This window comes from Oncorhynchus keta, chromosome 18 (genome assembly GCF_023373465.1).
Source record: "Oncorhynchus keta strain PuntledgeMale-10-30-2019 chromosome 18, Oket_V2, whole genome shotgun sequence".
Lineage (NCBI taxonomy): Eukaryota > Metazoa > Chordata > Actinopteri > Salmoniformes > Salmonidae > Oncorhynchus > Oncorhynchus keta.
Genome location: NC_068438.1, coordinates 17967836 through 18039924, shown reverse-complemented (window position 1 = coordinate 18039924; position 72089 = coordinate 17967836). Strand labels below are relative to the sequence as shown.

At 43.6% G+C, this 72089-nt stretch overlaps 3 protein-coding genes across 4 annotated transcripts in view; all 3 read left to right on the top strand.

Moving 5' to 3' along the window:
* The first annotated feature begins 23977 nt into the window (after positions 1 to 23977).
* LOC118397385 (arfaptin-2-like) lies at positions 23978 to 32599 on the top strand. 2 transcript variants are annotated; one of them, XM_035792068.2, is made up of 10 exons: positions 23978 to 24207; positions 24861 to 24962; positions 25113 to 25145; positions 25561 to 25669; positions 27046 to 27147; positions 27718 to 27833; positions 28119 to 28340; positions 28588 to 28745; positions 30380 to 30554; positions 30677 to 32599. In XM_035792068.2, the coding sequence occupies exons 2-10, from the start codon at positions 24870 to 24872 to the stop codon at positions 30830 to 30832; spliced, it is 1164 nt and encodes a 387-aa protein (XP_035647961.1). In that variant the 5' UTR covers positions 23978 to 24207; positions 24861 to 24869; the 3' UTR covers positions 30833 to 32599. The 2 variants fall into 2 exon arrangements, with proteins under 2 accessions (XP_035647961.1, XP_035647962.1); XM_035792069.2 differs by lacking the exon at positions 27046 to 27147.
* A 4361-nt stretch (positions 32600 to 36960) lies between these two features.
* On the top strand, positions 36961 to 45513 carry LOC118397384 (inverted formin-2-like). The gene is made up of 12 exons (XM_035792067.2): positions 36961 to 37390; positions 39356 to 39417; positions 40534 to 40636; positions 40905 to 40990; positions 41123 to 41223; positions 41315 to 41385; positions 41588 to 41695; positions 41789 to 41859; positions 41995 to 42112; positions 42513 to 42677; positions 42932 to 43077; positions 43250 to 45513. Exons 1-12 carry the CDS (start codon positions 37127 to 37129, stop codon positions 44688 to 44690), a joined length of 2736 nt encoding a protein of 911 aa, XP_035647960.1. The 5' UTR covers positions 36961 to 37126; the 3' UTR covers positions 44691 to 45513.
* A 3229-nt stretch (positions 45514 to 48742) lies between these two features.
* LOC118396853 (tripartite motif-containing protein 3-like) overlaps positions 48743 to 72089 on the top strand; it is a 57615-nt gene continuing 34268 nt past the window's right edge. Inside the window, exon 1 of the mRNA XM_052467513.1 lies at positions 48743 to 48921. The gene's annotated coding sequence lies outside the window, so the exon portion shown is untranslated. The remainder of the gene's footprint in view (positions 48922 to 72089) is intronic.

The following is a 72089-nucleotide window of genomic DNA, read 5'->3' as shown; positions in this document are numbered from 1 at the left end:
TAAAACACAGATTATTGACAAAATACCCAACAGTACTTTACAGAGCAAAACAATACAACAAAACAAAACAATGCAATTCTAGATGCGCATTAATACACAAAGGCAAAGCAACAAGAAACACAGTGACTCTGCTGTAAATCACATCTAAACTCCCCAGATCCTTCTAGCTGCTATTAACCTGAAAACACCCTGTAGAACTGTGATGGCTTGAACACCTGGACAACACTGTTAGCAATGGTAGCCAGGGTCCTGTATCCTGTATCCCAACTAGACACCCTTTTCCCTATGTACATTATGATTTGACCCAATGTGGGGATTTTTCTGCAGATGTTTGAGAGTGAAAAGGTGTGCGTTGGAGATAAGAACTGAAATAACTCTGAGAGCTCTCTGTGAGCTCTCATTACAATGTCTTTCTAATACAACAGGAATATCCACTGAGTGATTTTTCCATATCTTCCACATTTCATGTCTGTCTGTCTGTGTTCTTACGCCAGACTACTGCATTTGGGTCCCCTGGAGAAACAGGCCCACCCATTCCGACACTTGCCTACGCCCCTGGGGCCTCATTCATCAATATTGTTTGTAGAAACTATTCTAAAATACTACTTATGAAATGAATTTAGAGTAAACAGAAAAAGTGTGATTAAACAATCCTACCAAGCCTCATATGCACACGGGTAGGAGATAGCTGTTGATGAATACCAATGTTCACAGCCTCTGTCTGTGCTCATGCACTACCTTAGCTATTTGCATTTCCTAATGAACCATTATAGTCAAAATCATCCCTTTAAAGCCAATGAGGAATATACAATACCATACCATGAAATGGCCTATAACTACACAACCAAAAAAAGCTTAGAAAAAAGTACAACCAAAATGTTTTATTTGGCTTGCTCAGTTGTGCTTTGACCTGGAAAAAATGAAAACATAGCTACAAAGAGAGGACCATTAGGACAATTCAAGTTGCCATAGAAATGGCAAATATACTTCAAATGAGTAGGAAACACTCACCAATAAGCACTCCATCCTCAACAGCACCTTCCTGTAGGCCTATCGGCCAACATTGCTGTTCTGCAGAATGTGTCTGCAGTTGTGCGTTCCACCTGGCCACCTCAGCAGCTTTTTTGTGTGCATCACGTAACCTATCACCTGCATATTAAGAGTGGAAGCCTTTTCTGTTCACATAGTTGAACTCGTTTTGTGATAATGCTTTTATGGCAAGTGGTTGCCGTCTATCGCTCTGTTCGTATTTGGGAACCCATCGATGGCAAAGAAACCCATGTTGACTTCATCCTCTTGTGCGATGGTGTAGAAATTGTATGTTAAAGTTCCTTTGGGTGATGATTGATTGCATTCAAAACCATCCTCAAGGTCCCGCTGAAATGTGCCTGTTGCCAAAAAACCTCAGGGTGGATAACGCCTTAATGTGCACTGGAATGCTCATTCGATTGCCCATTATCTCAGTCTTTTATAACATTTCAACAATGGTTTCACTTTCACACGTACCTCTAATTGAACAAATTGAATGACTTTACTTTATATATTGTCGTGTCTTTACTATCATTAAATGAAGACTTTTAGTTATCAAAGATTCTCTGTAATTAGTATTACACGATTAAACTGATTAATCATGTAACTGTAATTAACTAGGAAGTCGGGGCACCAAGGAAAATAATCAGATTACAAAGTTATAATTTCCTAATATAACTTTTCCGATATTTTATATCTGATCAATTAGTCTTCGAATTAATGAATTATTTACTTTACCACACATTAGTATCATTCCAAACGTCGTAAATTGTTGGTTATCTGCACGAACCTAGTCTTCACTATGAGTCATCCATACATCAATTGTCTTAAATCATTTATTTACTAACTAAGTAATTCACAGAAATGCATAAACAAACAAACAAAGTAAATATGGTTACAAGAAATGATCGGGGAATGTGCCCTAATGGGCTAAACCGGCATGGCAGCTTGTTGTACAAAAGGGAAGTGGGGGTCGACTGAGATGACAACGCACAGTTGCTAATTATAACAATTGAAATGCTAATCCTTTGCACATTCTGTTGGAGAGTTTCCGTCCTCTTTCTCTCTCTCTCTGTCATGGGTAGTTCAGAGTGACATTCATTCATTCATGTTGTAGAATAGTGTCGTTCTTCGCATTCAATGATACCGAATTCCTAGCTGCAGACTAGTAATTAATATCAAATACTTGTTCTTATTCTGTCAGTATCGATAGTCTAAGAGTTTAACCATGTGGTATGGTTAAAAGATTTAGCAATCGTCTCAAACTTTGTCCTCTCGTGATTGAGAGAAAACATGGTCTGTAACCTTTGTCCTCTCGTAATGGACAAAAACATGGTCGGTTGAGAATTTGGGGTTTTATTCAGGAGTTGCAGAAAAGGGCCTGTCCCAGGATGCCTGACCCTAACTGGGCTCATGGGTGGTCCTCTGATTTAGTTAAACGCAAAAGGGAATTGGAGTTTCCTTCATTAAACAGTCCAAAATCACATTACACAATTTTACAAACAGTATCATCCTCACTCATTCATCTTATACAACAGTTAGATGTAAACCTTGTGTCTGAGGCTATTATATAAACATCGTTATGGTAATGTGGCCACACCGTCTCCCATGAGTTTTAACAAGTTGTAACAAAAGGACCAGTTCGTAGCTGGATTCTTCACCGTTCTTTTATACTTTCTCCGGAACATAAATGTTGCTCGGACCTCAAGTTCTGTGAGGTGGAATAAATTCCTTTGTTCTCTATGAAACTTCACTCTGTCTCTGTACTGTGTGGCCATGAGGCAGGGTCTTCCCTAGAAATGTACGACCTCTCTGACCACAGCAGCCTGGTTGTAGGAGCAGAGAGAGGGGGATGGTGCTCGCTGTACCCAAAGAGGGCAACGTCATGACAATATCGTAACAAATGCACTGATGTGGTCAAATTATATTATGGCCTGTTACATGAATTCACAATGGAGATACAATTTAATTGAACAATTATTGAATTACAAGGCCTACTCTTACAATTTCACAAATGTTCAACAAATATTTTCCACATTCTACGCATGACAAGTAGGTCCCTTATTCCACAAGTTGGCACTGTGTGTTCACCTGGTCATGGATGTTTTTAAGTTTATGCACACTCTCAAGCAAACGTTCATATTGATAAACCTCACACTTTGCGTGGAAATGATCCCTGGCATGGTTTACGCACAGATCTGTGGCAATGCATGATTGGTAAATGAGGCCTCTCGTCTTTACGTATGTGTCTTTATTTCTTTATTGCTGTGTTCTTAAACCTAATATAACACATAGGGAATTTATCAATCTCTCTTGGTGACCGAAAGAGAGAAGAGAGCGAGAGAGAGCGAGGTGAGAGAGATTGGGAGATGGACCATTAAAAGGATCATATACACAATATTCAAATCAAATCAAATCTAAATGTATTGGTCACATACACATGGTTAGCAGATGTTAATGCGAGTGGAGCAAAACGCTTGTGCTTCTAGTTCTGACAGTGCAGTAATATCTAACACGTAATCTAATGATTCCCCAACAACTACCTAATACACACAAATCTAAAGTGGTGAATGAGAATATGTACAAATAAGTATATGGATGAGCGATGGCAGAGCGGCATAGGCGAGATGCAATAGATTGTATAAAATACAGTATATAGATTTGATATGAGTAATGTAAGATATGTAAACATTATTAAAGTGCCATTATTTAGAGTGCATTGTATAAAGTGACTAGTGATCCATATATTATAGTGGCCAGTGATCGGGTCTCAATGTAGGCAGCAGCCTCTCTGAGTTAGTGATTGCTGTTTAGCAGTCTCATGGCCTTCAGAGAGAAGCTGTTTTTCAGTCTCTTGGTTCCAGCGTTGATGCACCTGTACTGACCTCGCCTTCTGGGTGGTAGCGGTGTGAACAGGCAGTGGCCTGGGTGGTTGATGTCCTTGAGGATCTTCTTGGCCTTCCTGTGACATCGGATGCTGTAGGTGTCATGGAGGGCAGGTAGTTTGCCCCCGGTGATGCATTGTGCAGACCGCACCACCCTCTGGAGAACCCTGCGGTTGCGGGCGGTGCAGTTGCAGTACCAGGCGGTGATACAGCCTGACAGGACGCTCTCGATTGTGCATCTGTAAAAGTTTGTCAGGGTTTTGGTTGTCAAGCCAAATTTCTTCAGCCTCCTGAGGTTGAAGAGGTGATGTTGCTCCTTCTTCACCACACTATCTGTGTGGGTGGACCTTTCAGTTTGTCTGTGATGTGTACGCCGAGGAACATGAAACTTTCCACCTTCTCCACTGCTGTCCCATCGATGTAGATAGGGGGCTGCTCCCCCTGCTGTTTCCTGAAGTCCACGATCATCTCCCTTGTTTTTTGACGTTGAGTGAGAGGTTATTTTCCTGACACCACACTCCGAGTAACCTCACCTCCTCCCTGTAGGCTGTCTCGTCATTGTTGGTAGTCAAGCCAGCTACTGTTGTGCCGTCTGCAAACTTGATGAATAAGTTGGAGGCGGCATTGGTCACGCAGTCGTGGGTGAACAGGGAGTACAGGAGGGGGCTGAGCACCGACACTTGTGGAGCCCCAGTGTTGAGGGTCAGCAAAGTCTCCTACCTTCACCACCTGGGGGCGGCCCGTCAGAAAGTCCAGGACCCAATTGCACAGGGCAGGGTTGAGACCCAGGGACTCCAGCTTGATGATAGGCTTGGAGGGTACTATGGTGTTGAATGCTGAGCTGTAGTCAAAGAACAGCATTCTTACAAAGGTATTCCTTTTGTCCAGATGGGATAGGGCAGTGTGCAGTGCGATGGTGATTGCGTCGTCTGTGGACCTGTGGACATTCTTGGGTACAGGAACAATGGGAGGCATCTTGAAGCATGTGGGGACAATAGACTGGGATAGGAAGCGATTGAATATGTCCTTAAACACACCAGCCAGCTGGTCTGCGCATGATTTGAGGATGCCACTAGGGATGCCGTCTGGGCCTGCAGACGGCATCACATCATACACATTTAAACCAGTCAGTCCATCATGTTGCATACACTAAACACATAGAGGAGATTGATACATTCACTCACAACTGTCCCAACTGCACTGGATAGATAGGTACAAATACTGATACAATTTACTTTGCATTAAGTAGTCCAACAGCACAAGGAACAAATTAATGTTTGAACACATTCTTCTTGGTCATGGGCATTCTGAAGTGCCAGCCAGAGGGAAGCCTCTCTATCTGAGGGTGTACAGGGTGGGAGGGGTCGCCAAGAGAGGAAGAGAGAAAGAAAGAGAGGGAGAGAGAGAGAGAGTTCATATTTGAATACAGAGAATATGTGCATATAGTGCATATGGAGAAAAGGGTGCCATTTGGGACACAGTCGAGATGTAAAAGGAGAAGGAGAGAGTTATACTACCTGCCCACGTACGCCTAGAGAGGAGACAGGTGGAGGGAGGGTATATTTAATGGTTATTCTGCAGCACCAAGACCTGTGTTAGACTTGTTCAAATCACACATGAATAATGCTCCTTGGTCTTCTCAATCCGGTGTAGTTTATCATTGAATAAAATGGTCAGTTACAGCTGATGCATGGGGTTTCACAGTGTTGCCTTGGTAATAACTAATGGCTTTACCTGAGGAGTGAGAAGATGACCTGAACATACAGTAGTAGTCAGAAGTAGTAGTATTAGCAGTAGTAATATTATTAGTATTATTAATAGTAGTAGTAGTGGTAGTAATAATAATGTTGTTAGTAGCAGAGAATTATTATTATTATTACTATTATTAGTAATAGTAGTAGTAGTAGTAAAAATAGAATAGGAGTAATAGTAGTAGTAGTAATAGTAGCAGTAGTAGTAGTAGTAATAGTAGCAGTAGTAGTAGTAGTAGTAGTAGTCGTAATAGTAGTAGTAGTAGTAGAAATAGTAGTAGTAGTAGTAATAGTAGTAGTAATAGTAGTAGTAGTAGTAGCTGTAGAGTAGTAGTAGTAGTAGTAGTAGTAGTAGTAGTAGTAGTAGTAGTAGTAGTGGTAGTAGTAGTACTAGCAGTAGTAGTAGTAGTAGTACTAGCAGTAGTAGTAGTAGTAAAAGTGCAGTAGTACTAGTATTAGTAGCAGTAGCAGTAGTGGTAGTGGTAGTAGTAGTGGTAGTAGCATATCATGGGAAAACAACAGTTGTGGTGGGGGAGTAAGAGTGCATTGGCTCTCTACAAACTCTTTTCAGTCTCATTTGCATTTCATTGGCTAGTTGTTTGTTTGTTGCTGTATCCCGGTATGTCTTTGATTATACAGATGTGGCGTGAGGAGGCGACAACTCCAAAACAGAGGAGGAGGAGAGAAGGTTTTTCTATTTTTATTTTTTATTTGACCATCCGGTGCTGTGTGTTCTCAGCCAAAAGAAGCGTGTAGGGAAAATAAACAATACTTTTTAGGGAAACAAATTGTGTCTGCAGCTGGCTGTCGTGTTGTTCTCACATACAATTTATAGCTGTGTGCTTTGAGCACTGAGTATGACCTCAGCAGCAAGTGTCTTCACTGACATTTTCAACCTCTCCCTGTCCGAGTCTGTAATACAAACATGTTTTGAGCAGACCACCATAGTCCCTGTGCCCAAGAACACTGAGGTAACCTGCCTAAATGACTACCGACCTGTAGTACTCACGTCTGTAGCCATGAAATGCTTTGAAAGGCTGGTCATGGCTCACATCAACACCACTATCCCAGAAACCCTAGACCAACACCAATTTGCATACCGCCGAAACAGATCCACAGATGACGCAATCTCTATTGCACTCCACACTGCCCTTTCCCACCTGGACAAAAAGAACACCTATGTGAGAATGCTATTTCTTGACTGCAGCTCAGCGTTGAACACCATAGTGTCCTCAAAGCTCATCACTAAGCTAAAGACCCTGGGACTTAAACACCTCCCTCTGCAACTAGATCCTGGACTTCCTCACCTGCCGCCCCCAGGTGGTAAGGGTAGGTAACAACACGTCAGCCACGCTGATCCTCAACACAGGGACTTACTCAGTCCCCTCCTGTACTCCCGGTTCACTCATGACTGCACGGCCAGGCACGACTCCAACACCATCATTAAGTTTGCCGATGACACAACAGTGGTAGGCCCGGATCACTGACAACGACGAGACAGCCTATAGGGAGGAGGTCAGAGACCTGGCCGTGTGGTGCCAGGACAACAACCTCTCCCTCAACGTGATCAAGACAAAGGAGATGATTGTGGACTACAGGAAAAGGAGGACCGAGGGGCTGGAGCAGGTTGAGAGCTTCAAGTTCCTTGGTGTCCACATCACCAACAAACTAACATGGTCCAAGCACACCAAGACAGTTGTGAAGAGGGCACGACAAAACCTATTCCCCCTCAAGACACTGAAAATATTTGGCATGGGTCCTCAGATCCTCAAAATGTTCTACAGCTGCACCATTGAGAGCATCCTAACTGGTTGCATCACTGCCTGGTATGGCAACTGCTCGGCCTCCGACCGCAAGGCACTACAGAGGGTAGTGTGTACGGCCCAGTACATCACTGGGACCAAGCTTCCTGCCATCCAGAGTCTCAATACCAGGTGGAGTCAGAGGAAGGCCCTAAAAATTGTCAAAGAATCCAGCCACCCTAGTCATAGACTGTTCTCTCTGCTATCACATGGCAAGCAGGACCGTAGCGCCAAGTCTAGGTCCAAGAGGCTTCTAAACAGCTTCTACCCCCAAGCCATAAGACTCCTGAACAGCTAATCAAATGTCTACCCAGACTATTTGCATTGCCCCCCTCTTTACACCGCTGCTGCTCTCTGTTATTATCTATGCATAGTCACTGTAATAACTCTACCTACATGTACATATTACCTCAATTACCTCGACTAACCGGTGCCCCCTCACATTGGCTCTGTACATTGGCTCCGTATATAGTCTTGCTATTGTAATTTTACTGCTGCTCTTTAATTATTTGTTACATTTATTCTTATTCATACTTTTTCAATTGCATTGTTGGTTAGGGACTTGTCAGTAAGCATTTCACTGTAAGGTACCTGTGGCACGTGTGACTAATACGATTTGATTTGATTCAATAATAACTTTACCGGACCTCTTTAGCTGTACTCTTGATCATTTAAAACCACAGCACTAACCCTAACCTTAGACTGTATCTTATACAACCACAGCACTAACCCTAACCTTAGACTGTATCTTATACAACCACAGCACTAACCCTAACCTTAGACTGTATCTTATACAACCACAGCACTAACCCTAACCTTAGACTGTATCTTATACAACCACAGCACTAACACCACAGCACTAACCTTAGACTGTATCTTATACAACCACAGCACTAACCCTAACCTTAGACTGTATCTTATACAACCACAGCACTAACCCTAACCTAACCAACCACAGCACTAACCCTAACCTTAGACTGTATCTTATACAACCACAGCACTAACAACCTAACCTTAGCCTGAATCTTCTACAACCACAGCACTAACCCTAACCTTAGACTGTATCTTATACAACCACAGCACTAACCCTAACCTTAGACTGTATCTTATACAACCACAGCACTAACCCTAACCTTAGACTGTATCTTATACAACCACAGCACTAACCCTAACCTTAGACTGTATCTTATACAACCACAGCACTAACCCTAACCTTAGACTGTATCTTATACAACCACAGCACTAACCCTAACCCTAGACTGTATCTTATACAACCACAGCACTAACACTAACCTTAGCCTGAATCTTCTACAACCACAGCACTAACCCTAACCTTAGACTGTATCTTATACAACCACAGCACTAACCCTAACCTTAGACTGTATCTTATACAACCACAGCACTAACCCTAACCTTAGCTTGAATCTTCTACAACCACAGCACTAACCCTAACCTTAGACTGTATCTTATACAACCACAGCACTAACCCTAACCTTAGCCTGAATCTTCTACAACCACAGCACTAACACTAACCTTAGACTGTATCTTATACAACCACAGCACTAACACTAACCTTAGACTGTATCTTATACAACCACAGCACTAACCCTAACCTTAGCTTGAATCTTCTACAACCACAGCAATAACCCTAACCTTAGCCTGAATCTTCTACCACCACAGCACTAACCCTAACCTTAGCCTGAACCTTCTACAACCACAGAGCTAACCATATCTTCATTTCTACATTCTGGTTCAACCTTAATCCTAGCTTCAAAAGTAGTGCACTATACAGGGAATATAGAGTGCCATTTGGGACGTAAACGAAGAGGGAGATATTAATCAGCAAATGCTATGTCTGTTGGCTGTGTCGATGCTTCATCGCATCTGGCCTGCTGCAGTGATTTACAGGAACACCTGCAGGTGCTGTTCTGCTTCACTCTGCTCCTCACAGCATTCTGGGGAAGAGGGAGAGAGGAGGAGAGAGAAGGCAGGCCCTCCATTCTGTGGCAGACAAAGGTTACATCCTAATTGGCACCCTGTTCCCTATTTAGTGCACTACTTTTGACTAGAGCCCTATGGGACCTGGTCAAAAGTAATGCACTATATAGGGAATAGGGTGCTATTTGGGATGCATATGAGAGAGGCAGTCCACTTCTACAGAAAAGTGTGCCATATTTTTCTACATGATAAGGAAGGGAAAGAGGGAAAGGGAGGTCAACAGGCCCCTCTCTTCCTCTCTTTCCTCATCCCCCTCTCCTGCATGTAGATTTATGTGGGTATCTAAAGGGAGCAGAGGGGGTCTGAGGGGGACTCTGTCTGGGAACTGTGTCTGGGAACTGTGTCTGGGGACTGTGTCTGGGGACTGTGTCTGGGGACTGGGGTGCCTGGTCCAGGAGGATGTTATTCTAAACCGTATCTCAGGGAACTAGAGAAATAATGAACAGGACATCACATAGAAACAACTTCCTCTTTGGCTGTGTCCCAATGTGCACCCCATTTATTCTTTACACAATGCTCTACTTATGACCAGAACTCTATGGGCCCTGGACAAAAGTAATGCACCATACAGGGAATAGGGTGCCATTTTGGATACAGTGTGAGTGTTTCAGCAGCACAGTTTAAATGAGTCTGCTGATTGCAATCTACAAGGCAGTATATGTACAGTATACTGTGTGTTAGAGTAACATTACAGGAATCATCATCTCCCACAGGGTGGTCAGGGACTAGGGAGTGTGAATGTTGGGATTCCCCAGTAGAGTCATTAGCAGTGATGTAGTATTCAGGCTGCTGTTAAGAAGGGCAGGGTCACTGGTTAGGAGCCTACCTGATATCATCTCTCTGATATGACAGTTATTCCCTGCTGTACTCTATGCATCCAAAATGGCACCCTATTCCCTATATTGTACAATACTTTTGACCAATGCTCATAGGGAATGCAGGGGAAAGGTGCCATTAGAGACACAGTGTATCACTGAATCTGTGGGCTCTCCATTGGAAAGTCTCCAAACTTGGTGTCAAAATAGCCACAAGTGTTAAGCACCAACGTACTCAACTGCAACACAACTCTACTTACCAAAACAATGATGACTGAATTCCAAACTGCAATATAAATGTTAATGTACAGTAGGACCATATTGTATGTTGTACATAAAAACATGTGCTGTACAAAAGTTTTTACTTGCCTCTGAGAAGTTGTTAAAAAGAACATGAGAAAACCTACTGTTATGGAGTAGCTGTAGCTATACAGTACTGTGCCTCAGAGTTCTGCACATTCTATAAGAAATCAACTGGCCGATTTATCCAAAATTCCCTGCTTGAATTGTTCAAAAAGTTTTGTTTTAATTCCATCAAATGAGATTCCAAGGTCTTTCCTTTTCTGTTTCCCATTGGCAGTCCAAAGCTTCTATGGTTTAATCCACACTACTTTTATTGCATTCCTCAGTCCAAGCAACACTACTACAGTATCAGTGGCTCGCAGTAAACACATTGCCATTGCTTCACTTCATTGAGATCCGTCTGTCAAAATACTTAAATTAACAGCGAGGTTTAGGTCTGTATTTGAACTCAGGAGAGGTTTGAGTGGGTTGTTTGTTATCCTCCTGAGGCCAGTAGCAATGCAACGTACAGCTGGTTCAATATTACTACTGGTACAATCCCTCTGACAGCTACTGTCTAATTGGAAGACCTCTGACATGTTCTCGATCTCGGTTCCCAAACCAACTTCATGTCATATTCCTTAACCACCTTTTGAAACATGTATGTTATCTGAGGAGCAGAACACCAGAAACAGAGCATATTTTTCCCAGACATTTCTATCAGAAGGATTTCAAGGAGAGTCTATCACTCCAGGTGGATCCTCATAGCTCAGATCTGTCTAAGGGGGTTCTGTCTAGTTTTCAATGAATATTCCACTGACAGTATTTCATAATAACTATCTTTCTTACAGGGATTTATGGAGAAGATAAAAAAAATACAATAATAGTCAAATGAATGTATTTTACCCAAATAGGATAGCATACACTCTAGCGTCCTTAGTTGGGCTAAATGAAACATGCATGGTCCTTAAAGACAACGTTTGTAGCTTACACAGCACTGTGAAATAAGAATATCTGGGGGATCAGAGAGTGAAAACAGTGATAAACTTAACGTTAGAAAACACATAAAACAACTAAAAGATCTACCTCTGCTGCTGCTGCTACATGCATGCAGGGCCCCTGTTCACAACCCTCTGTGTGCCAACCACTGGTAGCTAACTAGAGCTCACAAAAAAAAAAAAAAATTAAAAAGGGTTTTAACGCTTCAGTGAAAATGCCAACAGGCCCCTTGTGGGATTTACGACATCTAAATTGCTCAGTGTGTTTACTTGCGGCCGGCTTCTGACTAGTCATGGATCTGATGGTCTGTTGCTGCAGGTGAATTTAATGGGTGTATCAAGGCCTCCTGGTGGGGTAGTGGGGTAGTGGGGGAGGGGGGATGCTGGGGCAGCTGCTCTCCTACTGGTTGGTGAATTTCCTGGTTGGGTTTTATAGGCAGCGGCTCGCACGGCATCCACAGGGTCAGACTGGCAGACTGACGCAGAAAGCAGCCTGTGAACCACAGCAACACTCCTGTGAATGAGGAGGAACAGAGAGGAATTACATCATATACCCTATATAGTGCTCTAATTTTTCCCTGGTCAAAACTAGTGCACTACATAGGGAATGGGGTGCCATTAGGGACGCATATAAAGTCTATGTATCCATAAGCTATTTTTGTCCTCCGAAGAGAATGGGTTAATAAAACATACTAAATAAATGTAAAATAGTCTTTATGCCCATTCTCTTTGGACCCACTCTCCAGCTCAGGCCTTCTCTGAGGTCCCAAAAGATTCTGATGGTAAAAAGGAAGAAAAAAAATAGAGTGTGAAAAAGAGTGTGAAAGGCAGCACTCGGATTCCAACACTTTGGAGAGAGATTTTGCTTTTCATCCATATGATCTGTTTTCTGATTTTCTCACTTGTCAGGGAACTTAGAAAAGTGAAAACTCCCAGTTCCTCTTAACAGTTTTTTCATGGTTCTGGGCCTACACTGGAAAGAAGAAACCTTGAGAGAGGAGAGGATGAAAGGGAGAGAGAGCAAGAGAGAGCGAGAGAGAGAGAGAGCGAGAGCGAGAGAGAGCGAGAGAGCGAGAGAGAGAGAGAGAGAGCGAGAGAGAGAGAGAGAGAGAGAGAGAGAGAGAGAGAGAGAGAGAGAGAGAGAGAGAGAGAGAGAGAGAGAGACAGAGAGAGCGAGGGAGAGACAGAGGGAGAGACAGAGAGAGAGAGAGAGAGAGAGAGAGAGAGAGAGAGAGAGAGAGGATAAACAAACTTGAGTAAATACTGTTTCATATCTTCTCCTCTGCCAAAAGCAATTTTATTGCAATCTAAATAAACCAAAACAAAAACACCATATATTCCTTAAGGATGAGGTCTAGATTAACGAGTGCCCCACGTTGATATGCAAAGTACTAATACATTGGGTAAAATATGTTAAAATCTGTTCCCCTATCCAGTTTCTACTGGAGAGGATAAACGATGATGACAGATCAGAAGTATTTCTGTTCTGTTGATGGCTTCTGTCCATATAGCTAAACTACCAATGGGAACAGCTGATGTATTTCATTGCTAAAAGGAATACTTGAGTAGTACATCTGCAATCTACAACAAACATCTTAGCATATGTTAACAGCCTATCAATCTCTCAACACTTTGAGATAAACATATATATTAAGCTTGATACCTCGCTCTATACTCTATATATCAACCATACTCACTACTACTCAATCTATGCAGTGTGGTCTCATTGCTCTATTTTCAACCAGGTCAAGCTACAGGACTGTTTAGTAGCACAGATTGGAATATGTTCCGGGATTTATCCGGCAACATTGAGGAGTTTACCACATCAGTCACCGCTTAGTTAATAAGTGCATTGACGATGCCGTCCTCACAGTGACCGTACATACATACCCCAACCAGAAGTCGTGGATTACAGGCAGCATCCAGTCTGAGCTAAGAGCTGCCACTTTCAAGGAGTGGGACACTATTCTGGATGCTAATAAGAAATCCCGCTAAGACCTCCGACGAGCCATCAAACAGGAAAAGCAACAATACAGGACTAAGATCTAATCCTAGTACGCCAGCTCTGACGCTCGACAGATGTGGCATGGCTTGCAAACAATCACGGATTACAAAGGGAAACACAAACCTACCAAATGAGCCAAATGCCTTCTATGCTCGCTTTGAGGCAAGCAACACTGAATGCATGACAGCAGCAGCTGTTCCGGATTACTGTGTGATCTCACTCTCTGTAGCCGATGTGAGTAATACCTTTAAACAGGTTAACATTCATAAGGTTGCGCACCAGATACCAGGATACGTACTCAGAGCATACGCTGACCAGCTGGCAAGCATCTTCACTGACATTTTCAGCCTCACCCGGTCTGTAATATCAACTTTTTTCAAGCAGATCACCATATAGTCCCGGTGCCCAAGAACGCCAAGGTAACCTGCCTAAATGACTATCGCCCTATAGCACTCACATCTATGGCCATGAAATGCTTTGAAAGGCTGATCATGGTCCACATCAACACATCCCAGAAAACCTGGACCCACTGCAATTCGCATACCACCCCAACAGATCCACAGATGATGCAATCTCTATTGCGCTCCACACTGCCCTCACCCACCTGAACGAAAGGAATTACCTACAGCATTTAACACCATAGTCCCCTCCAAGCTCATCACCAAGCTTGGGACCCTGGGACTGAACACCTCCTTCTGCAACTGGATCCTGGACTTCCTGACGGGCAGCCTATAGGGAGGAGGTCAGAGACATGGCAGTGTGGTGCCATGACAACAACCTCTCTCTCTATGTCAGCAAGACAAAGGAGCTGATCGTGGACAGCAGGAAACGGACAGGCGAGCAAGCCCCCATCCACATCGATTGGGCAGTAGTGGAGCGGGTCGAGAGTCCACATCACCAAGGACTTTAGATGGTCCACACACACCCACACAGTTGTGAAGATGGCCCGACAGCTCCTCTTCCCCCATAGGATGCTGAAAAGATTTGGCATTGGCTCTCAGCTCTTTAAAAAGTTCCACAGCTGCACCATTGAGAGCATTTTGACTGGCTTGATCACCGCTTGGTACGGCAACTGCAAGGCACCCGACCACAAAGCGATACAGAGTGGGATGAGTACGGCAGAGTACATCCATTGGGTGGAGCTCCCTGCCATCCAGGACCTTTATACCAGAGGAAGGCCCCAAAAATGATCAGACTCCTGCCACCTAGCAACAAGGCTTATGAATAGCTAATCAAATGGCTACCCGGACAACCTGCATTGACCTTTTAAAAAAAAGTAACTCTCTTGCACTGACTCTATGCGCACACACTAGACTCTACACACACACTTGCATATACTTACAGTGACACCCCAACACACAAATACTTATACTTTCATACCCACTATGTGTGCTGCTGCTACAGCTCAGTCTACTATCTATCCTGTTGCCTAGTCACTTTACCCCTACCTATGTGTACATAGCTACCTCAATTACGTCGTACCCCTGCACATTGACTCGGTACTGGTATAGCCATGTTATTTTTCCTCGTTATTTTGTTTCACTGTGTATTTCTTCCTTGCATCACTATTTCTATTTTATATATTTTTATCTTTATCTTTAACTCTGCAATGTTGGACCCATAATGAAGCATTTCACTGTTAGTCTACACCTGTTGTTTACAAAGCATGTGACAAACACAATTTGATTGACTGAGTGAGGTCAACCAGTCTTTGGTATTAAAGTAACCCAGCACAGCAGAAGCAAACTGAGTGCAATCTGCATGCCAGCCAGCAGTGGAGCGGACTGCAGCCCCAGAGACAGATAGTGTGAGAATAGCAGCAGGCAGCAGCATGTGGTCTCACTGCCGCTACACCCCTCTTCCTGTAATTGTTGTCCTGACTGGAACCTCAGGAATCCAGATTACTATGGAACGGAACACTCTGCATCTTGTTGCCATGGCAACACCCACATCTTCTGTCCAGCAGCCTGGACCTCATCTCTCACACCAGTGATCCATTAGTTTAACCACTACCCCAACCCTGAACCAGGTCAAGAATGGGTTGTGTTGCAGACATGAGTCGGGCTCCTTTTGGTTCCTAACCATCAACACGTTGTTTTTTTCCCCATGGGAGACCCGGATTCATGTTCCGTCGTGACAGTTGCATCCCAAATGGTACCCTTTTCCCTTTATAGTGCAGTACTTTTGACCTGGTCCCATATGGCTCTGGGTGCAATTTAAGATGCACACATGGTCAATGCAACTGTGGGCAATAGATAACAAAGCATACAGGATCAAAGAAACCACATTTACAGTCTACAGTAAGAATTTGCAGGCTAAAGTTTGAGGGAGTGTTGTCATTCTGTTCAGGTAGCAGGAAGTGGATGATTGAAAAGCTTTTGTATCGACTCTGCATGTCACGTCTGCCTTGCTCCATCCTCTCTTTCCTTCATCTGCTGTTTTCAAACCCTTGAGAAAACCACAAGGCTTTGATGGATATAAATGAAAATAAAAGAGAATAAAAAATTGTCATTCATTCTATTCCTATCGTTGTCTTTTCAAGGTTTTTAAAGCTGGATGTCTACTACAGTCACGCAGAATATAGATCCATGATGATGATGTACTTCTCCCTCCCAGATACAACACTGATTAAACCACTGGGTGGAAAAACCCTTGACAGCTTGTTTGAAATGGCACATTATAGATACTATAAAAGGATCATCTCCATATGCTATATACTATAAACACCGTGCAGTGTTTGTAATTGTTTTCCCAGAGAATAATGACATAGCAGGCAAGACATCCACAGTGTGGTGTATTGCCATGTTTTTCTAAGGTTCTCCCTCCCTCCCTCGCTCGCTCTCTCTCTCTCTCTCTCTTCTCTCTCTCCGGTGCTCTGATTGCTGCAGTAGGAACACTCTCTCTCTCTCTCTCTCTCTCTCTCTCTCTCTCTCTCTCTCTCTCTCTCTCTCTCTCTCTCTCTCTCTCTCCGGTGCTCTGATTGCTGCAGTAGGAACACTCTCTCTCTCTCTCTCTCTCTCTCTCTCTCTCTCTCTCTCTCTCCTCTCTCTCTCTCTCTTCTCTCTCTCCGGTGCTCTGATTGCTGCAGTAGGAACACTCTCTCTCTCTCTCTCTTCTCTCTCTCTCTCTCTCTCTCTCTCTCTCTCTCTCTCTCTCTCTCTCTCTCTCTCTTCTCTCTCTCTCCGGTGCTCTGATTGCTGCAGTAGGAACACTCTCTCTCTCTCTCTCTCTCTCTCTCTCTCTCTCTCTCTCTCTTCTCTCTCTCCGGTGCTCTGATTGCTGCAGTAGGAACACTCTCTCTCTCTCTCTCTCTCTCTCTCTCTCTCTCTCTCTCTCTCTCTCTCTCTCTCTCTCTTTCTCTCTCCCTCTCTCTCTCTCTCTTCTCTCTCTCAGGTGCTCTGATTGCTGCAGTAGGAACACACACTTTCTCTCTCTCTCTCTCTCTCTCTCTCTCTCTCTCTCTCTCCGGTGCTGATTGCTGCAGTAGGAACATAGAGGTCTGTGTCAGGACGGGTCGCCTGCCAACATCTGGAAGCGCGCTTAATGACCATTAAAACACTAGACGAACCCTTCACTAAAATGTCAGGAGGTAGGAGGACAGGGAGGGGGGGAGGGGGTTGAGGAAGTCTCACGCTCCCCTCACCTGATACTGTATTTACAATACAATCATCTAGGGAGACCATTGAGGTGTTCTGACTGTTGACTTTTACATTGAGATTGTGTTCTCAGCCTGGCAATATAAGCATTAGATCAATTCAATTAATAAATAATTTAACAACCAGGACTGTGACTCTGGGTTTTACAGTGACATGCCAGTACAGCTGAGCATTTCTAGTTTCCTCTGGTCTTGTGCAACTCAGGCCAGGAAGGTAGCTCCTGTCCTGATCTCCTCTCTTCCGCTTGGAGAAAGCAAAACAACTGGTTTATCAATTCAGAGCAGCGAGTCCTTGAGAAGACGACCGGCGAGTGCACCTCTTTGTGGACCGTGAATAATGCTGGAGGTCAAGGGTGAGGTTAGAGGATGTTGAGTCTGTCACTCTCTTTACCACTAAGTAAAAACATTCTACATGCATTTTTCACTGGCTAACACGGACGGAACTACTGGCTCGCAGGCAGTCGGACCTTCCAAACTCTTCCAAACACTCAACACATGAAATGGTTTTAACATCCAGGTTCAAAACAGCTAGAAGAGAGACATTGTTTCATTGGCTTTTATTTCAGACACTCCCCTCAGGCTCCTGGGTATCTGTTTGTAGGAGCATTGTATACTGTATACTGTAAATCAGGGGTGTCAGATGATCCGGCACAAGGGTGGTTTTTATTAAAAACAATATATATACAGTAATTCCTTGGGGGGAGAACAAACGCAAGAAACTTTAGAATAACTAAAAAACAAATCGAAACTGTGAAGAAATTATAATGGATCTACATGTATTCAAATCAAATCAAATCAAATTTATTTATATAGCCCTTCGTACATCAGCTGATATCTCAAAGTGCTGTACAGAAACCCAGCCTAAAACCCCAAACTGCAAGCAATGCAGGTGTAGAAGCACGGTGGCTAGGAAAAACTCCCTAGAAAGCCCAAAACCTAGGAAGAAACCTAGAGAGGAACCAGGCTATGTGGGGTGGCCAGTCCTCTTCTGGCTGTGCCGGGTGGAGATTATAACAGAACATGGCCAAGATGTTCAAATGTTCATAAATTACCAGAATGGTCGAATAATAACAAGGCAGAACAGTTGAAACTGGAGCAGCAGCACAGTCAGGTTGACCGGGGACAGCAAGGAGTCATCATGTCAGGTAGTCCTGGGGCACGGTCCTAGGGCTCAGGTCCTCCGAGAGAGAGAAAGAAAAAGAGAATTAGAGAGAGCATATGTGGGGTGGCCCGTCCTCTTCTGGCTGTGCCGGGTGGAGATTATAACATAACATGGCCAAGATGTTCAAATGTTCATAAATGACCAGCATGGTCGAATAATAGTAAGGCAGAACAGTTGAAACTGGAGCAGCAGCATGGCCAGGTGGACTGGGGACAGCAAGGAGTCATCATGTCAGGTAGTCCTGGGGCATGGTCCTAGGGCTCAGGTCCTCTGAGAGAGAGAAAGAAAGAAGGAGAGAATTAGAGAACGCACACTTAGATTCACGCAGGACACCGAATAGGACAGGAGAAGTACTCCAGATATAACAAACTGACCCTAGCCCCCCGACACAAACTACTGCAGCATAAATACTGGAGGCTGAGACAGGAGGGGACAGGAGACACTGTGGCCCCATCCGAGGACACCCCCGGACAGGGCCAAACAGGAAGGATATAACCCCACCCACTTTGCCAAAGCACAGCCCCCACACCACTAGAGGGATATCTTCAACCACCAACTTACCATCCTGAGACAAGGCCGAGTATAGCCCACAAAGATCTCCGCCACGGCACAGCCCAAGTGGGGGGCAACCCAGACAGGATGACCACAACAGTGAATCAACCCACTCAGGTGACGCACCCCCTAATTTATTCAATTACTTGATTGTCCAGCTCACTAATAATCACTAAACAGTCAAGGAGCATCGAAGATTCCAAAAACAATGGATAGAGAACTATTTTTTTCTCATTTTGACAGCAAGGAAATATCACACATTTTCAGGGTGGCCCTCTGGACCTCGTTGAAGACCAAATGCGGCCCCCGGGGCAAAAAGATTTTGACACTCCTGCTGTAAATTCATAGGCCTACTTCTAACTATGCTCTACATATCGAAACACATGATTGCTGATGAGTAGTGTATTTATTCAATGTAAAGTCTATGGCGTCTCTAGGTCCTTTGCTTATCTGCTTCATGTTTTCTCCAATGATAAACATCCTGGACCTGGTATGTAAGGGTATTCTCTCTCAATCAGCATCTCAGTTTAAAGTCTCTGCTGGGCGTTTGCCTTGAAAGATGAGCTTCAGAGAGAGAGAATATGAACAAAGGAGACCTAGTTTGAGTCCCAAATGGCACCCTATTCCCTTTATTGGATATTCCCCTATAGGTCCTGGTCAAAAGTAGTGCACTATATAGGGAATAGGTTGCCGTTTGGGCCGCATACCCAGCTTCTCTCCTCAATTGATATTAATGCATTTCAATTCTGTAGCTTGTTGCTTTATGATGTTATAGAGATGATAAGAGGTTATGTTCCGGAGGAAGGCACCAGCACCAGCCAACTGTATCATCTACATTCATGAACAGACTGACTCACAGCGCAAAGCATATATGTCCCAAATGGCACCCTATTCCCTATGTAGTGCATTTCTTTTGACCAGGTTGATGGGACTCCGGGCAATAGTAGTGCACTATGCATGGAATAGAGTGCCATTTGGGACGCACCCCTGATAAGTCTCACCGACTGGGACTGGGGTTTATTCTGGGGTCGTTGAGGTGCTCTTGTTTTGTGTACTTTTTTAGGGTCGCTCCGATTTCTCGTCTGCTTAAACAGAATATTTATATCTTCAGGTCATACTGTTAAGGGGATGTATCAAAGATTTATCAAAGACAAGCGGATCTGTCCCTTGTCAGCAACTAGGCACTTTTTCTATAGTACAGTCTTTTTTTACTATACTTCCAGCATAAACTCCCTTCTACTTGGTCTGTCCTAATATAATAATATAATATATGCCATTTAGCAGACGCTTTTATCCAAAGCGACTTACAGTCATGTGTGCATACATTCTACGTATGGGTGGTCCCGGGAATCGAACCCACTACCCTGGCGTTACAAGCGCCATGCTCTACCAACTGAGCTACAGAAGGACCACCACCTGTCCTAAATGGCACCTTGTTCCCTTTTGACAAGAGTCCTATGAGCCCTGGTCAAAATATGTGCACTATATATGGAATAGGGTGCCATTTGGGATGCGTCCTTGCTCTCTTCTCTGTGATAAAAGTAGTTTGTCAAGGTTTTGACACATTTTGAACAGCTTCTCTCCTGACAAAAAGGTAGTCTTAGAGACCACTAGAAGACAGATTATTCAGTCTTAACACCAGCAGCCATACAGCCATTTCCTGTTATGTGAAGTTCTTGAATTTCTACTGGAATATCTTTGGGTTGGCTAACCCTCAGTCTTGCGTGTGGTGTAGGGCCTGCAGTATTACAAAGCTCCTGACCTGTCCTGTGTCCCTTAGTTGGTAGAGCATGGCACTTACGATGCCAATGCTAGGATTGTGAGTTTGATTCTCGCTGGGGACACACTTAAAAAAATATATGCTAATAAGACTGGATAAAAGCATCTGCTAAATGGTATATATTATTCAGATTCTTACACAGTTGAAAACTTGGTTACCTCCATGTACCTTTCCAGGTCCCGCAACAGTAGCCAGAGGCTTCTTCAAACCTCTCTGCTTCTTCTGTTCACATCTGTAAACTTCATGAACTAGAACATTCAACGGTAGGCTACGCCAAAGATGGTTCTGTGGCTATACTCCAGTCCAGTCATGTAAACCTCACATCCGTGACGGTATCAGATTTAAAAATACACATTTTCACTGTATTCCCTGTGCTTACAGTGACACCCTCTGGCAAAGTTTGGTACCTTACTTACTACATTATTATTATTTTAAAAATATGACAGAGAATGAGACTTCATAGAGTTTAAAAAATAATAATGATAATTTAAACTTTACTTAACTAGGCAAGTCAGTTAAGAACAAATTCTTATTTACAATGACGGCCTGGCAAAAGGCAAAATGGCCTCCTGCGGGGACGGGGCCAGGGATTAACAAAAATAAAAAAATAAAATAAAATTAAAATATAGGACAAAACACACATCAAGAATTGACAAGAACATAAAACAAAAACAAAACAAAAGCAGAAACATTAGTTATGACAGTATAAGATCATGTGACAATGACACTTAAAATAATGTGTTATAATATTGGACTGTAGACAAGCGTTTCTTATTGTTTAGTCATTTTAGAGACTCAATTAAAAACCTAAAGTCTATCAAAAACCCTTTAAAGCAGGGGGTTGATTTAAAAAAGTTGGTTTTGTGGATATAAGATTTACCAACCAACCAAAATCATAACATTAGTTATACATTTCAAAGAGTTCAGAGTATTGTTAAACAAGGATATAACATTGTTGCATTTAATATCAATAGAATGACAGGTTTTCCTTCATATCTATCCAAAATCGAATCATGTACAAACAACTGTAAAACAAATGTGTCAGCATTTCAGGTTCATCATTGCAGAAGGTAAACTTGTTGTCAATGTCTGTAAACCTTGACACCATCGTGTTGGAGGGATACATGTTGTGTAAAATCTATAGGTCCACCTCTCTAATCTTATTAGAAATACATTTAAAAGGACAAAGCCAAAACTATTTCCATCTTGGTGTGATATTTATTTTGCTATAAAAAATATTATCTTATGTGTTTATATGTACACTTGGGACTTTTGATATCAAAACCATTAATAAATAGATTAGGTTCTATTCGAAGTGTATCTTGAAAACACATGACTTTTCATTAGCTGGGAAATACCAGAGGGAAAATCATTAACCACCAGTCATCCGTTACATGTAAGGGATTACAAAAACGGTAACTGTAATCCGTTACATTACCAGCAAAAATATTGTAATCAGATTACAGATACTTTTGAAAAACTAGATGATTACTTCGAGCATTACTTTTAAATGATGAAAGGAGCTTTGTGAAAAAAAATATTTGACACTTCTCTGTTTCTCAATTACATTCAAATCAGCATTGAAAAAAGGTGCACGTTTAAGTTTGTTCCACCTGTGCGAGTCTGAACACAAGTCAGAGACTTGAGACGTAGAGTAGGTGAACGAAAGATCTCCGCATGTGTGGTTCACACCGTGAAGCATGGAGGAGGAGGTGTGATGGTGTGGGGGTGCTTTGCTGGTGACACTGTTGGTGATTTATTTAAAGTACAAGGCACACTTAACCAGCATGGCTACCACAGCATTCTGCAGCGATAAGCCATCCCATCTGGTTTGTGGAACTATCATTTGTTTTTCAGCAGGACATTGACCCAACACACCTCCAGGCTGTACAATGAAGGCTTACCCCCGCCAAACCCGGTACTTTGAATAATCTAAAATATATTTATATTTGTTTAACACTTTTTTGGTTACTACATGATTCCATATGTGTTATGTCATAGTTGTGATGTCTTCGCTAATATTCTACAATGTAGAAAATAGTAAAAATAAGAAAAACCCTTGGATGAGTAGGTGTGTCCAAACTTTTGACTGGTACTGTAGATATAGAATTTATAAGTCCAAAAATGGGTGTACTGTAGCAACTACAAATTGCCCCTTTAAGTCTATCCAAAGTGTGTGAGTTTGAGCATGTGTCAATTAGGCCTATGGATTTAAAAAAATAATCAGCATGAATTAGATTGAGCAATAAAAGCCTCCCTTTTATTTCATAGGCTGGGACCCGCACTATGCAGCTGTTGCAAGAGCTCATTTTTCACTGGCTGTCCACTGGTTTCAAAAACAATGATTGATAGGCAGTCTAAACTTCTTGAATTGAACCATTATTGTGTTCAAATACACATTTAGATTTGTGAACATCCATCCACAACAACCACAATCCGTAAGGCGCAAATAACTAAATGAGAAGGTAGCAGTGTGATTCACATCAATGCGCTATGTAGATATCAATAATAAGCGATATCCGTATCGACGTAGATACTGCTGTCATCCTTAACTCCAAGCTTTATTCAACTTGGATTCTTTTTGGATGCTGCAGTCGCACCATTTGAATACATAGCTTGGACTGTAGCCTACAAAAGCGTATTCCTGCTCTTTTTCCTCGATCCATCAAACACATTTGGTGTGTCATCATATTTGTCTCTGATTTATGGTCAGATTCGCTCACGTTGAACAAATTTAAAATAGCGAATGTTTTCAATGCTGATTTGAATGTCATTGACAAAAAAGACAGAGACGTGTCAAACATTTTGTTTTCGCAAACATCCTTTCTGAATTTAAAAATAACCCTCGAAATAATCATTTCGTTTCTCAAAAGTATCTGTTATCTGATTACAATATTGTAACTGGTAATGTAACAGATTACAGTTACAGTTTTTGTAATCCTTTACATGTAACGGATTACTCCGCAACCCTGCTGAGAACCATAAAGATGCAGGAGTTCAACCATTTAATCGTAAAACTATTATTCATATCCACAAAATCCAATAACTCAAAACCTCCTTCTGCCCTAGTTGCAGAGAGAACTTAATTTTTGAGGTGGTGATGTTTGTTTTTCCACACCAACCAAACAATCCAAATCACTCAATGGTTGAGGGCAGAAGGGAGTTGATGTCGTCAGCTGTTCGACGTGGCGACTTGACGTAGCGACTTGACGTGGCGACTTGACGTAGCGACTTGACGTAGCGGCGTTACGTGTAGCGCCAGAGGAAGGAAGGAGGGACTGGGCTTCAGGGATTTTATCTGCATACTGTGTCCGGTTCTACCGGGGGATGCTAACGGAATAACGACCACAGTCATGCGTTCATCAACATACGAAAAATAAACATTGCAACGGTGTCATTCCGTTCATAATAGTAATATTTGATGAAATACCGTGTGGAATAAGCAGCTATATTTGACATTTTGGGAGATTTGACTACTGCACCTACACAGCAGGTAACGTTAGCTAGCTAACTGTGATCATCATAATTTTCAGCAACACCACCAGTTTAGCCAGCTGGCTAGGGACGCACGGTTGGAGCTAGCTAGCGATGTGTTGTATTGCTGGGACTAACAAGCTAACTAGATACAATACGAATGATGATCACGAATAGCTAGCTATGGCTGCTATATTGTGTTGTGAAATGTGATTGCTTGTTGTGAGAGCAGGTTATCGTTGCTTTCAGCACTGTAACTGAACCAGTGGACAGATCAGCCAGCTGGCTAAGGAATATGGACACTGCATATTTACATATCACAGCTGGCTAAGGAATATGGACACTGCATATTTACATATCACAGCTGGCTAAGGAATATGGACACTGCATATTTACATATCACAGCTGGCTAAGGAATATGGACACTGCATATTTACATATCACAGCTGGCTAAGGAATATGGACACTGCATATTTACATATCACAGCTGGCTAGGCTGGATATTATCCTGAATTAGGCAGATTTGACTCATTTACATTGAAACCATTCCTATCATTAATGTGAAAAGCTCAGTGTGTGATGGTCGTGCTCTCTCTCTCTTCATCACCTCTCTTTCTGCATCTCTCCATCTCCCATCTCTTTGTCTCTCTCCCAATGCTCTCTCTCCTGCAGACAACCACCATGGCAGACAGTTTTATGGGCAAGGCGGCTACCATGGAGATTCCTATCAACAGCAATGGAGAGACCCTGGCCGAGGATGACAGTTTGGAACAGGTGGGTTGTGTCCCATGGGAATACGGTGCCATTTGGGATACAGTTACTATGTACAGTATTTATATGTATACTGTGTGTGGTGACCTCTCATTACATCAACTATTTGTTTGTGTATTTTATTGTACTGTATTATGTCTCACTTCTGTGCAGGCTGCAAAGATTCAGTGGACCTTAGATGAGAAGGTAGGGATATGCAGTAGAAGGGATGAGAGAGTGTGTCACGTCGTGGTTGGAGAACTGTTGATTTAGATGTAGTGTACGTGTTAACATGGACGACTTTCAGACTAACCACAATAAACCTTCATCAATAGGTTTTCTCCTAATTGTTTTCCACCTAATCTACTGAACCATTTTCATGTGTGTGAGTGTCTGTGTACAACAAAGATTAGGCCTATATGGAAGGTCTTCGTCAGATTGACAATACACTCTACAGGTGCGTTACGCATTAGTCAGTCCCTCCAGGATTCGCATTTGTTTTTTGGCGCAGCGAAATCAAGTGTTTTTGGCCGCAAATATCATAAATCTCTGCAAAATCTGTGAGGGACTGATTAGAGTTAGGCTATATCTATTCCATTGATGTGTTGTGGCTTCACCTTAGGACCTGCAGCAGGTGATGGTGTCTGGTCCCAACCTGAATGAGACCAGCATCGTGTCTGGAGGCTACGGAGGACCTGCAGGGGGCATCATACCCACCTCCTCCATCAAAGGTACACACAGCTCTACTGTTCTCACTAGCTCCATTAAAGGTACACACAGCTCTACTGCTCTCACTAGCTCCATTAAAGGTACAGACAGCTCTCTCACTCCGTACTGCTCTCATTGCTTTGCATTACTGGAATGTCCACTTAATTATGTCCACTTAGGCCTTATTAAATCAATGAATAGACTAGTCCCTTAAGCAATGTCTGTGCTGCTTGCTTGGTTTGTTAGCATTAAGAATGGTGAAGACTACATTTTCAACTGCCCCAATGTGGTTTGTCCTGATGGAATTCAATTCAGTTTTTTGTTTATTTTAGGAGGTTGCCTGCATGCTGTTCTGCATCAGTGACTCTATTTTGACCTAACCTTCTTTCTGATCTTTCAGGAGTCTATGAGTAGCAAACAGTCTCTCTACTGTATTGGCTATTTTGATTTTAAGATCTACTTCCTACTCTCTATTACTGACTATCTTAACCAACCCTGTCCTCCAGGCCCCGCTATCCACTTCAACCCTCAGTATGTGGACAGGAGACGTCCCCCTGCCCCTAACTGTGCCCTTGTCCCTTGAGCCAAACCTCAGCCCACAGGTGGCTTTACACTGAGCTCAATTGTTTTTTGTGAAGTCACACAAAATATCTGCGCATGTGTACAGGTTCATTTCATGCTGTTCACAGCGTGGAGGCCACGGCACCAAGACAGCGGAGAAGTTGAGCCTCGAGCTTCAACACTCTTAGTTGTTGTGGAAAGTGACCCTCTGTGCTGTTTACTCTCTGCATCTACGTCATATTGCTGAGTCTGCCTGTTTACACTTTCAAGGGTGTTTTCATTAGTTACTCTTTCATTCTGTGGGAGAATGAGCCCTGCCTGTAGCCTGGGTTGCTGTTTAACCAGACTAAAGCAGACTGAATGCATGTCGGTGGATGGTAACTAAAAAACTCTAGATGTTTACTAACCTGATTGACTTCATTGCAGAGCTGTTTGATTTAACGTGTTATGTTTGCGTGAATGTTTCTAATGATGACAACTGCATCCCAAATGGATAGGGCACTACTTTTGACCAGAGCCGTATGGCTCCCCCATAGGGAATAGGGTGCCATTTTGGATGCATCCTATGTATGCAAATGTAACATGAAGTGGTTAACGAATGAAATATTGAGGTTCATTAAATCATGACATGTGCATAATTTCATACTTTACTACTACTTGTGTTCTCAACATGTTCATATTTCATATTTTTCTCCATCTGCTTTTTTATTCTGTTGTTTTTTTGACATGGAAAACCTGTGTGACTCACATCCTCTCTAACACCTTCACCAACCTTCATCTATTCTCTCCATCTCATATATCACATCTCCTCTCCCCATCCCCCCCATGTCCATTCCAGACCTGCGAATGAAGTCCAGGGCACAGGGTGTAGGTCTGGTCCCCAGCCAGTCAGCAGCCAGCAGGATAGCCAACCAGAACCAGACCGACCAACCATTCACAGGTACCAGAGGAGTAGGGTTGCGAAATTCCAGGTTCACCAAAATTCCCAGGTTTTCTAGAAATCCTTGGTTGGAAGATTTCCAGAATTGGAAGGTAATTCCAGAATTACTATAAGCACTACATTTTGAATTCTGCAACCAGGGTTTCTGGAAAACGTGAACATTTTACCTGGGAATGCTACTGGAACTTTCCAGCCCTACACTGGACCCATACAGCACCACCCTCCTTTACTCCACTTCACCTTGTTCACTCATTCATTTCATTCACTCTCAACTGATCACTCAATCACTGTCACACTATTTTTCTCGAAGACATACTGGGCACATGAAATGAATATTTCAGGTCTTTGCTTTGAGGAGTAGTGATGAGGAGAGTGCCCAAGGAAACACTGATCTGCCTTTCTGTGTATCGCAGCGCTACTGACTGAAGCTGGTTTTGTGACAGCGTTCATAATAAATGAGATGAAAGGTCCATCTTATTTACTATAGACTTTATCAACTAGGTCTCAGCATCTAACCACTTTAAGGAATCCTCAAAGAGTGAGAAGGTTATTTATTATCCTTTGTGTCAGGGTTGGGGATGCACCACAGTAACAGCAACCAGAACATGTCAGTGGAGGAGGCTAACCGTGGTGTGGCTGTGGAGAAACTAGACAGCGTTAAGAAGTGGGGCATCAACACCTACAAGGTACAGAACAGAACCTTTCTCCTGTGGAAAATGTGTTGAAGCCATCCTTCATTGAATCCTCACTGTGTTCTATGGGTGTGATTGCGACAGCACTGGTATGATCAGTTGTCTTCATACAAGACTGGGAATAATTTCCTCCTTGGAAAGCAAGTAACTCTTCTATTCAGTTCTATTCTGATCACATCCCTCCATGTCATCTTTATCCCAGTGTGCCAAGCAGATGTTCTCATCTCCTGTTCTCTCCTTTATCCTAACCACATCTCTTCCTCTCCATCTTTACACCAGTGTACCAAGCAGATGTTCTCTGAGCGGTTCGGCCGTGGTTCTCGGACGGTGGACCTGGAGCTGGAAGCCCAGATAGACGTGCTCAGGGACACCAAGAGGAAGTACGAGTCTGTCCTGAGACTGACCAGCGCCCTGACCAGCCACTTCTACAACCTGGTCCAGACCCAGCAGGCCCTGGGGGACACCTTTGCGGACCTCAGCCAGAAATCACCTGAACTACGGGTAAGAAAGACCTCTAACTCCTGACCCCTGACCTTAAACCCGTAGACCTCAGCCCAGCCAGAAATCAGCTGCAGATGGCACACTGTGTGAAATTGGCCTCCAGAAATGTAGCCTGAAAATCCAGGCTGTAGTTTTTGGTTGGAAACAAAGCCTGTCAGTTTCACTTTGGAATCCAGGCTACCTTACTGACTGTTTCTCTATACGAGATATTTATTGAGGATGTAAACGCAAGTGTTTGTGTCCACAGGATGAGTTTGGCTACAACGCGGAGACCCAGAAGTTGTTGTGTAGGAATGGGGAGGCTCTTCTTGGAGCCATCAACTTTTTTGTGTCCAGCATCAATACACTGGTCAACAAGACAATGGAGGACACACTGTTGACCATCAAACTGTACGAGGCAGCAAGGTAACAACGAAGATGGGGAAGGTTAAAAAGATGCGGGGCAGCCTCCCGAGTGGCGCCGTGGTCTAAGGCACTGCATCGCAGTCCTAGCTGTGCCACTAGAGAATCTGAGTTTGAGTCCAGGCTCTGTCGCAACCGGCCGCGACCGGGAGACCCATGGGGCGGTGCACGCTTGGCGTCACCCGGGTTAGGGGAGGGTTTGGCCGGCGGAGATATCCTTGTCCCATCGCACGCTAGCGACTCCTGTGGCGGGCCGGGCGTAAGGCACAGTGTTTCCTCCGACACATTGGTGCGGCTGGCTTCCGGGTCAAGTGGGCATTGTGTCAAGAAGCAGTGCGGCTTGGTTGGGTTGTGTTTCGGAGGACGCACGGCTCTCGTCCTTCGCCTCTACCGAGTCCGTGCAGGAGTTGCAGCGATGAGACAAGACTATCACTACCAATTGGATACCATGAAATTGGGGAGAAAAAAGGTTGCAGGGCCTGGAGATTCCTCCTTATAACAGTTTCAAATAATCATACTGACAAATTATGAGGTTTACAGTCTTTTTTTTACAGAGATCTGTGCTCCTTTACACCATGAAAATGTGGCCCTATATCTATGATTGCCAGAGACATTATATAGAGTGTGTTTGACATGACATCATAGTTCTGTGTGTCAGGCTGGAGTGTGATGTGTACCATGCATACCTAGAGGAGTTGAACCTGGGTTTGAGGGTTATACGTTGATACAGGGTGTTATGTGGGTGTTTTATAGGATTGGTGGTATACTGTATACTGAGGTATGTTTTTCTAAAAGCCACAGGGTGGTTTTTTAATAGTCAAAACTATTTATATTAAGAAATTTGAATATTTCTAGCTACTTTTTAAGTTAATACCTGCAGTCAACTTGTGCAATATGTTAGGAGATAAAGCAGATTGTGTTCTTCATTTCACCTGTCAAATTATTTTACATTATGAAGCTTACTGCAGTTCCCCAGAACAGTTAAGCCAGTCACGTGTCTGTTTATAAATAGTACAACGGGAGACAGCAGGAGCTGGTGAGTTGATAGCGTTCTTTATCTATCGGAGAGTCTCTGTTGTGCGGTGCACATGAGGTGATGAAGTTACACTTGTATGCAATTCACTATTAAATGTTTGCCATCAGTCATCGTATAACGGCTTTCTGCCGTGTTTGAGAAGTCAAAGAGCTCTGGATGGGTTGTCTGTACAGCTGCCGTTTGATCACTGTGCTTCCTACTAGCGTTTTCCCCTCCGTTCCTCTCTCCTCTGCTCCATGTACACATGCTGCTCTTCCTTCAGAAAAGCAGCATCACAACTTTAGTCATTTGCACAATTTCTCTCGTTCACCTTTACTTGTAAATGTCCACTCTCACTGAAAATGACATTCGGTAGCAACTAGCTTTACTTGTATAACTTTATGAGCGGGATTTGCCTCTGCAATTAGTTTGTTTTTGCTCATTAGCATTTAGCTAACAGCATCTGTGTGATTTTTTTGTTTGTTTTGTTGTGTTTTTAGTTCCCCCCTGTGTACTATACTGGTAATACCATAAACCCGGGATGGCAGAAGAACTAACGGTATGGCTGGATACCGCCCAAGCCTATTTCTTTACGCTGCCTCTCCTCCCCTCTCTCTCCCAGGCTGGAGTTTGATGCGTACAGGGCCGACCTGGAGGAGTTGAGTCTGGGTCCTCGTGATGCTGCCACCATGGTGCGTATTGAGGTGTCCCAGCAGCAGTACCAGGTGCAGAGAGACAAGTACGAACGGCTGCGCTCAGACGTCACCATCAAACTCAAGTTCCTGGAAGAGAACAAGGTAGGTTAGTTAGTTAGTTATGGGTTAGTTAGTTAGTTAGTTAGTTAGTTAGTTAGTTAGTTATTTGGTTAGTTAGTTTACAATAATGCTACATCACACTCTCTCTTTTTCTGTGTGTGTAGGTGAAGGTGATGCACAAGCAGCTGCTGCTCTTCCATAATGCTATCTCAGCCTACTTCGCTGGGAACCAGCAGCAGTTGGAACAGACACTGAGACAGTTCAACGTCAAGTTAAAGCCCCCAGGGTCAGACAAGCCCTCCTGGCTGGAGGAGAGCTAGAGTGATCAGCTCCCAGTCTCCTGGCCTTGTATGTATCAAGCATCTCAGAGTACTAGTACTGATCTAGGATCAGTTTTGCCTTTTAGATAATTATGAATCAGATTATATGGATAGGCAGGACTTGATCCTAGATCAGCACTCCTACTCTGAGATGCTTGATACATTTGGCCCCAGGTCTCAGTCAGGTCTATATAGGGACACAGATGGAGAGACACACTGGGGTTGGAAGAAACAAGAGGAATGGATGGATGAGTAGACGGATGAACAGATATATGAAACCAACTCAAACTGTATATACAAACCAGAGATGGGACAAGTAGAGACTAGTGATGATCATACTAAGGGGAAAAGAACACAGTTCTTACATTTAGTTTTGCCAATACATTGCTCATTCGTTTATAGAATGTCTATTTCATGTTGATTTGTTGTGTTAATAATTATTCTCAACAGAGCGTCATTATGTTGTTGCTATGTAGCGTAACTTTTAATTTATCATACTTTGAGAAGTTATTCTAAGATTATAGTCTACACATAAATGTAATCATTATTTTCAAATTGTTTTCACTCTTTTGTAAAGCGTTATGTAAAGCATTCCAGAGGTCATAATTTGAAAGGTCAGTAAACTGTAGAGGATATTAAGAATAGGCTATGTATCTGGACCAGTTACATTGTTTGTACCTAGTGACGATTAGAGGTATATTTATTAATGAGCAAAGGGAGAAAGAAGCCTACAGTCTGGTATACTATTGATGACAGAAGTTATGGGATAAAGGGGCAATCTTGGATTTGTAAAAACAAAAAGCAGTCAACAATCAATGGCTATATATCATGAATTTAAAAGTAAAAAAATGCATTTGTACCAATCCCAGATTGCCCCTTTGTCTACCAATAATTTGGAGGACAGGAAATACAACTTTTGCATTTACAATAATCTTCCTCCGATTAATCCTGCATATCATTTAATTACACATGTATTGTCTTTAACATATCCAATATCTCAATAATCAAATAGAGTTAACATTTGTTCAGAAAAATACCTAGACTTGGGCCTCCCGAATGGCACTGCATCGCAGTGCTTGAGGTGTCACAACAGACCCAGGTTCGTTCCCAGGCTGTGTCACAACCGGCCGTGACCAGGAGACCCATAGGGTGGCGCGCAATTGTCCAAGCATCGTCCGGGTTTGGCCGGCACGAATGTCTGTCTCATCTCGCACTAGCGACTCCTGTGGTGGGCCGGGCGCAGTGCACGCTGACACGGTTGCCAGGTGCACAGTGTTTCCTCCGACACATTGGTGCGGCTGGGTTCCGGGTTAAGTGGGCATTGGGTCAAGAAGCAGTGCGGCTTGGTTGGGTTGTGTTCGGCGGACACACGGCTCTCGATCCTTCGCCTCTCCCGAGTCCGTTGGGGAGTTGCAGCGATGAGACAAGATCGCAATTGGATGTCACGAAACTGATTCCATTCAAATGTATATGTTCTTGTTAGGTTTTTCTTTTGTTTTCTCTCACATTTCCACATCAATGTTGTGTCTTGTTTTTAAAACAGATATGGACCTGGTGTACAGTATATTAAATGGTGGTTTACAGTATATGGTTTGGTATTTCCATAGAGACTTGATGTTTCCCCACAGAAGCTGGACAGTAATAACAATCCGTCCACCTCCTGTCCACTGAATATGTTGTTGTATCATCTGTATAAGTACTGTACCATATTGTGTTCATATATTACATGGCAATACAATCCAAAACATGGCTGAAAAATGATTGGTACTTCCATCTGTGATTGTCTTCTTTACTGTTAATCAGGCAACGGTCCAGGCGTGTGTCCCGAGTGGCACCTTATTGCCTAAGAAACACTATGTTTAAGTAGTGTCCTATATAGGGAATAGGCAAGTTCTGCCAACCCTGCTGTAAGGGTTAAGATCAAGCTGAGTTTTATCTGATTTGCATTTGGTGAAGTCAGAGTGAGAGCTGATAACTGTCTGGTCTATTAAACCGCTTGTGAAGTTATAGATCTTTCATCGGTCTGTGGACAAACCTACTGTAACTCTTCCACCAGGTAGATGAGGACAGTAGACAATATTTGACACACAGAAAAACCCAAGATTCAAAATGTAAATGACTTTTTAATTGCAAGAATCCCAATCCAACCGCTACAATGGTCAATTTCACTATAAATACGTAGTTTTTCATTATATTCATGCTCAATGTGATTCAGGAATGTTTCCTTTAGAAAACAGAAGTTTGGAGTATGTGACGTTCTTTGTCTGAACCTTGCTGTGTCTTGTGATTCACCTCTATGACGTATTACTGTGTGACAGTGGATAGAGGGGTCTGATTAATAAACGGTATGAGGACTCAACGGTGAGGACTTGGGTTTGTCCCAAATGGCGCCCTATTCCCTACATAGAGCACTATTTTTGACCAGAGCCCTATGGACCCTGTTCAAAAGTAGTGCACTAATGGAATAGTGTGCTATTTGGGATGTGAGCCATGTTTAATCACACAATATTGCTATTTAATCAAGTTATTCTGCCCTTGAGTTGCGTTCCCATGCAAAACTAGACAGATAGCTAACAACTAAGTCTTCAATAAAACTCCCAAGGCGTGACTTTTCTTTAATGAATATAATGAAAACGTTTATGTTGTTAGCTATCTGTCTAGTTTTGCATGGGAACGCAACTCAAGGGCAGAATAGTGAAAAAACAAATATTTTCCAAGGCTGAAGCGTGACAAGAAATAACTACATTGAAAGACCTGCACCGTAGCGTTGTTTGTTGCTGCTTCTATGTGTGCAGAACAAATTCTGTACTTCCTGTTTGCGTAGTCTTTCTAAGTACCAGAAAGCTCCACTAGGGGGCAAATAACACCATTGAACACAATGAAAATCCAATTTAACCATTGTGATAAAATTATCTGTTACCTTCTAACAGGATGGCAGCACACATGTCATACATGTCAACACCATGATCAGTGATGTGATGAATTCCACTGTCTTTATGTTAACATGTTTCACCTAAAAGTCTAGGGTGCCTGAAATGTAATATCCCAAAAGGTGGTGGTTAGGCCCGGAATGTGTTCAGTTAATGATACTGAAAATGTTGTATAAAAACTCTGTATTAACACAAACTAGAAAAGGACATTTCATATAAAAGAAAATGTGTGCTTGCTAGTCTTGGAAGTATTATGGCTGGGAAATAGTAGCAGTAATGGTAGTGACTGCAGTAGTAATGGTAGTAATAGGGTTGTCATACGCTACGAGTTAGTTAAAGTGAGTTGTTTTGGGGTGGTTTGCACATGTGTATTATAGTGGCTTATAGTGGGCAGTATAGAGCATATTGTCGCTGTCTGATGAAAGCCTCTCCAAAACATAAACTTTTCAGGAAGTTGGAAAAATAGCCATGTTTTCCCATTAACGAACATACAGTTATTACACTTCAGAGGCTATTTTTAATACATTTTCTTAGTCCTAGAGTCATGAAATGTTCAGAGTACACTGAGGGGAGTTACAGCTTTCAGAAAAATGGGCAAAAATGGAGATGAGGTTTTCATCAGACAGCGACGATAGAGTAATATGGCACCATATTCTATAAAATGTGTTTGTTTGAACATTCTGAAAGTTCTGTGGCGGTTGTTCTGCTAATTGAAATGAATGAGGATACAACAAGCTTGATAGATTATACAATAGCCTATGAATGCTATCAAAAATATGTGTTGAAGCAATCTAAATTGAGTCTGACTGCACATGTCAATGTTGGCTTGGTGTTTGTAGCATAAATGGTTCAAGAGCAGCGCGGATCCAACAACAAAGATTGAATGGCTGTATATGTGCATTTGTGATGGTGGTTATGGGTCTGTTAGCGGAAATACAAAGCTTTGTTAGTGTGTTTGAAGCTTTTGGAGGTAGAAAAAAACGCTATGCTATTATGCTGGGTGGATACAGTGAAGCAGCTCAGGTAGAATGTATGGACAAAGCAAATGTTTCTATTTGCATTACCAGTTTCACAGCTCCAGGCAAGAACACACTCTAGGCCAGGTATGGAGATCGCTTTAGTCAGGTTTCTCAACTCCACAATGTACAAATACAATGGAGTTGAGTGGTGATGAGTGTGGGAGGACTGCACTTCCGACTCATCGAGTTGCTTTCCTTGTACGTATGTTTGTCCTGTGTAAATGCAAGCTTTTATTTGGTTGCTGAAATCTGTCATTTTTGATAAATGTAGCATTTTACGTGACCTCTGCCAAGGGAACCATTATTTGTTAACGGAGAAGGAGCAGCCTGTCATTGCACACCATATTTTTTTGTTTAGGCAGGGGACGCATAAAATGCCAAAACGATGGATTCCAAATATAACAATCAGGACAAGCACAGGTACACAGTAAGCCTTAAAGAATGGATATTTATAAAATGATCAAGTGGTAGTGCATGCTTAAAGTCGTAACTCTCACCTGGACTAGAGGGGAAATAACTATGTGAGAATGCTGTTCATAGACTACAGCTCAGCGTTCAACACCGTAGTCCCCTCCAAACGTATCACCAAGCTGGGGACCCTGTGACTGAACACCTCCCTCTGCAACTGGATCCTGGATTTCCTGACGGGTTGTCGCCAGGTGGTGAGGGAAGGCAACAACACCTCTGCCACGCTGACCCTCAACACGGGGGCCCCTCATAGATCTGTGCTTAGTCCACTTCTGTCCGTGTGTGTTTTTTTACTTTTTTCCCTTTATTTAACTAGGCAAGTCAGTTAATAACAAATTCTTATTTTCAATCCAGTAGAGGATAACCTTCAATCATGTATTTTCAGCTGTTTGAAGCTGTTGTACAAAACCAAACGTAAAATATTCAAAAGTTTTACTTAATAATGGGAAGCATAGAAATGGCACACAGAGAACAGATTTACCGCTTCTTAGACAATGAGAATGACAGACCTATAACACACATTTCTACGTGAATTTGGTGGGGTCGCCCAAAAAGTGACATAGTGCAGCTTTTATTGAAAAACTGTATAATTTCGATCATTCCTATGGAGGACTGCTCCGACTTGGGAGTGCCAATATGGCCGACCGGTGGCTGCAAAGCCTCTCAATGGCCAAAATGTTGTACCAGGAATTCAGGGTTTATATACATCTTTAGGCAGATAAAGTTGCGACATACTTTTACGTCTCCTCTGACACCTCGGTCGTCACTAGTTAACACAGCCACAAGGTCATAATTATGGCTAAACCCCGCCCATTTCTACAATTGATCTTCTTCAAATCTGATTTGAAACCTTAATCCTAACCTGAACTACACTGCTAACCTTATGCCTAACCCTAACCTTAAATGAAGACCAAAAAGCATATTATATATGTTTTGGAAATGTTGACTATGTGGCTGTGAAACCTGACCTTGTGGCTGAGTTATCTAGTGGAAACCTGACAGCACTGGTAGCAGACCAGTGGTCGTAGTCAACTCAATTCACACGTCCGATGTTGAAGTTTGAAGAGGAAGGCAGCGGACTAACTCATGGATTCAATTGAATTGTAGTTTTTGGTGTTTCAAAATTGTTTTCACTCTTGGTGGAACGTTGCATATCGAGCAGGTAAGGTAGGCTACAGAATCCTCTTCCCTTACTTTGAATGTTATAACACATTAGTAGCTTAAAGAGAAAACCTGATCAAAATAGGTAGCTTACTGTATTCCGTTTTTCTGGTGGATGTATTGTTTTGATTTGTAAATTCATACACGTATTTTATCATTAGGCTGCTTTCAATGTCTTTCGAATTAAGCATTTGTTGATATGTTGTCTCATTTGAGCACTTCAGCAACAATTGTAATGAGGCTTGTTCGGTGCTGGGCAATACAGTAAGTTTTGCTGCATGCCTACCATTCTCTGTTAAAAGTTCACCGGGACCATTATTTCTTTACAGGAGGGATCAATCAAGGAAAAGGATTATATCACCCTCTTCAATAACTGATTTTCAACACTAATCAGAGAACATTTCCGTGACACCTTGCAGGTACAAAATGGAGGTAATGATGAAGCAATAATGATGAGACCATGATCTGTTCCTGATCCTTGGCCCATCTAATTATTTTCCACTAAAGATGGAATCAGCAGTCACTCCACCACCTCCTCCTCCACCACCACCACCTCCCCTCGCCCCCCACCTCCTCCTCCTCCTCCTCCTCCTCCTCCTCCTCCACCACCACCACCTCCCCTCGCCCCCCCACCTCCTCCCCCTGGTCCCCCGCCTCCCCCTGGCCCCCCGCCTCCCCCTGGCCCCCTTCCCCCTGGCCCCCCTCCTCCCCCCGGCATGGGCTTTGGGCTATCCAGAGGCCTCCAGCGCAGCGGCTCCAAGATGCGTAACTTCAACTGGGATGCGATCCCCAAACACGTGGTGGTGGGCAAACACAACATCTGGACGGAAGAGAAGACCCTGGGAGAGTATGAGCTGGACACTCAGAGGATTGAGGAGCTGTTCAGTCACAGCCGACATCAGGGACAGGGACAGGTACAGAAGGCTCTGAACAGACAGAGTCTCAGAGGCAAGCCAACCAACGGTCAGGGCACAGAAGTGGTGAGTTGACCTAACCTACTGTACCAGGAAGCACTTCTCAAGTTTTATACTGGCAGCTGGAGTTGAATAGGATAAGTCAAGAGGTACCACCACATCAGCTATTTTGCTCCTCGATCAGATACAGTATATAAGTCTGCAAGGCATACATATCCTATCTGGTCCCAGCCAACTCCTCTCCAATGTCATGCAAAATTCTGTCATTCTTTTCTTGCTCATGATTTCTCACCTGAGAGTTTGTTTTGAGCAGCTATACTTTCTGGGGGTAGACGAGAGACCGAAACAGTGTATTGAATATGAACATTTGTTCTGTTTATGACCAGAGATATTGGATATGTTGACATGTGTTCTTTAGACCCTAATTGATTTTCTTAGGGAGTGTGTGTAGTGTAGTTGTGGTGTACATCATATCATCACAGGGTGATGTGTTGTTTTCCTACAGACTTTCTGTTGTAACAGGCTCGGTCATGTCGTCATAGTGGCCAGGGTTAGGGTTACGGTTAAGGTGGCTCGGTGGGAGGTTGGGAAATACATCAATTCCAGCAGCCCATGACTCTTGTTTATCTCCATGATGATACTGTTTTTTAGTCTGGGCCCTGGTCAAAAGTAGTGCACTCTTAAGGGAGTAGGGTGCCATTTGGGAAGCAGTCTCTCTATTGGTGTGGCTCCATCATGATTCTATGTGCGCCTCACTGGGATCAAACTCAAGTACATCAGGAAGCAACGATGTATTAGTGAAAATGTTGTGTTCAAAACAAACCAATCAGGATGAGCAAAACTTGGAGACGATTCTACCCTCATTTTTTTTATATGATTCATTATCATGCTGTGATTGGAAGGCTGTTTTTCCTTTCTGTCCACATACCTATGAAGTCTATAACATCATTTGAATGCCAACTGCCGGAGTGCTTGATTTTACTATTCTCTCAGAGAATAGATTGATAATAAATATTTGCCCTCTACAAGTAGCATGAGATCACCAGCAAAGGCTATCTAATCGGATTTATAGATAAGCACTAGTTCCCCATGCAAAACTACTGTGAATAAGCAACACAATTGGACTAAATGAATGACCATCATTTTACTATGTATCCATTTCCCTTTTCCATGTGTGATATTGTGTGACTTATTGGAACTATGGCATGTTCCTCTTAATGCTCCTCTGCTTAACAAACAGGATGTTTATGCAGTGGGGTTTCATTTAGGAATGCTTTGATGTATAAACTGAAGGGTGGAGTCAATATAGCCTAACTATTCTTCATCAGTTTACCCAGGGAGAGTAAATTAAGCACTAATATTTGCTAATTGTTGCCATACAGTTGATATTTTTATGTATTGGCTAATGCTACCTCTATAACAAAGAACTGGGCTGTGGGTTCAGTTAAGATACAGTACTTCCCTTTCTGTAGGTGTCGGTTGGGATTTTACAGAACTGTTGTGAATCATTGTCCTGGTTTACAATGCTATTGTCATATTGACAAAGCTATTTCTGATCCTCTACTTGTTTGCTAGTGAAACCACCCTGCTATCACATTTAGGCTACCTTGGCAGTACAATAAAGGTCAAATGTGGAGCTATTGAAACTGGCATTTAGTGTCTTACCTGTCCTTGTTTCTAACTCAGTATAGAGGAGCAAGACTTAGGAATGTCAGTATGTTGACAGCTGTTGCAATGGCTTATCATGGGCTCTCAAAAACAAGTCAATCTAACCAGTAAAACCTTAACCGTCAGAATCAGTTGTTTTTGTGGGAATGAGGATGTATTTGTGATAAAGAAGAAGACTGTGTCTAAGGAAAACGCTAAGCACCTGATAAACTCAACGCCTGTTATTGACCGACTGATATCTTCACGTGTGTGTCTGTGTGAATGTGTGTGTTCTGGAATGACCGACTGATGTTGGTGCGTTTGTGTGTTCTATTTTTATTGACTAACTCATGTCTTCATGGCTATGTGTCCCACCACCACCAGGTATCTATACTGAACTCCAAGAGAAGCATGAACGTTGGGATCTTCCTGAAACAGTTCAAGAGGTGTGTCAGAGAGAGGCAAAGATATACTGAATTCCAAATGGCACCCAATTCTCTAATTGTGCACTACTTTTGACCAGAGTCTGATCTAAAGTAGTGCACTATATAGGGAATAGGGTGCCATTTGGGACGTAATATAAACTGGAAGTGTGCTAAAGGTGTGGGGCTGTGGGTTTGTTAGAGCCACGTGTTTCAGGATAAAGATCACACAGTGGTTGAGTCACAAATTCCACTGTCTTGCTATAGTGCACTCCTTTTGACCACATAGGGCTCTGGTCAAAAGTAGTCCATTATATAGGAAATAGGGTGTAATTTGGGACAGCAAGGCTTGGTAGTCCTGAGGCTAGGCTGCTTGACATTCCCAGCTCTGTGTTTCTGAGGTACAGCAGCGTGTCCCAACAGGTCGACTCGACATGATAACTACTGCAGGAACTGTGCAAACAGGTCATTCTACAGATGAACTATTGAAACATGGCATGTGTTTCTAAATGGTTTTCTCTGTAGGCCCACAGTATTACTGTGTTATATATTACAAAATTACTACATGCCATGGGCTACAGTGTCTTAATTTTCTGTAGATTCTCGCAGTACAGAAAACTCAAAAAGCAATAAGTATAAAGCAGTAAGACATAGAAATATTATTATCCAAATGTTTTGTCATTACATTTATTTTTCATGTCCACGTATGGATGCACTTTTCTATTTTCTGTTAAATGTATTTTTGTCCTTGTGCTTCTGAGGAAAGAAAGCATTGCTCCAGTTCAGCTGTGGTAGGTGTATACACTATGTGTAGCAAGTAAGGTCTTGTCTATGGTTGGTTAGGTGGAAAAATGCCGTAAGAGGGTGTTCAACCAATGAGGTAAGAAGGAGCCTTGCTTACCAGGCTTAAAGAAACATGGCAACGAGGAAATGAGCAACACCTTTAGAGACCCAACCCTAGAACATGAGTAATTCAGGAAAATAACCACATTGTGTAGTTGGAGATTAATGAATCACAGCTATTCTCCTTGACTAGTCCCCTAGGAGATTGAATGAATATTGAATGAATCAGTCGATGAAGTTTCCAAAGTCACGTTGGTTTTGATACAGTAACTGATCAGTGTCTGTGTCTCTCCCCAGGCCAGTGGGAGACATGATCAACGACATCAGTTCAGGAAACGGCCTGAAATTTGGGACAGGTAAACTGAAGGAGCTGTGTAAGCTGCTGCCAGAGAAAGAAGAGGTACAGTACTTCACACAGCCTTTCCCAGTAGACAAGCATAGATCAGGCCGCTGTCGCTTTGGCACCCTTGTCCCACATAGGGCAAACTCCAGTTTGACCACCATTGGGTGAGCTGAGGCTTGCCGCCAGCTTGCCGCCATTGTTGATGCTAACTACCACAGTGAACTGATCATATTTAGCTTGAGAGACGGTTATAACAGTGTTCTCCCAAGTTACAACCCTTACCGTAAGTGTCTTACTAAGATTGTTCCCTGTTGCGTGTGTGCAGGTGAAGCAGCTGGTTGGGTTCAAAGGGGACCAGTCAGCTCTTCCTGAAGCAGACCTGTTTATGATGCTACTTATCAAGGTTCCCAGGTGAGTGAGTGTGTGTGTGTTGAACCATCTACAAACGTCTAATTCACCGTTTTCTACAGTTTTGTGTTTTCTGTGTCTTGAATGCCAGTGATGTTCCAGAATGTGAATCATTATTCGTGCCCTTTCTTTTAGTTATGAGGAGCGCCTCAACAGTTTGGTTCTCAAAGAAGAGTTTTTCCCATTCATGGATGAAATGAAACGATCCATCGCCACCATGATCACAGCTGGAAAAGGTGACCTGCATGTGATCGGGATCTTAATAAGGTAAATATGTATCTGTACTAAGCTCAACTATCTCATTTGTCTGTCTGTCTGTCTCTCCAGAGCTGTTAGAGTGTGACGACCTACACTCTGTGATCCGCCTGGTGCTGAAGACTGGAAACTACATGAACGCTGTGAGTGGGGGGGGGGGAATGATATCATAGATGATATTACATACTGTATACCTTTATCTATGGTGTAAACTAAGTTGTTGGCATCCGACGCTTTGAGTAAGCCCAAGAAAAATAAGAACTCATTCTACAAGTTTTGAATAATCCTCAGGTTAATTTGTCAGCCTGTCTGACTGTCTCTCACTTGTCCTCTGTGTGTCCATAGGGTGGCTATGCTGGCAGTGCCATTGGCTTCAGGATGGCATCGCTACTGAAACTAGTGGACACAAGGGCCAACAAACCAGGCATGAACCTCATGCACTATGTAGTCATGGTAATTAGAACCCTTATTTAAAGCTCATCCTTTATCTAGAATCTTGTTTGTCTCCGATGCAGTAGTTGTTGTTCATGTGTATGTCGATTATAGCAAGCTCAGAAGGTTGATGTGGCCATGCTGAAATTCCCAGACAAACTCACACACATCGCCGATGCTGCAAGGTACAGATACACAATGTCTTACGCTCTTCAACAACATGTGTAATATTGCTGTTTGCCCCACAATAAGGCATTCTATTGTAGTGATTGTGCTTTTCATTATTGAGTGATTGATATTGGTGTTCTGCCCCCCTGTAGGATCCATAAAGAGGACATAGAGAGTGAGTTTCAGAGAGAGGTGAAGAAAGTAAAGGAGGCGAAGGAGGAGGTGCAGAAACAGGAGGAGCTACGGGCTCAGATGGAGAACTTTCTCAAGGTGAGGTAGCCTGCCTGTGTATTCTCTATGCCTTTCAGATATTGTATCGCTACCTTCCCCTATACTGTATACCTATGTCATGTTTCCAGGGCCACAGGTTTTGCCTGACCACTTAACCTGAACAGGAAAAACTCTGGGCCCTTTTTATAGCCTTAATAATCTCTGGTGGTGAATCTACATCTCTAGGGCCAGTGATGAGGTTGTTGATGTTTGTGGTCCCCTGTAGTTTCAGAAATGTAGTCCGAGACCCTAATGGCACCCTTTACCTTTTTACGTATAGTGCACTACTTTTGACAAGGGCCCATAGGGGTTTATTCAAAAGTACTGCACTATATGGGGAATAGGGTGCCATTTGGGACACAGCCTTAGTTATTTCTGTTCTGTGTGTGGTCCCCTGTAGGAAGCAGAGTGTCGTCTGGCTGAGACTGAGCTCTCTCTGCAGTCGCTGGGTTCAGTCAGTGACTCAGTGGCTGAGTACTTCTGTGAAGACCCCAGCAAGTTCAGACTGGAGGAATGCTGCTCCATCTTCAGCTCTTTCTGTGCAAAGTTCCTGAGGGCCATCCAGGTAAAAAACGGTTTAGAAAGTAGTCTACATGCTCCTTTTACATACTATTATTTATGCTCTCTGTATTACGGACTTTCATCTTGGCCCCCTTGGGAGCATAGCTTTCCATGTCACTCTGTTCTGTGTGAGGACTTTTGGCTGGCTTTTGTCTTCATTGAGTTACTCTTTTCTCTTTAGCCTTCCCTGCTTTTTTGGTGGACTCCAGTGTTCACTGTCTCTGGCGTGTGTTATTGTGTTATTGTATCTGTGTGTAGGAGAACCGTGATCGTGAGGTGGCGGAGGTGAAGAGGAGAACCAGAGACAGACTGCTGAGTGATGCTGCTAAACGCCGTTCCACCGCCACCTGCTCCATACGGGACAAGGATATGGAGGGTGTGGCCCTGGAGTCCGTACTACAGAAGTTAGACATACTTTAATGAACATCACTCTTTTGAACTTGTCTTTTGGAAATATAATCTGTTATCTAGCAATTTTCCTTTTGTATTGTATTTTTGTGTTTTTCATTTTTTCTGTAAAAGAGTTTTGTGACATTCATGTTTACTTTGAATAAAGTTTGATTTGATTTGATTTAGGTTACTGACCAGTCATGGGTCCCAAAGGAGAAAAGGCAAGGGCACACCTTCCTGCACCAGTAGCAGCCTATCAAAGGTCCCCATTCAAGTAAACCTCCCCTCGGCAGAACAGGGAAACCAAGGTTCTGTTAAGGCCACAGAGGTGTGTAAGGAGAATGAGTGGAACACTGCCATAGACCTGACTGGGACCTCTCAGGGCGACCAGAAGGACCAGTCCCACAGCAAAAATAACTGGAAAGAGAACATGGTTCCAAATCCAGAGGAGACACAGCAAAACCCTAAGAAACCAGAGCAGAACCACAGAGGTTCTAGTTCTGGTTCTACACAGCCAACCAGGAGAACCGGTAGCAGCAGCTCCTCCTCTTGCTCCTCCACAGGTAGACCCATCTCAGTGATGATGAAGGATAAGGAGGAAGAGGAGGAGGAGGGAAATGAGGAAGAAGCCCAGATGTTGCGTGAAGTGTCCAAGAAGGTTCTGAGGTATCAGAACAGCCGTGGTAGTCTTTCGTCTGGGGAGTACGGCCTGGAGCAGCAGAAGTCTCCTAATGCCACCAATACTACTAACACCTCCACAAGATCACCCAACGCTACGACCACTAATGCTACATCCTCCACCATCTCCACCATCACCTCCACCTCCCCTCACCAGAGGACATTCCAAGAGGATAGACAGCGGCTGCTGGGAGATGCATGTAGAGGCAGCGAGAGTCTGGCTAGATACCTCCTCAACCCTCACCTCTCCCCCAAGGGAATACTCACCCGCAGGCACACCTTCACCCTCCTCCCTAAAGCCCCTCCTACTGAGGAAGAGGAAGAGGAAGAGGATGATCTGTTCATTTTTCCTGCGACTCCTACTCTGGGGGTCATAGGGAGGATGAAGTCAGTAGACACTGGTCTGATGTCCCCGAAACACAAAGCCTCTGGAGGACCTAACCTCACCAAACTCCCTGGCCACTCTGAGAAGTCTTGTGTCCAAGACCTGGTGTCTAAGAGTCCCTTGTCAAAACACAACGTCTTGACAACAAGTCTCAACATCCCCAGGGACTCTGAAAACAGAGGCTTGGTGGTACCCACCACCCCTCGCCACTGTGAGACATCTGGTGTCCAGCTGGACACGGTATCCAACAGCTTGTCAGCAGCAGAGAGACCTACACATGTAGAGCTAAGAGAGCTAAATCAAGACAAGAGCTCCTCTATAGTCAAGTCAAAACCTCCCCCCTTACACCTAGAACTCAACCACAACCAGGATGAGGAGATAAAGGAGTTTTCTCCCACCCCTCTCCAGACACTCGTCTCCCAGAAACCCAAGCAGGCTGACCCTCCTCAGAGCCCCAAACACAATATGGATAACCCTTCTAAGAGCCCGAAGCCCAAACCTTCAGAGACCAATGGATTCATGTCTTTCTTTAAACGCCTGAGAGAGAAGAGCAGGCCAATGTGAGGAATCTGGTGTCCAAGACCAGGTGTCCAAGAGTGTTAGCAGAGAGACCTACACACATAGAGCTGAACCAGGAGAAATGGACAAAGGAGTCTGTCCTGGACAAGCCCTGACCCCAAACCAGATGGCTATGGATTCATGTCTTTCTTTGAACAACTGGGAAAGAAGAGCAAGTTAACAACAAGGATATAGACTCTAGAGGTGCTCTAGACTCGTGATTCATCTATTTATTCAGATTCAGACTACTCAGACAGATGTTACATTGCCCTATGGTCTATTGAATATATTTATATCCATCCATTGATTTTATAAAGGCTTAATTCAAGGGAACTGTTGAAGTGGATTTTTAGTGGTAAATAATGATCTTTTGAGACTGGGAGAATGTGTCCAAAAGACAAATGTAACTTTATTCCACTAGGTGGCAGAGTGAGACAACAACGCCACATGTAGTGTGCTGTAGGCCACCAACAAATCACTGTTTATTCATTCTACCACCTCATATTCCCCCACAGAAGAGCATGACACTTACTGTAATATGTTTACCAATGTCTTTAATAATAGTGATATATTTACATCAGTATTCTTCTGACTAAATAAAACCACTGTTGAGTAGAATGGACCCCATGTGATCTTTACCTTGGAAAATACTGGAACTATATTTGCCATATCCAGTACTATTAAATTATATTTGCCGGAAGATATACTTACAGAGCTGTAGAAATCACATTAAATTACAGGCGAGGGCCTGTAAAGAGAAATACACAGTATTAAGATCAAATAATTTCATGGACCAACCTGTTAAATAATAAAAGTGTTTTGCATTACATTTATCACATCATTTCAAATTTGTATTAAAGTGCTCCTCTTCTTAAAGTGCTCCTCTTCTTAAAGTGCTCCTCTTCTTAGTGTTCCTCTTCTTAAAGTGCTCCTCTTCTTAAAGTGCTCCTCTTCTTAAAGTGCTCCTCTTCTTAAAGTGCTCCTCTTCTTAGTGTTCCTCTTCTTAAAGTGCTCCTCTTCTTAAAGTGCTCCTCTTCTTAAAGTGCTCCTCTTCTTAAAGTGCTCTTCGTCTTAAAGTGCTCCTCTTCTTAGTGTTCCTCTTCTTAAAGTGCTCCTCTTCTTAGTGTTCCTCTTCTTAAAGTGCTCCTCTTCTTAGTGTTCCTCTTCTTAAAGTGCTCCTCTTCTTAAAGTGCTCCTCTTCTTAAAGTGCTCCTCTTCTTAAAGTGCTCCTCTTCTTAGTGTTCCTCTTCTTAAAGTGCTCCTCTTCTTAAAGTGCTCCTCTTCTTAAAGTGCTCCTCTTCTTAAAGTGCTCCTCTTCTTAGTGTTCCTCTTCTTAAAGTGCTCCTCTTCTTAAAGTGCTCCTCTTCTTAAAGTGCTCCTTTTCTTAAAGTGCTCCTCTTCTTAGTGTTCCTCTTCTTAAAGTCCTCTTCTTAAAGTGCTCCTCTTCTTAAAGTGCTCCTCTTCTTAAAGTGCCCCTCTTCTTAAAGTGTTCCTCTTCTTAAAGTGCTCCTCTTCTTAAAGTGCTCCTCTTCTTAAAGTGCTCCTCTTCTTAAAGTGCTCCTCTTCTTTTACTCATTTCATATGTATGTATTGTGTTCTATTCTACTGTATTTTGCCAATGCCACTCCGACATTGCTCGTCCTAATATTTATATTTCTTAATTCCATTATTTTACTTTTAGATGTGTGTATTGTTGCGAATTGTTAGATACTACTGCACTGTTGGAGCTAGGAACACAAGCATTACGCTACACCCGCAATAACTGCTAAATATGTGTATGGGACCAATAAATTTGATTTGATTTGACAAACAACCAAACACTATTGTATTGCTCTTATTGGGGTCAGTGTTACAAAGACAGCCAGTCTCTTAGCCAGGCTGAATGGCAGGCAGCTCCATGGTGGGGAGGACGTCACTAATCCCAAACCAAGTTGTTGAGGTCTCAGTCTCAGAAATGAAGAAAGCCAGGCCATGGGCCCTTGTCAAAAGTACTATATAGGGAATAAGGTGCCATTTGGGATGCAGCCCAAGCTACCAGCACCTGGTGGCATAGCACAATGGAGGGAGAGAGCCATGGACCCAGCAAGTACTCCCCAAACTGCTTCAGTGTGTGGCCCCCAGCATCCCAGCCTCCACCTGCCTCCCCAATGATGTACCCCTGCACTCCAGCCAGCCTGCCGCTCTGCCAGTCCCAGGGACCACCCTGCCTCTCCTGGCAGCCAGGGCCTCAGCATGAAGCCCCAGAATGTACACCATGCATCCCCCTCTGCACCATGTGCTCCCCTGCACACTCATGCACCCCAGTCTGCCATTCTACCAGGCATAGGGGCCCCCTGCCTACCCCCAGCCTACCCCCAGCTAGGTCAGGCCGGCCTGATCCCAGGGGGTGGGTGAGGGATTAACTTGTGTTGCAGAGATCTCTGGGAGAGAGGAGTGAACGTGGCACTGTTTGTGACTTGAGTCGTGATGTATTATTTTGATAAACCTTTGTGATGGTCCTCATGAAAAAACACCAAACGATACCAAAAACCACTATATTAAATCTTTAGCTTTCCAGAATGACATTATATATTGAAAGCTGTCCTCCTGCTCTAAATCCTGTGCTTGATAAGCATACAAATAGACAGACAGATGCGTGGATAAGAGCTTTCCATTATGTAAAATTATCAGAGACAGTTATTGCTTGAACAATATATGCTTGCATTCTAAATGGGATCCTATTTCCTATATAGTGTACTACTTTTGACCAGAGGTAGTACACTATATAGGAAATAGGGTGCCATTTGGGACACAGATGTTATGTATGTGTAGCGGTAGTCTGTCTCTGTTATCTACTGTACAGTCTGGTTTCTGCTATCTGCGGCTGCTGTTGAGTCTGCCTGTCTGTCTGGCTGCCATCTGGGCTGGATGCAGTCTCCATAGCAACCCCATCTCTTACAATGCAACCCTGACAGGGCTGTCTATGCCCACCCCCACCCCCTCCACCCCCTCCAAACCTGTGTCAGCATAAACACAACACCTCCTATTACCACCATGTACATTATCTCTCTCCTCTCTCTCTTTCTATCTCCTCCACCTAGATGCACCAGTTTTCTAAACCCATTAATGAAGAACTTCATGGCTGTGGAGGAGAACAAAATAATCGTGAGGATCACAAAGCCTTTGTTGTTGAAACACTAGAGACGATCCTGGTCTGAGTCCCAAATGGCACTCTTTCCCTTAATAGGTCATCACTATATAGTGAGCTACAGTACTTACCCTATGGGCCCTGGTCAGAAGTAGTGCACCATATAGAGAACAGGATGCCATTTGGGATGCCACCTCTGGTCTTATTGGGTGTGTATATTACGGTGTGTGGATTGAGGTATCTTTAAACACCTCTTCTGAAAGCATCGCCTTGCATGTTCCACTGCACCCCACAAGTACCCCCATCCCTACCCCCAAACCCTAGCACTACCCTGTCCTCTTGCCTTTCACCCTTCAGGATACAGAAGTCCCAGCTGGTCTGCTCTACTGTTTTCACATCCCTCCATCACTCCCTCCACTTCTCTTCTCATCTTCTCATCCTGTACTAACTTTGCATAAAGATAAGCCATTTCTACTGTGGGTTTATCCAACCCCTAGATCTATTAATAGGAATCTTGTTTGGAATCCTAGTCCGAGTTCTTTTCTATAAAGATCACCCCTCATCAGTTGCTCAATGGGTAGGCTACATTTATTCATGGTAAATACAGTTATTAGGGCTTGGCCATTGTCTTCTCTACAGCTTCTCTATGTGTTCCTTATGTCTTAAATAGCATCCTGATTCAGACCAGAGGAAGCAGTGAAAAGCGACCTTTGTCCTATTATGGGCAGGGGGCGTGGTTAAAAAAGGTCACACCCTATTGCAGTAGACAGTCTGTATCCCTCCATCACATTCTGAGGATGCTCTACATCATTTATATCTCATTTACATACGATATATATCATTGGACAACTAAACTCCTCCCACTGCGCTCTAGCCAATCCTCAAACAGTCTTTGTATGGTCCCGCCTCTCCCCCCTTCCTTTCTCTTCTCCTTCGTCTCCGGGTCTCTCTCTCCTTCTCTTCCCAAACACAGCAGACCCTGCCCATTTATTCCTTTCTCACCGTTCTCTCTGTGGATTCTGTTTTAACAAAGTAGGACTTAGACAATGGACAGCTCTCTGTGTGGACTTGGATGCTGACACTTCTCTCTAAGGCTGCCTGGAAATTCATGTGAGTACAATCCTCCCATTCAGCCTCTCTCTCTCGCTGTCTGTCTTTCTGGGCTTTCTCCCCAGCCAACCGTAGTGCAGTGCAGTGCAGTGCCATGTCCAGGATTTTTCGCTACATATGGATGCAAGGAAGCGTTTGAATAATTGATTACAGTATCTCGTCTGGCATCTGCCTCAGTTCAATGAATCTCAGAACAGGAACAGCAGTGGTTACTGACCACTAGGCTTCTCCGGCTCTTCTATTCATAACAGGGGGGGTGGAACACACACACACACACACACACACACACACACACACACACACACACACACACACACACACACACACACACACACACACACACACACACACACATACACTTCTCCATTTTGGCTCCTGGCTGCTTGCTCTTCTCGGTGGCAGGTGGGCATCTATACTGCAGTCTATGGGCAGGGCTTGTGGCTGGAAGAGGTTACAGTATTTTGGAGAATTGATCATATATGTCTATATATGTTTGTTATGTTTAAATGTTAAGCTCTTAGGAAAAAAAGGTACTAAAATGGTTCTTCAGCTGTCCCCATAGGAGAACACTTTGAAGAACCCTTTTTGGTTCCAGGTTGAACTCTCTTTGGTTCCAGGTAGAAACCCCTTACACAGAAGGTTATACATGGAACCCCAAAGGGTTCTTCTATGGGGACAGAGTGTATGTTAGATAATGTTATGTTTCAGTGTTATCTAATATAATAATGTTATGTTTCAGTGTTAGGTAATAATGTTATGTTGTGTTTTGGTGTTAGGTAATGTTAGGTAATGGCACTGTAATCTCATACTGTCAGACAGGAACATGCGAATCAGCAGGTTAGATCTATGTTCAAGTCATTCTATGGCTCATCATTTGGCATTGTATTGTCACAGGGTTGGATGTCTAGGTACCTCCCCTATCCTGCATCAAACATTATAGCTGTCCAGTGGTGTTCCACAATGTTCATTGCCTTTCTTAGTGAGATGTGTTTAAGTTTGTTGCAGTGCTAGGTTATGTTGGGTTGTAGAAGACTACTTTGGATGCCATGCATGTTTGACTACTGGGTAGACTGTGTTTGATGCTGTTCCTACTGCCTAAGGGTTGCATGTCTGACTGAGGGTTGCAGTCAGGTCTTATTAACGGTGGGAGCTGACTACAGCGAACAGCGGTTCTGTTAATATATTACAGTGTGCACTATTAGGGCACTGAACACAGCTAACAACGGATCTCAGGTCAGTGTGTAGGGGAGCTACCCACAGCCCTGGTCTTGCTCAGAGTAAGCAGCCCTGCATGCGTAAGATCAGACAGACATCAGCAGCCATGACACAGGCTGTTCGCTGTAGTCAGCGCCCACCGTTAATAAGACCTGACTGCAACCCTCAGTCAGACATGCAACCCTTAGGCATGGTCTGAAGCTAAGCATGGTCTGACTGGTTACAGGATGCTGTCCCTACTACTACTACTACACTATTAATATTACACTATTACTGTAGTTTTATAATGTAATACTGTGTACTAATACATAATTGTGCTGTGCTGTGTTAATAATGTCATTAGTATGAGTCTTTGCTGTAATTCCATGCTACTTTACGGGAGATTAATAGACAATAGTGCATTGTGACTGTGAATGCTGTGGGTTTGTAGAAGAGAGAGAGAGAGAGTCTGGAATCTTGTTTGGAATCCTAGTTCAACCCCCGTCCCCCCCAGTGGCCTCTGTAACGGCTCTCTTCTATCTCCTCCTCTGACGAAGAGGTAGAACAAGGATCGGACCAAAATGCAGCGTGATGATGATTCATGATATATTTTAATAAAGGAAAAACTATAAAAACAGAAACTACAAAAATAACGAAATGAAATAACGAAAACCGAAACAGCCCTATCTGGTGCAAACACAAAGACAGGAACAATCACCCACGAAACACTCACAGAATATGGCTGCCTAAATATGGTTCCCAATCAGAGACAACGATCACCTGACTCTGATTGAGAACCGCCTCAGGCAGCCATAGACTACGTAGATACCCCACAAACCCCTAAGACAAAAAACACACCACAATAACCCATGTCACACCCTGGCCTGACCAAATAAATAAAGAAAACACAAAAATACTAAGACCAAAGCGTGACAGCCTCCATCATTCTTAAATGGAAGAAGTTTGGAACCACCAAGACTCTTCCTAGAGCTGGTCGCCCGGCCAAACTGAGCAATCAGGGCAGAAGGGCCTTGGTCAGGGACCAAGAAATGATAGAGTTCCTCTGTGGAGATGGGAGAACCTTCCAGAAGGATAACCATCTCTGCAGCACTCCACCAATCAGGCCTTTATGGTAGAGTAGCCAGATGGAAGCAACTCTTCAGTAAAAGGCACATGACTGCCCGCTTAGAGTTTGCCAAAAGGCGCCTAAGGACTCTTAGACCATGAGAAACAAGATTCTCTGGTTTGATGAAACCGAGATTGATCCCTTTGGCCTAAATGCCAAGCGCCATGTCTGGAGGAAACCTGGCAAAATCCCTATGGTGAAGCATGGTGGCAATATCGGAATCGGCCCGATGTCTAGTTTGACGCCGATGTCAAAGCTGACGTGCGTACCTATATATAATGTAGGTAGATGACGTGCGTACCTATATAATGTAGGTAGATGACGTGCGTACCTATATAATGTAGGTAGATGACGTGCGTACCTATATAATGTAGGTAGATGACGTGCGTACCTATATATAATGTAGGTAGATGACGTGCGTACCTATATAATGTAGGTAAATGACGTGCGTACCTATATAATGTAGGTAGATGACGTGCGTACCTATATATAATGTAGGTAGATGACGTGCGTACCTATATATAATGTAGGTAGATGACGTGCGTACCTATATATAATGTAGGTAAATGACGTGCGTACCTATATATAATGTAGGTAAATGACGTGCGTACCTATATATAATGTAGGTAGATGACGTGCGTACCTATATAATGTAGGTAGATGACGTGCGTACCTATATATAATGTAGGTAGATGACGTGCGTACCTATATAATGTAGGTAGATGACGTGCGTACCTATATATAATGTAGGTAGATGACGTGCGTACCTATATAATGTAGGTAGATGACGTGCGTACCTATATAATGTAGGTAGATGACGTGCGTACCTATATAATGTAGGTAGTTGACGTGCGTTGACGTGCGTACCTATATATAATGTAGAGAGATGACGTGCGTACCTATATAATGTAGGTAGTTGACGTGCGTTGACGTGCGTACCTATATATAATGTAGGTAGATGACGTGCGTACCTATATAATGTAGGTAGATGACGTGCGTACCTATATATAATGTAGGTAGATGACGTGCGTACCTATATATAATGTAGGTAGATGACGTGCGTACCTATATAATGTAGGTAGATGACGTGCGTACCTATATAATGTAGGTAGATGACGTGCGTACCTATATAATGTAGGTAGATGACGTGCGTACCTATATATAATGTAGGTAGATGACGTGCGCACCTATATAATGTAGGTAGATGACGTGCGTACCTATATATAATGTAGGTAGATGACGTGCGTACCTATATAATGTAGGTAGATGACGTGCGTACCTATATAATGTAGGTAGATGACGTGCGTACCTATATATAATGTAGGTAGATGACGTGCGTACCTATATATAATGTAGGTAGATGACGTGCGTACCTATATAATGTAGGTAGATGACGTGCGTACCTATATAATGTAGGTAGATGACGTGCGTACCTATATAATGTAGGTAGATGACGTGCGTACCTATATATAATGTAGGTAGATGACGTGCGTACCTATATATAATGTAGGTAGATGACGTGCGTACCTATATAATGTAGGTAGATGACGTGCGTACCTATATAATGTAGGTAGATGACGTGCGTACCTATATAATGTAGGTAGATGACGTGCGTACCTATATAATGTAGGTAGATGACGTCCGTACCTATATAATGTAGGTAGATGACGTGCGTACCTATATAATGTAGGTAGATGACGTGCGTACCTATATATAATGTAGGTAGATGACGTGCGTACCTATATATAATGTAGGTAGATGACGTGCGTACCTATATATAATGTAGGTAGATGACGTGCGTACCTATATATAATGTAGGTAGATGACGTGCGTACCTATATATAATGTAGGTAGATGACGTGCGTACCTATATATAATGTAGGTAGATGACGTGCTTACCTATATAATGTAGGTAGATGACGTGCGTACCTATATACTGTAGGTCGATGACGTGCGTACCTATATACTGTAGGTAGATGACGTGCGTACCTATATAATGTAGGTAGATGACGTGCATACCTATATATAATGTAGGTAGATGACGTGCATACCTATATATAATGTAGGTAGATGACGTGCGTACCTATATAATGTAGGTAGATGACGTCCGTACCTATATAATGTAGGTAGTTGACGTGCGTTGACGTGCGTACCTATATACTGTAGGTAGATGACGTGCGTACCTATATATAATGTAGGTAGATGACGTGCGTACCTATATATAATGTAGGTAGATGACGTGCGTACCTATATATAATGTAGGTAGATGACGTGCGTACCTATATATAATGTAGGTAGATGACGTGCATACCTATATATAATGTAGGTAGATGACGTGCTTACCTATATAATGTAGGTAGATGACGTGCTTACCTATATAATGTAGGTAGATGACGTGCGTACCTATATATAATGTAGGTAGATGACGTGCGTACCTATATATAATGTAGGTAGATGACGTGCTTACCTATATACTGTAGGTAGATGACGTGCGTACCTATATAATGTAGGTAGATGACGTGCATACCTATATATAATGTAGGTAGATGACGTGCATACCTATATATAATGTTGGTAGATGACGTGCGTACCTATATAATGTAGGTAGATGACGTGCGTACCTATATATAATGTAGGTAGATGACGTGCGTACCTATATAATGTAGGTAGATGACGTGCGTACCTATATAATGTAGGTAGATGACGTGCGTACCTATATATAATGTAGGTAGATGACGTGCGAACCTATATAATGTAGGTAGATGACGTGCGTACTTATATAATGTAGGTCGATGACGTGCGTACCTATATAATGTAGGTAGATGACGTGCGTACCTATATAATGTAGGTAGATGACGTGCGTACCTATATATAATGTAGGTAGATGACGTGCGTACCTATATAATGTAGGTAGATGACCTGCGTACCTATATAATGTAGGTAGATGACGTGCGTACCTATATAATGTAGGTAGATGACGTGCATACCTATATATAATGTTGGTAGATGACGTGCGTACCTATATATAATGTAGGTAGATGACGTGCGTACCTATATACTGTAGGTCGATGACGTGCGTACCTATATAGAATGTAGGTAGATGACGTGCGTACCTATATATAATTTACACATTTAAGTCATTTAGCAGACGCTCTTATCCAGAGCGACTTACAAATTGGTGCATTCACCTTATGACATCCAGTAGAACAGTCACTTTACAATAGTGCATCTAAATCTTAAAGGGGGGAGGGGTGAGAAGGATTACTTACCCTATCCTAGGTATTCCTTAAAGAGGTGGGGTTTCAGGTGTCTCCGGAAGGTGGTGATTGACTCGGCTGTCCTGGCGTCGTGAGGGAGTTTGTTCCACCATTGGGGGGCCAGAGCAGCGAACAGTTTTGACTGGGCTGAGCGGGAACTGTACTTCCTCAGTGGTAGGGAGGCGAGCAGGCCAGAGGTGGATGAACGCAGTGCCCTTGTAGGTAGATGACGTGCGTACCTATATAATGTAGGTAGATGACGTGCATACCTATATATAATGTAGGTAGATGACGTGCGTACCTATATATAATGTAGGTAGATGACGTGCGTACCTATATACTGTAGGTCGATGACGTGCGTACCTATATAATGTAGGTAGTTGACGTGCGTACCTATATAGAATGTAGGTAGATGACGTGCGTACCTATATATAATGTAGGTAGATGACGTGCATACCTATATATAATGTAGGTAGATGACGTGCGTACCTATATACTGTAGGTCGATGACGTGCGTACCTATATAATGTAGGTAGTTGACGTGCGTACCTATATATAATGTAGGTAGATGACGTGCGTACCTATATACTGTAGGTCGATGACGTGCGTACCTATATAATGTAGGTAGTTGACGTGCGTACCTATATAATGTAGGTAGTTGACGTGCGTACCTATATAATGCAGATAGATGACGTGCGTACCTATATAATGTAGGTAGTTGACGTGCGTTGACGTGCGTACCTATATATAATGCAGATAGATGACGTGCGTACCTATATAATGCAGATAGATGACGTGCGTACCTATATAATGTAGGTAGTTGACGTGCGTACCTATATTATGTAGGTAGATGACGTGCGTACCTATATATAATGTAGGTAGATGACGTGCGTACCTATATAATGTAGGTAGATGACGTGCGTACCTATATAATGTAGGTAGATGGCGTGCGTACCTATATAATGTAGGTAGATGACGTGCGTACCTATATAATGTAGGTAGATGGCGTGCGTACCTATATAATGTAGGTAGATGACGTGCGTACCTATATATAATGTAGGTAGATGACGTGCGTACTTATATAATGTAGGTAGATGATGTGCGTACCTATATCATGTAGGTAGATGACGTGCGTACCTATATAATGTAGGTAGATGACGTGCGTACCTATATATAATGTAGGTAGATGACGTGCGTACCTATATAATGTAGGTAGATGACGTGCGTACCTATATAATGTAGGTAGATAACGTGCGTACCTATATAATGTAGATAGATGATGTGCGCACCTATTTAATGTAGGTAGACGACAATGACGCCACGAAAAATACAGTGCTCCACAGAACAAAAGCAGAAAAATACTAAGCGCACACTTCCAACAACTAAACAAGTTCAAGTCGAGCAGTCATCTGAGAGAGTAAGATCATATCAGCGAGACAACTCAAAGATAAGATAATGGAATTAATTGTGTATTGCGAATTAATCTCATACGGCTGACATTTAAATAGCATTTCAGGACATGTTTGAAACTTGGAAACATGAACACACTCCTAGCGCCATTTGAACAACTGACTGGAGAATCAACTGCTTCTGCAGCATACGTGATACCCTCTGTCATGGCATTGAAACGCCTGCTCAACAAAACTGACGACAGACCGTGGGGTTAAAACTTGCAAAAGTACTCGAGGCTGTGAACAAGTGAATAAGTGGAATTCTCTCTGAGCCGCTTTACTGTGTCGCCACCATGCTGGATGCTAGGTACAATAACCGCTACTTCGATGTAGACAAGAAACAGGGTTTACATGAAATGTTACAGTCGCAGCTGGACAAGATGGAAACAGACACAGTGATAGTGCGCACGGAGGAAGAGAGGTCACGGACAGACAGAGCTGAAACTTCACTGCTTGACATGTATGATGAAATCCTGGTTGAGACTGAACAAATGAACGAACCAACACAGCAAGTAAGTGAAATAAATAGATATTGATGATGTTTTACTGGTAATGGGGACATATGCTAATGCCTACAAAATAACTGTGTGTGTGTGTTTCAACTATTTAACTGTAATAGAGTGCTTAAAATTCCGCTAAAATTGTATTGGTTTTTTTTTGCAAGGAAAATATGGATATCGGTATTGGCCAAAAATGTCACATGGGAAGAATAGCATTGGTCCCCTTGTCACTCTATAAGTCTGTAAGCCACAGGAATAGCTGTGTTCATTTTACTGTGAAGTGAGTTGATTGGTTTACAATACACTAAAACATTTGGTTTGACTTGATGTGATTTGTTGGAATGTTATTAGATTGAGTCTTAAACACTCTGAGGGCAGCCAGTAGGACTCATTCTTCCTAACTGTATTAGACCCTTACCACTATTAGTATCAACACATTACAGTCCTCTTTCTCTAGTCTCCAAGCTGGAAGGCACAGGCATAACGTTCCCATTAATGAGATTTAAACAATAGTTTTCAGATGTAGGTTTGTGATCATCCACAGTAGAATAGTCCTGCAATGCATAACAGTATGAATGGCAGTTCTCAGAATCAGTATCTACAGTGGTTCAGCATTGGTCTGATTGGGTGAGTCTCAGTGAAAAGCAGCATTTAGCCTCATCATCTGACCACCGTGGAGCAATTTTGCGCCTATGTTGGCCATGCATTCAGCATTGGTGTAGTCTTAGAAATCCCAGTGGGCCTATATAGGGAATAGGGTGTCATTTGGGATGCTGACAGGGCCTATGTGAGTGACAGTAGTTAGCAGCAGATTGCAGCCTGGCTTGACAGGAGTGTGTGTGTGTGTGTGTGTGTGTGTGTGTGTGTGTGTGTGTGTGTGTGTGTGTGTGTGTGTGTGTGTGTGTGTGTGTGTGTGTGTGTGTGTGTGTGTGTGTGTGTGTGTGTGTGTGTGTGTGTGTGTGTGTGTGGGCCTTTTGAGATCTGCAGTGCAAGGTGTGTGTGTTTATTGATGCTTGCGGTGTGTGTGTGTAGGCGGTATCCTCTTTTTAATATGCCACATACATAGGTGTATGTATCCTAATGAGCTGCTATTGTGCTGAGTACTGTGTTTTGATGCTGAGTAGGATATAATATTTTGGGAACATTCAGAGGTGGAAACTTTCCGTGGGAATTAACGGAAATAGATGCAAATTAATATGAATACCATTTTAAAATGTAGATGTTTTTTGCATTGGATATATTTACCATATCATATGTAGACAGAAACATAAACCTTTTACCTTATCATAAGTAGACATAATTGCAAATGATTAAATTCTTCCAATAGAAATAAAAAAAACTATTTAGTTACAAATTGAACTTTAATTAAATTAGTTGACTCTTCACATCGGATGATTTTACTGAACAACAAAAGAAAGGGAACATTGAATGATTCCCAAAAAATGTTTTCAACATACATACAAATTACAAATTATAGTCTAGAAACTAAAGCTTTGGTTGTCTTCCTCTCAGGCTTCCATGTCTTCTCCCTGGACCTCCTCAATGTCCTCCTCTTGAACATCTGACTCTGAGGCCTCATCTTCACTGTCACTTTCCAACAGGCTCATTGTCAGGCTCAAAAGCCTCAAATTTGCCCGGATGGCCACCAATTCTTCAACCCTTGTATTGGTCAGCCTTAGTTGCGTGCTTTCGTGTGTGTGTTCCCAAACAAGGACCAGTTGCACTCTGAGGTGGCTGATGTTGGTGTAACTTGGAGGATGATGGAGGAAACAGTGGAAAGAGCCTCAGATCCACAAAGTCCCTTCCACCAGGTGGCTGATGAGATATGTTGGCACGACTGCCATATTGCATCTCCATCCCAAAGCCCTTGCTTGGAGGTGTACTTCGCCAGACTGCCAAGAAACTTGCCCTCATCCACGCCAAGGTGGCGAGACACAGTAGTGATGACATCATAGGCCTTGTTGATCTCTGCACCAGACAGGATGCTCTTGCCAGCATACTTGGGGTCCAACATGTACTCTGCGGCGTGTATGGGCTTCAGGCAGAAGTTTTCACACTATTTGATGTATTTCAGAACTGCAATTTCCTCTGATTGGAGCAACAGTGAAGTGGGCAGGGTAGTACGGATTTCTTCTCTTGCATCTGCAAGCAGAGTCTGAACATCAGACAGGATGGCATTGTCTCCCTTAATCAGTGCAATGGCTACAGCTATAGGTTTCAGGCTGCTTACCACGCTCTCCCAAAATATATCTTCCAGGAGGATCCTCTTGATGGGGCTATCCATATCGGCAGACTGTGATATGGCCATTTCTTGGAGAGAGACCTACCCCTCCAGGAGACTGTCAAACATGATGACAACACCACCCCAACAGGTGTTGTTGTGCAGCTTCAATGTGGTGCTCTTATTCTTCTCACTTTGCTTGGTGAGGTAGATTGCTGCTATAACTTGATGAACCTTCACATACCTAACCATTTCCTTGGCTCTCTTGTAGTGTATCCATTGTTTTCAGTGCCATGATGTCCTTGAGGAGCAGATTCAGTGCATGAGCTGCACTGGCAATGGGTGTGATGTGAGGGTAGGACTCTTACTTTAGACCAAGCATTGTATGGCACCAGTGCAAATACCTTCTGTGGTCCAAGGTCATTGACTGCCTTCAGCTCATCTGCAATGTAGAAAATGGTGTGTCTGTTGTCCCTTGTCTGTGCTGTTGTAGAATACTGGTTGAGGGGTGGAGATGATGTAGTTAATTATTCCTTGCCCATGAACATTCGACCACCCATTAGAGCTGATTGCAAAACAGTCTGCTTTCTCTATGATTTGCTTGACCTTCACTTGGTCTCTGCATCCAGCAAATTAGTAGATAAAGCATGTCTGGTTGGAGGGGTGTATGCTGGGCGAAGAACGTTCAGAAATCAAATCAAATCAAATCAAATTTATTTATATAGCCCTTCGTACATCAGCTGATATCTCAAAGTGCTGTACAGAAACCCAGCCTAAAACCCCAAACAGCAAACAATGCAGGTGTAAAAGCACGGTGGCTAGGAAAAACTCCCTAGAAAGGCCAAAACCTAGGAAGAAACCTAGAGAGGAACCGGGCTATGTGGGGTGGCCAGTCCTCTTCTGGCTGTGCCGGGTAGAGATTATAACAGAACATGACCAAGATGTTCAAATGTTCATAAATGACCAGCATGGTCGAATAATAATAAGGCAGAACAGTTGAAACTGGAGCAGCAGCAGTCAGGTGGAATGGGGACAGCAAGGAGCCATCATGTCAGGTAGTCCTGGGGCACTGTCCTAGGGCTCAGGTCCTCCGAGAGAGAGAGAAAAGAAAGAGAGAATTAGAGAGAGCATATGTGGGGTGGCCAGTCCTCTTTTGGCTGTGCCGGGTGGAGATTATAACAGAACGTGGCCAAGATGTTCAAATGTTCATAAATGACTAGCATGGTTGAATAATAGTAAGGCAGAACAGTTGAAACTGGAGCAGGAGCATGGCCAGGTGGACTGGGGACAGCAAGGAGTCCTCATGTCAGGTAGTCCTGGGACATGGTCCTAGGGCCCAGGCCAGTTGAAACTGGAGCAGCAGCATGGCCAGGTGGACTGGGGACAGCAAGGAGTCATCATGTCAGGTAGTCCTGGGGCATGGTCCTAGGGCTCAGGTCCTCCGAGAGAGAGAAAGAAAGAGAGAAGGAGAGAATTAGAGAACGCACACTTAGATTCACACAGGACACCGAATAGGACAGGAGAAGTACTCCAGATATAAAATCTCTTCCAATACACATTGCCTGTGAGCATCAGAAGTGAACGAGTTGCATATATATATTTGTAATAAGGACAATTACAGCAATACTGAATGAACACTTTTTTATTTTAACTAAATATAATACATAAATAAAAATCTATTTAGTCTCAAATAAATAATTACATGTGCAATTTGGTTTAAATAATGCAAAAACAGTGGTGGAGAAGAAAGTAAAAGTGAAATATGTGCCATTTAAAAAAGCTAACGTTTAAGTTCCTTGCTCAGAACATGAGAAAAGGAACTGGAACTGGTGGTTCCTTTTAACATGAGACTTCAATATTCACATATAATAATATATGCCATTTAGCAGACGCTTTTATCCAAAGCGACTTACAGTAATGTGTGCATACATTCTACGTATGGGTGGTCCCGGGAATCGAACCCACTACCCTGGCGTTACAAGCGCCATGCTCTACCAACTGAGCTACAGAAGGACCATATTACAAGTTGTATTTCATTAACCTTTTGACTATTGGATGTTCTTATAGGCACTATAGTATTGCCAGCCTAATCTCTGGAGTTGATAGGCTTGAAGTCATAAACAGTGCTGTGCTTCAAGCATTGCGAAGAGCTGCTGGCAAACGCAGGAAAGTGCTGTTTGAATGAATGCTTACGAGCCTGCTGCTGCCTTCCACCACTCAGTCAGACTGCTCTATCAAATATCAAATCAAAGACTTAATTCTAATTTAATAAACTCACAGAAATATGAGCCTTAGGTCATTAATATGGTCAACAATAATTTTGAAAACAAAACATTTCAGTGAAATATAGAACCGTTCCGTATTTTATTGAATGGGTGGAATCCATGTCTAAATATTGCTGTTACATTGCACAACCTTCAATGTTATGTCATAATTTATGTACAATTCTGGCAAATTAATTACTGTCTTTGTTCGGAAGAAATGGTCTTCACACAGTTCGCAACGAGCTAGATGACCCAACCGGCTGCATATACCCTGACTCTGCTTGCACTGAACGCAAGAGAAGTGACGCAATTTCCCAAGTTAATATTGCCAGCTAACATGAATTTCTTTTAACTAAATATGCAGGTTTAAAAAAATATACTTGTGTATTGATTTTAAGAAAGGCATTGATGTTCATGGTTAGGTACATTGGTGCAACGACAGCGTTTTTTTTTTGCGAAGGCGCTTGTTAAATCCTCACCCATTTGGCGAAGTAGTCTGTGATTCGATGATAAATTAACAGGCACCGCATTGATTATTTGCAGGACATGCTAGTTAAACTAGTAATATCATAAATCATGTGAAGTTAACAAGTGATTATGTTAAGACTGATTGTTTTTTTAAGATAAGTTTAATGCTAGCTAGCAACTTACCTTGGCTCCTTGCTGCACTCTCGTAAGAGGTGGTCAGCCTGCCACGCAGTCTCCTCGTGGAGTGAAATGCAATCGGCATCCAAAAATGCAGATTACCTATTGTTATGAAAACTTGAAATCGGCCTTAATTAATCGACCATGTCTCTAGTTGCTTGTGAGCGCTGAGGAAACTTTATGCACTTGGCCAGATTATTCTGCATCTTTGTTGCATTCTTCACATATGATTTGGCATAGTATTTGCAAATGTACACAGCATTCCTTCTACATTAGCTGCAGTGAAATGTCTCTACACATCAAATTGTGCCCGTGGCATTTTCCTGTGAAGATTAGAAAAAAAGGAAACACTTTCATGTTTGTGGAAATGTGAAATTAATGTAGGAGAATATAACACATTTAGATCTGGTAAAAGATAATACAAACAAAATAACATGCGTTTTCTAGTTTTCGTTTTGTTCCATCTTTGAAATGCAAGAGAAAGGCTATAATATAATATTGCAATTTAGGTGCAATTTCAATTTTGGCCACTAAATGACAGCAGTGTGTGTGCAAAGTTTCAGATTGATCCAGTGAAGCATTGCAATACTGAACAATATTTTGTATCAAGTCTGCCCAAATGTGCCGAATTGGTCAATTGATACATTTTCAAGTACATGACTATAGAGAACAAACATTTGTATTACCATATCATTTTTGTAAGTTTACACTCTCCCAGGAATGTCATACATTATGGATCATTAGCTTCTACACTAACTGTCATGTTTTGTCTTATATTGTCTTGTCATTATGCTTTTCCTTCTGTTCGTTTCCCCCTGCTGGTCTTATTAGGTTCGTTCCCTTTTTCTCTCTCCTTTCCTCTCTCTCCTCTCTCTATCGTTCCGTTCCTGCTCCCAGCTGTTCCCCATTCTCCTACTCACTCATTTAGTCTTTTCACACCTGTTCCCTATCTTGTCCTCTGATTAGAGTCCCTATTTCTCCCCTTGTTTTCCGTTTCTGTCCTGTCGGATCCTTGTATGATGTTCGCTGTGCTGTGTCTTTGTCTCGCCCTGTCGTGTCTTGTCTCCTTCAGATGCTGCGTGTGAGCAGGTGTCTGAGTCCGCTACGGTCGGTGCCTTCCCGAGGCAACCTACAGTTAATGGTCGAGTCTCCAGTCTGTCCTCGTCACTACGAGTGGATTTAAGTTTTTTATGTTTTGTTTTCTGCTCTGATTGTCCAGGAGTAGTGCTCTTATCCTTTACTGGAATAAAGACTCTGTTTTCGCCAAGTCGCTTTTGGGTCCTCATTCATCTGCATAACAGAAGGATCCGACCAAGAATGGACCCAGCGACTACGGATTCTCGTAACACTGCCGTCGAGATCCAGGGAGCCATGCTTGGCAGACACGAGCAGGAATTGTCTGCTGCTCGTCATGCCGTTGAGACCCTGGCCGCTCAGGTTTCCGACCTCTCTGGACAGTTCCAGAGTCTTCGTCTCGTGCCACCTGCTACTTCCTGGTCTGCCGAGTCTCCGGAACCTAGGGTTAATAACCCACCTTGTTACTCCGGGCAGCCCACTGAGTGCCGCTCTTTTCTCACCCAGTGTGATATTGTGTTCTCTCTCCAACCCAACACATACTCAAGAGAGAGAGCTCGGGTTGCTTACGTCATATCACTCCTTACTGGCCGGGCTCGAGAGTGGGGCACAGCTATCTGGGAGGCAAGGGCTGATTGTTCTAACAATTACCTGAGCTTTAAAGAGGAGATGATACGGGTTTTTGATCGTTCAGTTTTTGGTAGGGAGGCTTCTAGGGCCCTGGCTTCCCTATGTCAAGGTGATCGATCCATAACGGATTACTCTATAGAGTTTCGCACTCTTGCTGCCTCAAGTGACTGGAACGAGCCGGCGCTGCTCGCTCGTTTTCTGGAGGGACTCCACGCAGAGGTTAAGGATGAGATTCTCTCCCGGGAGGTTCCTTCCAGTGTGGACTCTTTGATTGCACTCGCCATCCGCATAGAACGACGGGTAGATCTTCGTCACCGAGCTCGTGGAAGAGAGCTCGCGTTAACGGTGTTTCCCCTCTCCGCATCGCAACCATCTCCTTCCTCCGGCTCAGAGACTGAGCCCATGCAGCTGGGAGGTATTCGCATCTCGACTAAGGAGAGGGAACGGAGGATCACCAACCGCCTGTGCCTCTATTGCGGTATTGCTGGACATTTTGTCAATTCATGTCCAGTAAAAGAGAGCTCATCAGTAAGCGGAGGGCTACTGGTGAGCGCTACTACTCAGGTCTCTCCATCAAGATCCTGTACTACTATGTCGGTCCATCTACGCTGGACCGGTTCGGCTGCTTCATGCAGTGCCTTGATAGACTCTGGGGCTGAGGGTTGTTTTATGGACGAAGCATGGGCTCGGAAACATGACATTCCTCTCAGACAGTTAGGGAAGCCCACGCCTATGTTCGCCTTAGATGGTAGTCATCTCCCAGTATCAGATATTAGACACTACCTTTAACCCTCACAGTATCTGGTAACCACAGTGAGACTATTTCCTTTTTGATTTTTCGTTCACCTTTTACACCTGTTGTTTTGGGTCATCCCTGGCTAGTATGTCATAATCCTTCTATTAATTGGTCTAGTAATTCTATCCTATCCTGGAACATTTCTTGTCATGTGAAGTGTTTAATGTCTGCTATCCCTCCTGTTTCTTCTGTCCCCTTTCTCAGGAGGAACCTGGTGATTTGACAGGAGTGCCGGAGGAATATCATGATCTGCGCACGGTCTTCAGTCGGTCCAGAGCCAACTCCCTTCCTCCTCACCGGTCGTATGATTGTAGTATTGATCTCCTTCCGGGGACCACTCCCCTCGGGGTAGACTATACTCTCTGTCGGCTCCCGAACGTAAGGCTCTCGAGGATTATTTGTCTGTTTCTCTTGACGCCGGTACCGTAGTGCCTTCTTCCTCTCTGCCGGGGCGGGGTTTTTTTTTGTTAAGAAGAAGGACGGTACTCTGCGCCCCTGCGTGGATTATCGAGGCTGAATGACATAACGGTTAAGAATCGTTATCCGCTTCCCCTTATGTCATCAGCCTTCGAGATTCTGCAGGGAGCCAGGTTCTTTACTAAGTTGGACCTTCGTAATGCTTACCATCTCGTGCGCATCAGAGAGGGAGACGAGTGGAAAACGGCGTTTAACACTCCGTTAGGGCATTTTGAGTACCGGGTTCTGCCGTTTGGTCTCGCTAATGCTCCAGCTGTTTTTCAGGCATTAGTTAATGATGTACTGAGAGACATGCTGAACATCTTTGTTTTTGTCTACCTTGACGACATCCTGATTTTTTCACCGTCACTCGAGATTCATGTTCAGCACGTTCGACGTGTACTCCAGCGCCTTTTAGAGAATTGTCTCTACGTGAAGGCTGAGAAGTGCGCCTTTCATGTCTCCTCCGTCACTTTTCTCGGTTCTGTTATTTCCGCTGAAGGCATTCAGATGGATCCCGCTAAGGTCCAGGCTGTCAGTGATTGGCCCGTTCCAAGGTCACGTGTCGAGTTGCAGCGCTTTCTAGGTTTCGCTAATTTCTATCGGCGTTTCATTCGTAATTTCGGTCAAGTTGCTGCCCCTCTCACAGCTCTTACTTCTGTCAAGACGTGCTTTAAGTGGTCCGGTTCCGCCCAGGAGCTTTTGATCTCCTCAAGAAGCGTTTTACGTCCGCTCCTATCCTCGTTACTCCTGACGTCACTAAACAATTCATTGTCGAGGTTGACGCTTCAGAGGTGGGCGTGGGAGCCATTCTATCCCAGCGCTTCCAGTCTGACGATAAGGTTCATCCTTGCGCTTATTTTCTCATCGCCTGTCGCCATCGGAACGCAACTATGATGTGGGTAACCGCGAACTGCTCGCCATCCGCTTAGCCCTAGGCGAATGGCGACAGTGGTTGGAGGGGGCGACCGTTCCTTTTGTCGTTTGGACTGACCATAAGAACCTTGAGTACATCCGTTCTGCCAAACGACTTAATGCACGTCAAGCTCGTTGGGCGTTGTTTTTCGCTCGTTTCGAGTTTGTGATTTCTTATCGCCCGGGTAATAAGAACACCAAGCCTGATGCCTTATCCCGTCTCTTTAGTTCTTCTGTGGCTTCTACTGATCCCGAGGGGATTCTTCCTTATGGGCGTGTTGTCGGGTTGACAGTCTGGGGAATTGAGAGACAGGTTAAGCAAGCACTCACTCACACTGCGTCGCCGCGCGCTTGTCCTAGTAACCTTCTTTTCGTTCCTGTTTCTACTCGTCTGGCTGTTCTTCAGTGGGCTCACTCTGCCAAGTTAGCTGGCCATCCCGGCGTTCGAGGTACTCTTGCTTCTATTCGCCAGCGCTTTTGGTGGCCTACTCAGGAGCGTGACACGCGCCGTTTCGTGGCTGCTTGTTCGGACTGCGCGCAGACTAAGTCAGGTAACTCTCCTCCTGCCGGTCGTCTCAGACCGCTTCCCATTCCTTCTCGACCATGGTCTCACATCGCCTTAGACTTCATTACCGGTCTGCCTTCGTCTGCGGGAAGACTGTGATTCTTACGGTTGTCGATAGGTTCTCTAAGGCGGCACATTTCATTCCCCTCGCTAAGCTTCCTTCCGCTAAGGAGACGGCACAAATCATCATCGAGAATGTGTTCAGAATTCATGGCCTCCCGTTAGACGCCGTTTCAGACAGAGGTCCGCAATTCACGTCACAGTTTTGGAGGGAGTTCTGTCGTTTGATTGGTGCGTCCGTCAGTCTCTCTTCCGGGTTTCATCCCCAGTCTAACGGTCAAGCAGAAAGGGGCCAATCAGACGATTGGTCGCATACTACGCAGCCTTTCTTTTAGAAACCCTGCGTCTTGGGCAGAACAGCTCCCCTGGGCAGAATACGCTCACAACTTGCTTCCTTCGTCTGCTACCGGGTTATCTCCGTTTCAGAGTAGTCTGGGTTACCAGCCTCCTCTGTTCTCGTCCCCAGCTTGCCGAGTCCAGCGTTCCCTCCGCTCAGGCGTTTGTCCAACGTTGTGAGCGCACCTGGAGGAGGGTGAGGTCTGCACTTTGCCGTTACAGGGCACAGACTGTGAGAGCCGCCAATAAACGTAGGATTAAGAGTCCTAGGTATTGTTGCGGCCAGAGAGTGTGGCTTTCCACTCGTAACCTTCCCCTACGACAGCTTCTCGTAAGTTGACTCCGCGGTTCATTGGTCCGTTCCGTGTCTCCCAGGTCGTCAATCCTGTCGCTGTGCGACTGCTTCTTCCGCGACATCTTCGTCAGCGTCCATCCTGTCTTCCATGTCTCCTGTGTCAAGCCCTTTCTTCGCACCCCGTTCGTCTTCCCCCCGTCCTTGTCGAGGGCGCACCTATTTACAAGGTACGTAGGATCATGGACATGCGTTCTCGGGGACGGGGTCACCAATACTTAGTGGATTGGGAGGGTTACGGTCCTGAGGAGAGGAGTTGGGTTCCATCTCGGGACGTGCTGGACCGTTCGCTGATTGATGATTTCCTCCGTTGCCGCCAGGATTCCTCCTCGAGTGCGCCAGGAGGCGCTCGGTGAGTGGGGGGGTACTGTCATGTTTTGTCTTATATTGTCTTGTCATTATGCTTTTCCTTCTGTTCGTTTCCCCCTGCTGGTCTTATTAGGTTCGTTCCCTTTTTCTCTCTCCTTTCCTCTCTCTCCTCTCTCTATCGTTCCGTTCCTGCTCCCAGCTGTTCCCCATTCTCCTACTCACTCATTTAGTCTTTTCACACCTGTTCCCTATCTTGTCCTCTGATTAGAGTCCCTATTTCTCCCCTTGTTTTCCGTTTCTGTCCTGTCGGATCCTTGTATGATGTTCGCTGTGCTGTGTCTTTGTCTCGCCCTGTCGTGTCTTGTCTCCTTCAGATGCTGCGTGTGAGCAGGTGTCTGAGTCCGCTACGGTCGGTGCCTTCCCGAGGCAACCTACAGTTAATGGTCGAGTCTCCAGTCTGTCCTCGTCACTACGAGTGGATTTAAGTTTTTTATGTTTTGTTTTCTGCTCTGATTGTCCAGGAGTAGTGCTCTTATCCTTTACTGGAATAAAGACTCTGTTTTCGCCAAGTCGCTTTTGGGTCCTCATTCATCTGCATAACACTAACTTTCACACATCTAGATGGCCGGACGGGGTGGGTGTGGTGCCAGAGACAGCAGGGATTCAAACTGTTGAATCTAAAAAATGATTTTATCAAACAAAACTATGCTACATTTTATCTCTGGGACCCTCAGAATGACAAATCAGAGCAAGATCTAAGTACATTATTTATCTTCAGAGGTGAATGTATCAAATCAGTTGCGGTGATAAAAGTGTTTTGTTGTTGTGCACTCTCCTCAAACAATAGAATGGTATTTTTCACTGTAGTAGCTACTGTAAATTCTGCCCATATAAGACATGTCTATATCCTGGAAAGTTTGCTGTTACTTATAACGTCATGCTATTCACATTAGCGCACGTTAGCTCAACCATCCTCGTATAGGGACACCGATCCTGTAGAGGTTAAAGTACTTAAAGAGACCAAACAATCTATTTTTTTAATTGAAAAATAAATCAAATTATCTCACTAAACAGAAATGGCTGGTGTATCCTTGTCTCTTAGCTTTAATAAGACTCAATTCCTCTGTTACTGTTGTTTCTTCACCATAACTGGAGAGGACACTGGCTTTTGGAGTTTTATCTCTAAAAAGTATTTCAATAAAATGCTATAGTCATACACATTTTTGAAGTGCAAAAATTAAAGTCCCAGATTATTTTGGTAAAGCTCTTATTCCAGGTCTGTGTCCATTGCACTTACAGTATAGTGCACTACTTTTGACCAGGGCTTTTGGGCTCTGGTCAAAGTAGTGCATTATATAGGGAATATGGTGCCATTGGGGACTCCGCTTTGGTGCTGTGCCGGTGTGCTACAGTATGTCTGCTGTATGAATGATGATCAATGGGTCGACTGAGAGCCAAGGCCTTTTCTCTAAGGTGAAATATGAATGGCCAGCATGCTTGAGTTACTCTTGCCTATCAGCTGTACCTTCCAAGTACTCTTTAACATGAGCATCCATGTACTTTAAACTTGGGGTCAGCTGTGTTGCCGTATTTTCAGCCTCTACATTGGACTATAGAACAGTCCTCCACCTCTATAAACTAGGGGAGATTTTAAATAATACAGGAATCCAAATACTCAATTAGTGTTCAGCCATGCATGACCCAAGTACTGTAGACTATAGTCTTGCTTATGTGTTCCCTGTGTATTTCCTATAGCCTTATAGCCTGTACAATACATCAATTCTGTCTACTAATGTGACTGATGACCATATGTTGGATATTCTATATGCTTGATGTGCTCTCTATGTATCCCCATTCCACTACCTTGACCTGGGTCAGGGTACGACCCCAAGGCACTGGGTGGGGAGTGGAGAGTTCAAATGTATGGCTAGTTGTTTTGGCTTTTTACAGTATATCGCTTTTCAGGAGACCGACACAGTTAGTTTAAAAGATTGTGGTTAAGGTGAAATATCTGTGTCTTGCCAAATTGATGCATTCTTGTTTGTTTGTCAAATGATGGGGGTGTCCTGATTTCTACCATAACTTGTACATGGTTAGCTATCTGGAGCCCTGCACTCTACTCTTTAGCAAATGTAGCCCACCTACTGTTACTCAAGTCTCTCTGCTGTCATTCTTCCTTTTGATGACACCGACATATCACTCCCGGTGACAAATAGGAGAAACCGACGGCCTTGCTGTCTTTCTCACAGTGTTGTGATCTAGATTACTGGATGATGACATGCCCACAGCAACAGATGTAGCTGGAAACATAAACCAGCGTCTATATTTAAACACACTTAGAGAGCACTGTAGACCTACAGTACACATCCCACATTAGGTCACGCAGACTGTCATCTGCAGCCCACCTCCCAGCTGACTGCTCTGTCAGACCTATGATGTACAGACAGTATAGAAACTATACAGTATCTTTACTGTATGGCTACGTAGTGCGCTGGGGCTTTGGTAGAATGTAGTGCATGAGATAGGGACTGTGGTGTTATTTGAGACCCACCCCAGGAGTTGTGACTCCCCTAGAGGAAAGAGAGAGAGACTCTAAGTGGAGTCTTCTGCTCTGTGAAAATGTCTGTCTACAATGGATAACATCATTTGCTATGCATTAGTCAGGCAAACAGCAGTAGGCCTATATTCATTTCTTCATCCTGAAATATTTACACAGTGGTGAGTCACTCGGATGATGAAAAAAGTCAATGTAATACCACAAATTGACATTTTTGCCATCAGAGTAGATCTTCCTAACCCTGTGGTTACAGGGCAGTGGTGGTGTGCGTTAGGGCTGAGGTGAATGCAAGGAGAGAAATTAAACTAGCCTATGGCTAGTACTTTTAAGACCGGGCTAGTAGAACATTTGCAAAATTAGCCTGCAAGGGAGATTTTGTCTTTTCAAATATCACAGATTTTGGACACGTGTTGTGGAGTAAATCCCTGCAGGCAGATTAAACAGAATGGATGTTTTGTGTGTTTTGTGTGAATCTAAGGCTGCAGCGTGAGGTAGCAGATTAAACAACGTTCTGCAGAGAACGGTCTGATGATGACGGGACATTAGAGAGGAATGAGAATCCAACCAGACAACTAGTATTCACAACGCCTTCTAAATGTTGCAGCATTTAGAATAGGGATTTTACTGTATATATTTACAGGAGGTTAGTAACATCTTATAGGTTATTCACACACCAACTCAGTGGCCCTGTGGTTTCCGTCCTGTGATAGGAAGGTTGGGAGTTTAGTCCCGGGTCGAGTTACCAAAGACTCAAAAAATGCATCTTTGCTCGGTATGTTGCATTAAGGAGATGGGTTGGAGGTAAGGCCCTGTCTCTAGACTAGCTTTCTATCCAAGGGGTGGTACTTGTACAGTACATGCTTCACGCTACAGAAACAGCAGTTGGGCTCCTGCCCATGGGGCCAGTCTGGCTTGGACAAGATGCTAAAGCCTTTACCAATGCCCATGTCCTGGCCAGCTAGGGTGTGGATGTGGGGCCTCTATGGTGCAGCTTTAATTTACTGTAGATGAGAGGTGACTAGACGTGTTAGTTACTGAGCGTCTGGGATTGTGTCAGTGGAGTCTGAGAGGCTGCGATCCAGACGGTGGACATAGCCCAGCACTGCAGGAGTCCGTTAAGCCACTTAGTGGAGAAAGAGAGAGAGAGAGTGGGTGAGATACCATACATAGAAAGTATGTCTGGGTCTCAAAAATCATTTGGGGCTCCCCTCCTGCTCCAAAGCATAACTAGAACCCCTCACACACAAATCTATACTGACATCATGCTGACATTAAGGACAGTATGACAGGGTTCTTAGGTGAGAATTACTGTAGACATGCATCACTCCTCACTGGATCAATCAAAATTAAGAATCAGATCTGACTGTGGTTATTATCTGATATGGTACTGTGTCCCTAATGGCTCCCTATTCCCTTCATAGTGCAATGCATGACATAAGGAATAGGGCGCCATTTGGGATGGAATCTGAGTCTTCATAGAAGAACAAAATCACTTTCTGTTGTTTTTCCTTTTCTTTCCATGTATCATCTGTCAATCACATGTTGGTATTTTTATTATATGAATGAGGGTTATACACTGTACCATGTTTGAAAAACCCCTTTCATGCTGAAACGGATTCACTTTTCTGTTTGAGGTTACAATTCTGTGTAAACCTTGGCTTAAGAATCTCCTTTTCACACCCACCGTTATATCTGCCATTCAACCTTTCTCCACGGACTTGTCAGAGTGCATTAGTGCACAAAGCTGCTGTCTGGTGAACACACTGTTTTTTAAAGACAGATCCTCTTTCTGTGGCGAAGGGAGTGGGAGGAACTGGGAGGGGGCTGCCGGGTGAGTGTATGTGGAGGGAGGGGAGGTAGACTGCCGCAGGACTAGCGTTTCGACTAGTGAACATACAGAGAGATGGAGGAGGGAAGGTTGCTGCAGGTTTAGTGTAGCAACTAGCCAGCACACACACAGAGCAAAGAGGGAGAGAGAGGGGGGAAGGCTGCTGCAGGTTTAGTGTAGCAACTAGCCAGCACACACACAGAGCAAAGAGGGAGAGAGAGGAGGGAAGGCTGCTGCAGGTTTAGTGTAGCAACTAGCCAGCACACACACAGAGCAAAGAGGGAGAGAGAGGGGGAAGGCTGCTGCAGGTTTAGTGTAGCAACTAGCCAGCACACACACAGAGCAAAGAGGGAGAGAGAGGGGGGAAGGCTGCTGCAGGTTTAGTGTAGCAACTAGCCAGCACACACACAGCAAAGAGGGAGAGAGAGGAGGGAAGGCTGCTGCAGGTTTAGTGTAGCAACTAGCCAGCACACACAGAGCAAAGAGGGAGAGAGAGGGGGAAGGCTGCTGCAGGTTTAGTGTAGCAACTAGCCAGCACACACACAGAGCAAAGAGGGAGAGAGAGAGGGGGAAGGCTGCTGCAGGTTTAGTGTAGCAACTAGCCAGCACACACACAGAGCAAAGAGGGAGAG

Bases quoted from the DNA above. Each gene is read 5' to 3' on its own strand.
- LOC118397385 (XM_035792068.2), top strand. From the start codon at position 24,870: ATGGCAGACAGTTTTATGGGCAAGGCGGCTACCATGGAGATTCCTATC. The intron at 24,963-25,112 runs GTGGGTTGTGTC...ACTTCTGTGCAG, and splicing joins AGGATGACAGTTTGGAACAG to GCTGCAAAGATTCAGTGGAC. The intron at 27,834-28,118 runs GTACAGAACAGA...TCTTTACACCAG, and splicing joins GGGGCATCAACACCTACAAG to TGTACCAAGCAGATGTTCTC.
- LOC118397384 (XM_035792067.2), top strand. From the start codon at position 37,127: ATGGGCTTTGGGCTATCCAGAGGCCTCCAGCGCAGCGGCTCCAAGATG. The intron at 40,637-40,904 runs GTACAGTACTTC...GCGTGTGTGCAG, and splicing joins TGCTGCCAGAGAAAGAAGAG to GTGAAGCAGCTGGTTGGGTT. The intron at 42,678-42,931 runs GTAAAAAACGGT...ATCTGTGTGTAG, and splicing joins AGTTCCTGAGGGCCATCCAG to GAGAACCGTGATCGTGAGGT.